The 72,089-nt window shown below is 39.7% G+C and overlaps 2 protein-coding genes across 4 annotated transcripts; one reads left to right on the top strand and one right to left on the bottom strand.

Annotated features, from left to right (window-relative positions):
• Positions 1 to 21,643: 21,643 nt before the first annotated feature.
• On the bottom strand, positions 21,644 to 34,507 carry LOC129166906 (uncharacterized). Of its 3 annotated transcripts, XM_054750511.2 has the most exons (8): positions 33,825 to 34,507; positions 33,622 to 33,670; positions 30,068 to 30,155; positions 29,142 to 29,207; positions 28,967 to 29,026; positions 28,814 to 28,861; positions 28,674 to 28,727; positions 21,644 to 26,350 (listed from the first exon to the last, which is right to left on the bottom strand). In XM_054750511.2, the coding sequence occupies exons 3-8, from the start codon at positions 30,152 to 30,154 to the stop codon at positions 23,996 to 23,998; spliced, it is 2,670 nt and encodes an 889-aa protein (XP_054606486.2). In that variant the 5' UTR covers position 30,155; positions 33,622 to 33,670; positions 33,825 to 34,507; the 3' UTR covers positions 21,644 to 23,995. The 3 variants fall into 3 exon arrangements, with proteins under 3 accessions (XP_054606486.2, XP_054606485.2, XP_054606484.2); XM_054750510.2 differs by lacking the exon at positions 33,825 to 34,507 and having other exon boundaries at positions 33,622 to 33,731; XM_054750509.2 differs by lacking the exons at positions 33,622 to 33,670; positions 33,825 to 34,507 and having other exon boundaries at positions 30,068 to 32,572.
• Positions 32,665 to 41,776, top strand: LOC139064410 (BEN domain-containing protein 5-like). Its single transcript, XM_070547751.1, has 8 exons — positions 32,665 to 33,381; positions 33,645 to 33,763; positions 35,719 to 36,002; positions 36,480 to 36,604; positions 37,126 to 37,158; positions 38,368 to 38,426; positions 39,625 to 39,832; positions 40,877 to 41,776. Exons 1-8 carry the CDS (start codon positions 33,228 to 33,230, stop codon positions 41,011 to 41,013), a joined length of 1,119 nt encoding a protein of 372 aa, XP_070403852.1. The 5' UTR covers positions 32,665 to 33,227; the 3' UTR covers positions 41,014 to 41,776.
• The last annotated feature ends 30,313 nt before the right edge of the window (positions 41,777 to 72,089 follow it).

Raw genomic sequence — 72,089 nt, 5'->3', positions numbered from 1 at the left:
CACCAGATCCGGTGACCTTTGGGACATGGTTTGACCCCCTTAGGAAAGTGCTATCATCATGAAACGTTCAGATCACTTACAACTCAATAGATTCTACCTTCCTGTAACGTTTCAGCCTGATTGGACCTTGTTTTCACACAAATGAACCCAGAATGATGTGAAATTGTGCTTCGTGCAACATAATTCTGGGTGCCATTTAAAAACCATAAGTGCTAATGACTCCATTACTTTTTGGGGTAATGGGGGCTGTTAACTGGAGTACACTAAAACAAGCCTGACCTCTCTAGGACATTCAGAAGCCAAGTTATAAGCCCACAAATGTTGGTACATGACTACGTCTTTAAATTGACACCAGATCCGGTGACCTTTGGGACATGGTTTGACCCCCTTAGGAAAGTGCTATCATCATGAAACGTTCAGATCACTTACAACTCAATAGATTCTACCTTCCTGTAACGTTTCAGCCTGATTGGACCTTGTTTTCACACAAATGAACCCAGAATGATGTGAAATTGTGCTTCGTGCAACATAAATCTGGGTGCCATTTACAAACCATAAGTGCTAATGACTCCATTCCTTTTTGTGGTTGTAGGGGCTGTTGATTGGAGTATACTAAAACAAACCTGATCTCTCTAGGACATTCAGAAGCCAAGTTATAAGCCCACAAATGTGTAACTGGACTACTTCTTTAAATTGACACCAGATCCGGTGACCTTTGGGACATGGTTTGACCCCCTATAGGAATGTGCTATCATCATGAAACGTTCAGATCACTTACAACTCAATAGAATATACCTTCCTGTAACGTTTCAGCCTGATTGGACCTTGTTTTCACACAAATGAACCCAGAATGATGTGAAATTGTGCTTCGTGCAACATAATTCTGGGTGCCATTTACAAACCATAAGTGCTAATGACTCCATTCCTTTTTGTGGTTGTAGAGGCTGTCTATTGGAGTACACTAAAACAAACCTGACCTCTTTAGGATATTCAGAAGCCAAGTTATTAGCTCACAAAGGTGTAACTGGACTACTTCTTTAAAGTGACACCAGGCCCGGTGACCTTTGGGTCATGGTTTGACCCCCTATAGGAATGTGAGATAATCATGAAACGTTCAGATCACTTACAACTCAATAGATTCTACCTTCTTGTAACGTTTCAGCCTGATTGGACCTTGTTTTCACACAAATGGACCCAGAATGTTGTGAAATTGTGCTTCGTGCAGCATAATTCTGGGTGCCATTTACAAACCATAAGTGCTAATGACCCCATTCCTTTTTGTGGTTGTAGGGGCTGTTGATTGGAGTACACTAAAACAAACCTGATCTCTCTAGGACATGCAGAAGCCAAGTTATAAGCCCACAAATGTGTAACTGGACTACTTCTTTAAATTGACACCAGATCCGGTGACCTTTGGGACATGGTTTGACCCCCTTAGGAAAGTGCTATCATCATGAAACGTTCAGATCACTTACAACTCAATAGATTCTACCTTCCTGTAACGTTTCAGCCTGATTGGACCTTGTTTTCACACAAATGAACCCAGAATGATGTGAAATTGTGCTTCGTGCAACATAATTCTGGGTGCCATTTAAAAACCATAAGTGCTAATGACTCCATTACTTTTTGGGGAAATGGGGGCAGTTAACTGGAGTACACTAAAACAAGCCTGACCTCTCTAGGACATTCAGAAGCCAAGTTATAAGCCCACAAATGTTGGTACTGGACTACGTCTTTAAATTGACACCAGATCCGGTGACTTTTGGGACATGGTTTGACCCCCTTAGGAAAGTGCTATCATCATGAAACGTTCAGATCACTTACAACTCAATAGATTCTACCTTCCTGTAACGTGTCAGCCTGATTGGACCTTGTTTTCACACAAATGAACCCAGAATGATGTGAAATTGTGCTTCGTGCAACATAATTCTGGGTGCCATTTAAAAACCATAAGTGCTAATGACTCCATTCCTTTTTGTGGTTGTAGGGGCTGTTTATTGGAGTACACTAAATTAAACCTGATCTCTCTAGGACATTCAGAAGCCAAGTTATAAGCCCACAAATGTGTAACTGGACTACTTCTTTAAATTGACACCAGATCTGGTGACATTTGGGACATAGTTTGACCTCCTTAGGAAAGTGCTATATGCATGAAACGTTCAGATCACTTACAACTCAATAGATTCTACCTTCCTGTAACGTTTCAGCCTGATTGGACCTTGTTTTCACACAAATGGACCCCGAATGATTTGAAATTCTGCTTCGTACAACATAATTCTGGATGCCATTTACAAACCATAAGTGCTAATGACTCCATTCCTTTTTGTGGTTGTAGGGGCTGTTGATTGGAGTACACTAAAACAAGCCTGACCTCTCTAGGACATTCAGAAGCCAAGTTATAAGCCCACAAATGTGTAACTGGACTACTTCTTTAAATTGACACCAGATCCGGTGACCTTTGGGACATGGTTTGACCCCCTATAGGAATTTGCTATCATCATGAAACGTTCAGATCACTTACAACTCAATAGATTCTACCTTCCTGTAACGTTTCAGCCTGATTGGACCTTGTTTTCACACAAATGGACCCAGAATGATGTGAAATTGTGCTTCGTGCAACATAATTCTGGGTGCCATTTACAAACCATAAGGGCTAATGACTCCATTCCTTTTTGTGGTTGTAGAGGCTGTTGATTGGAGTACACTAAAACAAACCTGACCTCTTTAGGATATTCAGAAGCCAAGTTATTAGCTCACAAAGGTGTAACTGGACTACTTCTTTAAATTGACACCAGATCCGGTGACCTTTGGGACATGGTTTGACCCCCTATAGGAATGTGCTATCATCATGAAACGTTCAGATCACTTACAACTCAATAGAATATACCTTCCTGTAACGTTTCAGCCTGATTGGACCTTGTTTTCACACAAATGAACCCAGAATGATGTGAAATTGTGCTTCGTGCAACATAATTCTGGGTGCCATTTACAAACCATAAGTGCTAATGACTCCATTCCTTTTTGTGGTTGTAGAGGCTGTCTATTGGAGTACACTAAAACAAACCTGACCTCTTTAGGATATTCAGAAGCCAAGTTATTAGCTCACAAAGGTGTAACTGGACTACTTCTTTAAAGTGACACCAGGCCCGGTGACCTTTGGGTCATGGTTTGACCCCCTATAGGAATGTGCGATCATCATGAAACGTTCAGATCACTTACAACTCAATAGATTCTACCTTCTTGTAACGTTTCAGCCTGATTGGACCTTGTTTTCACACAAATGGACCCAGAATGTTGTGAAATTGTGCTTCGTGCAGCATAATTCTGGGTGCCATTTACAAACCATAAGTGCTAATGACCCCATTCCTTTTTGTGGTTGTAGGGGCTGTTGATTGGAGTACACTAAAACAAACCTGATCTCTCTAGGACATGCAGAAGCCAAGTTATAAGCCCACAAATGTGTAACTGGACTACTTCTTTAAATTGACACCAGATCTGGTGACCTTTGGGACATGGTTTGACCCCCTTAGGAAAGTGCTATCATCATGAAACGTTCAGATCACTTACAACTCAATAGATTCTACCTTCCTGTAACGTTTCAGCCTGATTGGACCTTGTTTTCACACAAATGAACCCAGAATGATGTGAAATTGTGCTTCGTGCAACATAATTCTGGGTGCCATTTAAAAACCATAAGTGCTAATGACTCCATTACTTTTTGGGGTAATGGGGGCAGTTAACTGGAGTACACTAAAACAAGCCTGACCTCTCTAGGACATTCAGAAGCCAAGTTATAAGCCCACAAATGTTGGTACTGGACTACGTCTTTAAATTGACACCAGATCCGGTGACTTTTGGGACATGGTTTGACCCCCTTAGGAAAGTGCTATCATCATGAAACGTTCAGATCACTTACAACTCAATAGATTCTACCTTCCTGTAACGTTTCAGCCTGATTGGACCTTGTTTTCACACAAATGAACCCAGAATGATGTGAAATTGTGCTTCGTGCAACATAATTCTGGGTGCCATTTACAAACCATAAGTGCTAATGACTCCATTCCTTTTTGTGGTTGTAGGGGCTGTTGATTGGAGTACTCTAAAACAAACCTGATCGCTCTAGGACATTCAGAAGCCAAGTTATAAGCCCAAAAATGTGTAACTGGACTACTTCTTTAAATTGACACCAGATCCGGTGACCTTTGGGACATGATTTGACCCCCTTAGGAAAGTGCTATCATCATGAAACGTTCAGATCACTTACAACTCAATAGATTCTACCTTCCTGTAACGTTTCAGCCTGATTGGACCTTGTTTTCACACAAATGAACCCAGAATGATGTGAAATTAGGCTTCGTGCAACATCATTCTGGGTGCCATTTAAAAACCATAAGTGCTAATGACTCCATTCCTTTTTGTGGTTGTAGGGGCTGTTGATTGGAGTATACTAAAACAAACCTGATCTCTCTAGGACATTCAGAAGCCAAGTTATAAGCCCACAAATGTGTAACTGGACTACTTCTTTAAATTGACACCAGATCCGGTGACCTTTGGGACATGGTTTGACCCCCTATAGGAATGTGCTATCATCATGAAACGTTCAGATCACTTACAACTCAATAGAATCTACCTTCCTGTAACGTTTCAGCCTGATTGGACCTTGTTTTCACACAAATGGACCCAGAATGATGTGAAATTGTGCTTCGTGCAACATAATTCTGGGTGCCATTTACAAACCATAAGTGCTAATGACTCCATTCCTTTTTGTGGTTGTAGAGGCTGTCTATTGGAGTACACTAAAACAAACCTGACCTCTTTAGGATATTCAGAAGCCAAGTTATTAGCTCACAAAGGTGTAACTGGACTACTTCTTTAAAGTGACACCAGGCCCAGTGACCTTTGGGTCATGGTTTGACCCCCTATAGGAATGTGCGATCATCATGAAACGTTCAGATCACTTACAACTCAATAGATTCTACCTTCTTGTAACGTTTCAGCCTGATTGGACCTTGTTTTCACACAAATGGACCCAGAATGTTGTGAAATTGTGCTTCGTGCAACATAATTCTGGGTGCCATTTACAAACCATAAGTGCTAATGACTCCATTCTTTTTTGTGGTTGTAGGGGCTGTTAATTGGAGTACACTAAAACAAGCCTGACCTCTCTAGGACATTCAGAAGCCAAGTTATAAGCCCACAAATGTGTAACTGGACTACTTTAAATTGACACCAGATCCGATGACCTTTGGGACATGGTTTGACCCCCTTAGGAAAGTGCTATCATCATGAAACGTTCAGATCACTTACAACTCAATAGATTCTACCTTCCTGTAACGTTTCAGCCTGATTGGACCTTGTTTTCACACAAATGAACCCAGAATGATGTGAAATTGTGCTTCGTGCAACATAATTCTGGGTGCCATTTAAAAACCATAAGTGCTAATGACTCCATTCCTTTTTGTGGTTGTAGGGGCTGTTTATTGGAGTACACTAAATTAAACCTGATCTCTCTAGGACATTCAGAAGCCAAGTTATAAGCCCACAAATGTGTAACTGGACTACTTCTTTAAATTGACACCAGATCTGGTGACATTTGGGACATAGTTTGACCTCCTTAGGAAAGTGCTATATGCATGAAACGTTCAGATCACTTACAACTCAATAGATTCTACCTTCCTGTAACGTTTCAGCCTGATTGGACCTTGTTTTCACACAAATGGACCCCGAATGATTTGAAATTCTGCTTCGTACAACATAATTCTGGATGCCATTTACAAACCATAAGTGCTAATGACTCCATTCCTTTTTGTGGTTGTAGGGGCTGTTGATTGGAGTACACTAAAACAAGCCTGACCTCTCTAGGACATTCAGAAGCCAAGTTATAAGCCCACAAATGTGTAACTGGACTACTTTAAATTGACACCAGATCCGGTGACCTTTGGGACATGGTTTGACCCCCTATAGGAATTTGCTATCATCATGAAACGTTCAGATCACTTACAACTCAATAGATTCTACCTTCCTGTAACGTTTCAGCCTGATTGGACCTTGTTTTCACACAAATGGACCCAGAATGATGTGAAATTGTGCTTCGTGCAACATAATTCTGGGTGTCATTTACAAACCATAAGGGCTAATGACTCCATTCCTTTTTGTGGTTGTAGAGGCTGTTTATTGGAGTACACTAAAACAAACCTGACCTCTTTAGGATATTCAGAAGCCAAGTTATTAGCTCACAAAGGTGTAACTGGACTACTTCTTTAAAGTGACACCAGGCTCGGTGACCTTTGGGACATGGTTTGACCCCCTATAGGAATATGCGATCATCATGAAACGTTCAGATCACTTACAACTCAATAGATTCTACCTTCTTGTAATGTTTCAGCCTGATTGGACCTTGTTTTCACACAAATGGACCCAGAATGTTGTGAAATTGTGCTTCGTGCAGCATAATTCTGGGTGCCATTTACAAACCATAAGTGCTAATGACTCCATTCCTTTTTGTGGTTTGTAGGGGCTGTTGATTGGAGTACACTAAAACAAACCTGATCTCTCTAGGACATTCAGAAGCCAAGTTATAAGCCCACAAATGTTTAACTGGACTACTTCTTTAAATTGACACCAGATCCGGTGACCTTTGGGACATGGTTTGACCCCCTTAGGAAAGTGCGATCATCATAAAACGTTCAGATCACTTACAACTCAATAGATTCTACCTTCCTGTAACGTTTCAGCCTGATTGGACCTTGTTTTCACACAAATGAACCCAGAATGATGTGAAATTGTGCTTCGTGCAACATAATTCTGGGTGCCATTTAAAAACCATAAGTGCTAATGACTCCAGTCCTTTTTGTGGTTGTAGGGGCTGTTGATTGGAGTACACTAAAACAAACCTGACCTCTTTAGGATATTCAGAAGCCAAGTTACAAGCCCACAAAGTTGTAACTGGACTACTTCTTTAAAGTGACACCAGGCCCGGTGACCTTTGGGACATGTTTTGACCCCCTTAGGAAAGTGCTATCATCATGAAACGTTCAGATCACTTACAACTCAATAGATTCTACCTTCTTGTAACGTTTCAGCCTGATTGGACCTTGTTTTCACACAAATGGACCGAGAATGATGTGAAATTGTGCTTCGTGCAACATAATTCTGGCTGCCGTTTACAAACCATAAGTGCTAATGACTCCCTTCCTTTTTGTGGTTGTAGGGGCTGTTGATTGGAGTACACTAAAACAAACCTGATCTCTCTAGGAAATTCAGAAGCCAAGTTATAAGCTCACAAATGTGTAACTGGACTACTTCTTTAAATTGACACCAGATCCGGTGACCTTTGGGACATGGTTTGACCCCCTATAGGAATGTGCTATCATCATGAAACGTTCAGATCACTTACAACTCAATAGATTCTACCTTCCTGTAACGTTTCAGCCTGATTGGACCTTGTTTTCACACAAATGAACCCAGAATGATGTGAAATTGTGCTTCGTGCAACATAATTCTGGGTGCCATTTAAAAACCATAAGTGCTAATAACTCCATTCCTTTTTGTGGTTGTAGAGGCTGTTGATTGGAGTACACTAAAACAAACCTGACCTCTTTAAGATATTCAGAAGCCAAGTTATAAGCCCACAAAGGTGTAACTGGACTACTTCTTTAAAGTGACACCAGGCCCGGTGACCTTATTGGAAATGGTTTGACCCCCTATAGGAAAGTGCGATCATCATGAAACGTTCAGATCACTTACAACTCAATAGATTCTACCTTCTTGTAGCGTTTCAGCCTGATTGGACCTTGTTTACACACAAATGGACCCAGAATGATGTGAAATTGTGCTTCGTGCAACATAATTCTGGGTGCCATTTACAAACCATAAGTGCTAATGACTCTATTCCTTTTTGTGATTGTAGGGGCTGTTGATTGGAGTACACTAAAACAAGCCTGACCTCTCTAGGACATTCAGAAGCCAAGTTATAAGCCCACAAATGTGTAACTGGACTACTTCTTTAAATTGACACCAGATCCAGTGACCTTTGGGACATGGTTTGACCCCCTATAGGAATTTTCTATCATCATGAAACGTTCAGATCACTTACAACTCAATAGATTCTACCTTCCTGTAACGTTTCAGCCTGATTGGACCTTGTTTTCACACAAATGGACCCAGAATGATGTGAAATTGTGCTTCGTGCAACATAATTCTGGGTGCCATTTACAAACCATAAGTGCTAATGACTCCAGTCCTTTTTGTGGTTGTAGGGGCTGTTGATTGGAGTACACTAAAACAAACCTGACCTCTTTAGGATATTCAGAAGCCAAGTTATAAGCCCACAAAGTTGTAACTGGACTACTTCTTTAAAGTGACACCAGGCCCGGTGACCTTTGGGACATGGTTTTACCCCCTATAGGAATGTGCGATCGTCATGAAACGTTCAGATCACTTACAACTCAATAGATTCTACCTTCTTGTAACGTTTCAGCCTGATTGGACCTTGTTTTCACACAAATGGACCCAGAATGATGTGAAATTGTGCTTCGTGCAACATAATTCTGGGTGCCATTTACAAACCATAAGTGCTAATGACTCCATTTCTTTTTGTGGTTGTAGGGGCTGTTGATTGGAGTACACTAAACCAAACCTGATCCCTCTAGGACATTCAGAAGCCAAGTTATAAGCCCACAAATGTGTAACTGGACTACTTCTTTAAATTGACACCAGATCTGGTGACATTTTGGGACATGGTTTGACCACCTTAGGAAAGTGCTATCATCATGAAACGTTCAGATCACTAACAACTCAATAGATTCTACCTTCCTGTAACGTTTCAGCCTGACTGGACCTTGTTTTCACACTAATGAACCCAGAATGATGTGAAATTGTGCTTCGTGCAACATAATTCTGGGTGCCATTTAAAAACCATAAGTGCTAATGACTCCATTCCTTTTTGTTGTTGTAGGGGCTGTTAATTGGAGTACTCTAAAACAAACCTGACCTCTCTAGGATATTCAGAAGCCAAGTTATAAGCCCACAAATGTGTAACTGGACTACTTCTTTAAAGTGACACCAGATCCGGTGACCTTTGGGACATGGTTTGACCCCCAATAGGAATGTGCGATCATCATGAAACGTTCAGATCACTTACAACTCAATATATTCTACCTTCTTGTAACGTTTCAGCCTGATTGGACCTTTTTTTCACACAAATGGACCCAGAATGATGTGAAATTGTGCTTCGTGCAACATAATTCTGGGTGCCATTTATAAACCATAAGTGCTAATGACTCCCTTCCTTTTTGTGGTTGTAGGGGCTGTTGATTGGAGTACACTAAAACAAACCTGATCTCTCTAGGACATTCAGAAGCCAAGTTATAAGCCCACAAATGTGTAACTGGACTACTTCTTTAAATTGACACCAGATCCGGTGACCTTTGGGACATGGTTTGACCCCCTTAGGAAAGTGCTATCATCATGAAACGTTCAGATCACTTACAACTCAATAGATTCTACCTTCCTGTAACGTTTCAGCCTGATTGGACCTTGTTTTCACACAAATGAACCCAGAATGATGTGAAATTGTGCTTCGTGCAACATAATTCTGGGTGCCATTTAAAAACCATAAGTGCTAATGACTCCATTCCTTTTTGTGGTTGTAGGGGCTGTTTGTTGGAGTACACTAAAACAAACCTGATCTCTCTAGGACATTCAGAAGCCAAGTTATAAGCCCACAAATGTGTAACTGGACTACTTCTTTAAATTGACACCAGATCCGGTGACCTTTGGGACATGGTTTGACCCCCTTAGGGCAGCGCTATCATCATGAAACGTTCAGATCACTTACAACTCAATAGATTCTACCTTCCTGTAACGTTTCAGCCGGATTGGACCTTGTTTTCACACAAATGAACCCAGAATGATGTGAAATTGTGCTTCGTGCAACATAATTCTGGGTGCCATTTAAAAACCATAAGTGCTAATGACTCCAGTCCTTTTTGTGGTTGTAGGAGCTGTTGATTGGAGTACACTAAAACAAACCTGACCTCTTTAGGATATTCAGAAGCCAAGTTATAAGACCACAAAGTTGTAACTGGACTACTTCTTTAAAGTGACACCAGGCCCGGTGACCTTTGGGACATGGTTTGACCCCCTTAGGAAAGTGCTATCATCATGAAACGTTCAGATCACTTACAACTCAATAGATTCTACCTTCTTGTAACGTTTCAGCCTGATTGGACCTTGTTTTCACACAAATGGACCGAGAATGATGTGAAATTGTGCTTCGTGCAACATAATTCTGGCTGCCATTTACAAACCATAAGTGCTAATGAATCCCTTTCTTTTTGTGGTTGTAGGGGCTGTTGATTGGAGTACACTAAAACAAACCTGATCTCTCTAGGAAATTCAGAAGCCAAGTTATAAGCTCACAAATGTGTAACTGGACTACTTCTTTAAATTGACACCAGATCCGGTGACCTTTGGGACATGGTTTGACCCCCTTAGGAAAGTGCTATCATCATGAAACGTTCAGATCACTTACAACTCAATATATTCTACCTTCCTGTAACGTTTCAGCCTGATTGGACCTTGTTTTCACACAAATGAACCCAGAATGATGTGAAATTGTGATCGTGCAACATAATTCTGGGTGCCATTTAAAAACCATAAGTGCTAATGACTCCATTCCTTTTTGTGGTTGTAGAGGCTGTTGATTGGAGTACACTAAAACAAACCTGACCTCTTTAAGATATTCAGAAGCCAAGTTATAAGCCCACAAAGGTGTAACTGGACTACTTCTTTAAAGTGACACCAGGCCCGGTGACCTTTTTGGAAATGGTTTGACCCCCTATAGGAAAGTGCGATCATCATGAAACGTTCAGATCACTTACAACTCAATAGATTCTACCTTCTTGTAGCGTTTCAGCCTGATTGGTCCTTGTTTACACACAAATGGACCCAGAATGATGTGAAATTGTGCTTCGTGCAACATAATTCTGGGTGCCATTTACAAACCATAATTGCTAATGACTCCATTCCTTTTTGTGGTTGTAGGGGCTGTTGGTTGGAGTACACTAAAACAAACCTGATCTCTCTAGGACATTCAGAAGCCAAGTTATAAGCCCACAAATGTGTAACTGGACTACTTCTTTAAATTGACACCAGATCCGGTGACCTTTGGGACATGGTTTGACCCCCTTAGGAAAGTGCTATCATCATGAAACGTTCAGATCACTTACAACTCCATAGATTCTACCGTCCTGTAACGTTTCAGCCTGATTGGACCTTGTTTTCACACAAATGAACCCAGAATGATGTGAAATTGTGCTTCGTGCAACATAATTCTGGGTGCCATTTAAAAACCATAAGTGCTAATGACTCCATTCCTTTTTGGGGTAATAAGGGCTGTTGATTGGAGTACACTAAGACAAACCTGACCTCTCTGAGACATTCAGAAGCTAAGTAATAAGCCCCCAAATGTGTGTTTGGAACCCCGCCTTCAAGGAAAAAGTGATCCGGTGACCTTTATGACCTGATTTGACGCCCTTAGGAATCTGCTATCATCATGAAACACAGGAATCATTTACAACTCAATAGATTCTACTTTTCTGTGACATTTCAGCCTGATTGAAGCTGTTTTCTTTGAAATGGACCCGGAATGATGTGAAATTGTGCTTTGTGCAACATAATTCTGGGTGCCATTTAAAAACCATAAGTGCTAATGACTCCATTCCTTTTTGTGGTTGTAGGGGCTGCTGATTGGAGTACACTAAAACAAACCTAACTTCTCTAGGCCATTCAGAAGCCAAGTTATAAGCCCACAAAGGTGTAACTGGACTACTTCTTTAAAGTGACACCAGGCCCGGTGACCTTTGGGACATGGTTTGACCCCCTTAGGAAAGTGCTATCATCATGAAACGTTCAGATCATTTACAACTCAATAGATTCTACCTTCCTGTAACGTTTCAGCATGATTGGACCTTGTTTTCACACAAATGGACCCAGAATGAAGTGAAATTGTGCTTCGTGCAACATAATTCTGGGTGCCATTTACAAACCATAAGTGCTAATGACTCCATTCCTTTTTGTGGTTGTAGGGGCTGTTGATTGGAGTACACTAAAACAAACCTGATCTCTCTAGAACATTCAGAAGCCAAGTTATAAGCCCACAAATGTGTAATTGGACTACTTCTTTAAAAATTGACACCAGATCCGGTGACATTTTGGGACATGGTTTGACCCCCTATAGGAATGTGCGATCATCATGAAACGTTCAGATCACTTACAACTCAATAGATTCTACCTTCTTGTAACGTTTCAGCCTGATTGGACCTTGTTTTCACACAAATGGACCCAGAATGATGTGAAATTGTGCTTCGTGCAACATAATTCTGGGTGCCATTTACAAACCATAAGTGCTAATGACTCCATTTCTTTTTGTGGTTGTAGGGGCTGTTGATTGGAGTACACTAAACCAAACCTGATCTCTCTAGGACATTCAGAAGCCAAGTTATAAGCCCACAAATGTGTAATTGGACTACTTCTTTAAATTGACACCAGATCCGGTGACATTTTGGGACATGGTTTGACCCCCTTAGGAAAGTGCTATCATCATGAAATGTTCAGATCACTTACAACTCAATAGATTCTACCTTCCTGTAACGTTTCAGCCTGATTGGACCTTGTTTTCACACAAATGAACCCAGAATGATGTGAAATTGTGCTTCGTGCAACATAATTCTGGGTGCCATTTAAAAACCATAAGTGCTAATGACTCCATTCCTTTTTGTGGTTGTAGGGGCTGTTAATTGGAGTTCTCTAAAACAAACCTGACCTCTCTAGGATATTCAGAAGCCAAGTTATAAGCCCACAAATGTGTAACTGGACTACTTCTTTAAAGTGACACCAGATCCGGTGACCTTTGGGACATGGTTTGACCCCCAATAGGAATGTGCGATCATCATGAAACGTTCAGATCACTTACAACTCAATAGATTCTACCTTCTTGTAACGTTTCAGCCTGATTGGACCTTGTTTTCACACAAATGGACCCAGAATGATGTGAAATTGTGCTTCGTGCAACATAATTCTGGGTGCCATTTACAAACCATAAGTGCTAATGACTCCCTTCCTTTTTGTGGTTGTAGGGGCTGTTTATTGGAGTACACTAAAACAAACCTGATCTCTCTAGGAAATTCAGAAGCCAAGTTATAAGCCCACAAATGTGTAACTGGACTACTTCTTTAAAGGAGACATAACATGCTTTTAAGTTATTCCTTTTTACATCTAAATCCTTCAGTTGGGGGTCTAAAAACAGTGGAACTGCAGTTCTTTGGTCTGATTTCCTCATTATTGTTGCTCTACAGACCCTCATCTACCCCTGTTCTGAGGAGAGTCTTGAGAACGAGCCGTTTTGGGGTACTGTCTCTTTAAACTGGAGGAGGAGCTGTAAACTCCGCCCCCCTCCATAGTGCAGTCCTGTACTCTCCTCCCCCAGTCGGACTTTGTAGTTCTATAGAGAAATCATTATTTAGCATAGCAGATTTAGCATAGCATATTAGCATTTTTAAAACACGTGGGGAGAGTAGTTCATCAAGCTGTTTCATGGCTGCTAACTCTCTCATGCATTTGTCTGTAGTCACTCACACACACCCGTCACGGCCGACGGAGGGACAAGCGAGCAGGCACGCGCGCGCACACACACACAAGGAATGCTGCTTGCTTATTTCTGTAAAAAATGTTTAAAAAAATGATACAGCTCATTAAAACACCATTCAAAGAATATATTTTATTAAGATCTCTATCTATATACATACATATAATTATAAATAATTTTATAAGTAGTCTTATTTTATATTGGGTGTCTTAATGGCTGAAAATGGATAAAAAGCAGTTACATTTTTTTTTAAACTTTTTATTTATCAACTTTTACTTTACAAACACATTAGAAAAAAAAAGACGACAGAAAAACAAAATAAATAAAAAAGAAAAAAAAATAATAATAAAAAGATTTAAAAAAAAAAAAAAAAAAACCCATATATAAATAAATCAAAAGGTCGGCTCATCTGCATATTTCTTCTTTCTCTCCAGTTCTATATATCTGTATGTCTCCATTTAGCCCATCGTTTATGCATTTGTTCCCCTTTCAGTCTTAGTCTAAATGTCAGCTTCTCCATTTCCTGTATTTCTCCAACAATTGTCTTCCATTCTTCTATTGTTGGGGTCTCTGGTCTGGACCATTTTCTAGTGATGGCTTTCTTGGCTGCTATCATGAGTATCCTCATCAGATATTGGTCTCCCCCCGCTATTTCTTCCCGTATGGATCCTAGGTACATTAATTTAAATGTCTGTGGAAAATAATATCCTAATATTATTTTGGTGTTCTCATATATTTGATTCCAAAAAGGTTTTATGTTCTTGCATTCCCAAAATATGTGGGCGTGATTGGATTCTATATTTCCACAATTCCTCCAACATCTCGTTTGTTTTTGTATTTGTTTACTTATGATTTTCGGTGTGCTGAAGTATCGTATTTGGTTCTGCCAGGCAAATTCCCTCCATTTTTGTGATTGTGTTGTCCTATTTTGTGTTTTCCACATCTCCTCCCATTCCCCGTCCAGTATTTCTTCCCTAATTTCTTTTGCCCATTTTTCTTTGATATACTGTGTTGAGTGGTTTTCTATCGTCAATAATGTTTTATATATTATGGATAATTTCCGTTTAGGTGCTGGATTTGTATATGTTTGGATCATCATTGTTATTATTTGATTATTCCCTCGAATTTTCCTTTGAATTCTGTTAGTGTAGTAATCTCTTAGTTGTAAATATCTAAACATATCCTTATTTTCCACGTCAAATTTTTCTTTCAATTCTTGGAAACTGTTTATCATCCCTTCTTTCTGAATTATTCCTAATGCTGTCATTCCTGTCTCATTCCATTTTTTGAATCTATTATCCCTTTTTCCAGGTTCAAAGTCCGAGTCCCACCCTATCCATCTTAGCAATCTTAGCTCTCCCTCTATTTTTAGTTTCTTGCTTATGTTCCACCAGGTTTCTAAACTAGACTTAGTTATCGGGTCCAGTTTTTCAATATTTTTCGTCCAGTATTCTTTTCTGGTATTTTCCCCCAGTAATGTTTGGATTGGTATTTCCTTTCTCTTTGTCTCTATTATTTTCCAGTGGTTCAAGTTTTGCGGGTCACACCAATCAATGAGTGGTGCTATTTGTGCTGCCTGATAGTAATGGTATATATTTGGCACAGCCCTCCCTCCCTGTTCTTTTGCTAGTTGTAGGGTAGACCTTCTAATTCTTGGTTTTTTGCTTTTCCAAATAAATCTTGATAATTGCTTATTCCATTTATTGAATTGTATTGTTGGTATTTGTATTGGGAGGGATTGAAACATATATAAGAGTCGTGGCAAGATATTCATTTTGATAATGTTTATTCTGTCGTATAGTTGTAATGGATAGGATGTCCATCTGTTTAGGTCTGCGTTAATCGTTTGATTTAATTCCTCATAATTTTGTTGAAATAGATTCTTCAGGTCTTTAGTTATGTTGACTCCTAAGTACTTAATGTGGGTATTATCCCATTTAATCTTATATTTGATCAATTCTGTTTTTAGTGTGTGATCATATAACAATGCCTGTGTTTTATGTATGTTAATCTTATATCCTGAGTGTTCCCCATAGGCTCTCATTAGTCCCAATAGGTTCCTTAGGTTATTAGTCGGACTGTTTATGTATATTAATATATCGTCTGCAAAGAGGCTTATGGTATGTTCCTTATTATTAATTTCTATTCCTTTTATTTCATCCTCCTGTCTAATTGCCTGTGCTAAAGGTTCAATATATAGCGCGAACAGAGTAGGGCTGAGACAACAGCCCTGTCTTGTTCCTCTTGTTATCTGTATCTCATCTGTTATTGATCCATTTATTTTAATTCGTGCTCTTGGTTCTGTATACAGGGCCTTAATACAGTTTACTGTCTGTTCATTAAATCCAAATTTTTTTAAAGTTGCATATAGGAATTCCCAGTTTACCCTATCAAATGCCTTTTCTGCATCAAAGCTTATTATAGTTGCCGGTATTCTTTTGGAATTAATTTCTTGTATTATGTGCAGTGTTCGTCGTATGTTATCTTGCGTTTTTCTCTCTACAACAAAGCCACATTGATCCTCATTGATTATATCTGGGAGAAATCCTTTAATTCTATTAGTTATTATTGTTGTATATATTTTGTAGTCTATATTAAGAATTGAAATCGGTCTATAGTTTGTTGCTTCTTCTTTGTTTTTCTGTGGCTTAGGTATTACAGAGATAATAGCTTCTTGCCATGTTGGTGGTATTTTATTGTTGGTCATAATCCAGTTGTATGTTTTATGCATTATTGGTACAAGTTCCTGCTTTAATTTTTTATACCATTCTGCTGGGTATCCATCGCTTCCTGGTGCTTTATTTGTTTTAAGTTTATTTATTGCTTCTATTATTTCTTTTTCCGTTATTGTCTTTGTAATATTCTTATTCTGTTCTGTCCCTATTGATGGTAAATCTAAATTTTGTAAGAATTCTTCTATTTTGTTATTGTTGCTTCCTAGCGGTTGCGTATATAGTTCCTTATAATATTCCCTAAATATTTCTTCAATCTCTTTAGGTTCGTGTGTTATTTTTTTTGTCTTCGGGTTGCATATTTTACTTATGTTATTTTGTTCTTGTTGTTTTCTTATTCTTCTTGCTAGTAGCCTCATTGCTTTCGGCCCTGCTTCATAGTAGTTTTGTTTTAAATATTTTGCCTTAATTTCTATTTCATTTTGGTGCATTTCATTTATTTTGTTCCTGATGTTTTTTATTTGTTCCCGTGTCTTTGTTTCTGTTTTCTGTTTGTCTTTCTTTTCCATTTCTTCTAGTTCCTTTGTAAGTTTTTCATATTGTTTAGTCTTATCCCTTTTCATTTTGCTTGTAATCGCAATTAATTTCCCTCTGATCACTGCTTTCATCGCATCCCACAGTATATCTGGCTGTACTTCTCCATTATCATTTTCTCTCAAATATTCCTTAATATTTTTACTGATCTGTGTTGTCATTATTGTATTATTAAGTATTCCTGTATTCATTTTCCATAAAGTTTTCCTTTTAATTTTGTTGTTTAGTTGAATTTTGAGATATATTGCATTATGATCTGATAGATCCGACCCGCCTATTTCGCATTCCTTTATTTTATATCTATGTTCTTTTTGTATTAAAAAATAGTCAATTCTCGAGTAGGTTTTATAATGAGCAGAGTAGTGGGTATAGTTCTTTTGCGCTGGATTAATTTCTCTCCATATATCTATAAGTCCCATTTCTTTAGTTATTGTATTTATTAATTTGGTTAGTGTTTTTTTATATGTTGCAGTACTTGTTGTATCGAGTTGGGAATTCATTATTAAATTAAAGTCTCCCCCACATATACAAACCCCCTCCATTTCCATTGCTAACATATTTAGTATATATTCATAAAATTGTTTATTACTTTCTGGTGGTGCGTATACATTGGCTAGTGTTACCATCTCATTTTCTATCTTTCCTTTGATTATGATAAATCGGCCTTCTTTATCTCGGACCTCTTTTACATTTTCATAGTTCTGTGAATTAGATATTAAGATTGCCACCCCTCTTTTCCGGCTATTGGGACATGAACTATAGTATGTATTTTTAAACCCAAGTTTTTTAAGTTTTTCGTGTTCTTTCTGTGATAGGTGGGTTTCTTGTAGAAAACTAATTTGTATTTTTTCTTTTTTGATTTTATTTATTATTTTCGCTCTTTTTATTGGATTGCCCAGCCCATTTACATTCAGTGACATTATTTTGATTTCCTGGTTTTTATCATACATCATTTCTTATTCTTCTTGTGTCTTGCCCTTTCTCTCAGTAAGTTCTCCCTTTTGTCCTTGCAGATGGCCTTTCTAGTCTTGAGATACATAAAAAGAAAGAAAAAAATAAAAAAAATACTGATACAGAATAAGTAAATAAAGTACCCCCGCCCCCCTTTAAGAACCCCCTCCTTGTAACAACCAAACTTAGAACCTGTTGCTACAAGGTAACTGCCTTTGAACTTCCATGTTGAGATGCCCTCTTGTGACTCTCTACCCCTCCTCTGGGGGGAATGCCTTCCTTTCCAGAAGGGCCCCCCTACCTCCCTTTCTGTCTCAGTCATCCCACTCTAAACCGTGCCTAGTGACACTCGTTAACCAACATTTTTAAACTTTTTACCTTTATACATGTTCGCCTCATTTTCCTAGAGCGATACTTCCCCTTATTTATTCCCCTCCCTCTGTCTTTTTTCTCCTAAGTTCGTATTCTTGCAGACGTTCTCTGACTCTGTTCTTCAGCATTCCGTTATCCCCCACCTTTTTCCAGCTCGCCGGCCCCTTCGCATTAGCCTCTTTATTCTTTTGCATTTCTTCCTCTGCCATCTGGAGTCCTTCCACTGCGCATCCTCGTGACTTCAGGTCCCTCACCGCCTCCTCCGCGCTGTTGTAGCTCTTCATTCCGTCTTCCCAGAAGATGCGCATTTTAGTGTAGGGCGTTTGGAATCGAATTTTCATGCTTTTTAATTTCTTCTTTATTGGGAGATACGCCTTTCTCTGTTGCAGTACTTTTGCAGTGTAATCATGATCGAAATACACTCCCTCTCCCTCAAACATAATTTTTTTCCCCTTCTCCCAGGCTTTGTTCAGAATCATGTCTTTCGTTTTACTTTGCTGGAATTGTATTATTATGGATCTGGGTGCCTGCCCTTCCTTCGGCTTGGGCGCCTGCGCTCTGTGTGCGCTTTGTATTTGCAGATCTTCTTCTAATCCTAGTTCTTTCTTGAGCCATTCTTCTATTGTCTCCTTCAATTCGGATGGTTTAACTTCCTTACTTTCTTTGATTCCATACACCCTTAAGTTGTTCCTCCTTGCTCTTGCTTCGATGTCCTCTAGTTTGTCTCCGATGTATTTCTGTTGTTGTAACATGTGCTGTATGGCCTCGTTAGCTTCACAGCTCCATTGTTCGAGCTCTTCCGTTCGTGTTTCTCCGTCTTGTATCCTTTTCGTTTGTTCTTTAATTTCTTTGTCCATATTATCAAGTAGCTTATTAATATCTCTCTTGAAGTCGGTCAACTCCTTTCTCATTTCTGTTGTAATCTCCTCTTTGTTCGCCTGGAGTTCGGTCTTCATTTCGGCAGTTAGTGTTCGTATCTGGAGGCTAATGCTATCCAAACTAGCTACTCGTGTTAGCTCTCCTGTAGCCCCCACTGTTAGCATCTGCTTTGTGTCCTTACTTGGATCTTCTGGCTGCTTTTTGCTCTTCCCTTTATTCGTTGTACCTCCGCTCATTGTTGCTTTTCCTTTTCCTTATTTTTCCCTTTACAGTTCAGGCGTTTTCTAGTTCGTGTTTATGTTGGTTATACGGAGCTCTTGTCACTTGCGTCTGTTTCACTCTGTCGCCATACCGGAAGTCGCAGTTACATTTTAATTTAAAGATTTGAGATTCTAGTCAAAAATAAAGAACATTCCTCCAAGTGTTCTTTAATGTCATCATTATAATTCTAATGCTTACAACTTTGTTTTTATTGTCTGCAATGCGTAGCCTATATCTTTATTAAATGTGTTTAGCTGTAAAGTGGTAATTCTCTCTAATGTGTACAGAGAGGTGGACATCAGTGCTGCAGTGAAATTCCCAAGATCAGTCTGCTTTGCTAACAAATATAGTTAAATCTTACCTGCATTCTAAATAAATACCGTTAGGTGAAAACATCAGTAGGCATTGAGTTATTGATACAATCCCTAACAGCCAGAATGGAAGAAGAGCATGCTGGGTCATCCTGGACCTGAGCCTGTTCTGTGTATTTACCTACAGGATGCAATAAATGTCTACAAGGCTGAGTTTGGACCATTACATCTAAAAGAAAGCATACAATCAGTGATTTTTTTTATTGTTTACATTAATATACAAATTTTCTAAGTATTAACCTCACAGCAAATAAGTAGAACAATATAATAAACAGGCTTTAGTAGTTAAAACAGGCGTTGTGCACACAGGTGCTTTGTGTCTCGGTGCTGGTGGTGTCTAGGTCTCAGAGTTCCTGTCCTCCTGCCGTCTTCTGTTGTCCTCAGGATACGGATTGATGTTTCCTGATGATGAGGGAGGGGCAGTATGTGGGCTTCAAACTGGTCCTGGACAACAGTGGGAAACCTCCGTTGTCTGAATACTGAGACCAGAGAGTTGGTGAGATGCAGATCTTCTCTACCTCATCTAGAAACGGAGTTGGTTCAGGGAAAACTTTTCCAAAGACCAGTTCCATGATGTCATCGCCATATTCTGCAATGATAGACAATAACTTTAATGACATATTTTGTTTACAAGCAGCTTTAGGAAAGTTGTTTCTTTAGCTTTCATGTTTATAGTCACGTTTGTGTTTGTTCACAAGTTCACTTTGCTGCAGTGACTTCATATTTTCCTACAAATGTAATAAAATAGTGACACTAAAATTATACAAATGATTCCTTATGAAAGGAAGCTCATTAGAGAGCAGTGCAGACAGACTTACTACATGCTGCAGCTGTTTTTGTAGGCCAGCTGCTGCTGAATTTGGGGAAAGTTATTCTGCACACATCCAGATCAGATGGTCGATTACAGAAAATAATGTAATTCAATAATTTCTAAACAGACTAAACAAGTAAAACATCAAATAAATCACTCTGCTGTCATCAGACGGAGTGATTCAGGGGGTGAGGTGTTCTTAATGATGAGGGTGGCTGAGGTGTGTCATCACTCACTTTGGTCTGGTCCAGACCGTCTCTTTACTGGTGGGTCTCCTTCCTCAGTAGGTGACGTGAAACGCCAACATCTGAACGTTCTGTGTTCCTTAGAGGAGAAGAAAAGTAACATTAGCAAGCTGGCTAAATTATTTTTTACTAGCATCTCAAGGACTTGGAGAAGCAGATCTTCACTTACCTAAACATCAGACCAGTTTGTCCCAGCTGAGCTCATCAGGGCGTTAGTCTGACAGCCTGTCAGTGAAACACGGCTCCAGTCTTCTGGATGTGGACTCTAAAAAGCAAAGGAACATTTTTACTTTGTTTTAATTATTTTACAGCCAATTTTATCAGCTTTCCGACGCTCACGCTCATACAGACGGTGAGCTTTGCTGCGCCTGACTGATGCAGAGTTAGTTTTTATATCTGCAGTGAGACAAAAAACTAACCTCACTTCACTTAGAGATCGTTCTTTAAAACTCTATTAAATCCACTGTGTTGACGCACTTTAATGACTTTGTCACCCTGCTGGAAAAACCAGCATAGACCAGCATGGCTTCCTTGCTGGTCTTTGCTGGTTTTTGCTGGTCCATGCTGGTTTGGTGCTGGTTTAGCTGGTTTATGCTGGTGGACCAGCATAAACCAGCAACGACCAGCATGGCTTCCTTGCTGGTCTTTGCTGGTCCATGCTGGTTTGGTGCTGGTTTAGCTGGTATATGCTGGTCCACCAGCATAAACCAGCTAAACCAGCTTCCTTGCTGGTCATTGCTGGTTTATCCACCAGCAATGTCTGCTGGTGGCCAAAGTTGATCCAGGGTTTGAATTCCAGCCCCATATCTTTAGCCGCATTTCTCCCTCCTCTCTCCCAAGGTTTCCTGCTTCCTTGCAGTGTGAAAAACTGCCAGTAGTGCCCAAAAAATTGAGACCAGTAATGTTTAGATTGCTTTGGGGAATGTGTTTTAAAGTGCTTAGCTTGATACTGTTAATATGGTTAATTCTCTCTCTGATTACAATTCTAAAACTATAGTTTTCAATCACTTTCAGTTTTGATGTTTTGGATGAATCTATGAAAGCACTTTAATAAAAACATTCCTCCATCAGACACAAGCCACACTGAAGACAAGAGCATACATATTTTAGTACATTTAATATTAGGAAAAATAAGTAAATAAATAAAATAAACAGATTCTAAGATTAAAAAAATGGATCTATGAATAATTACACAATAGTCAATATTATCTTTATATACATTTATTATATAAAACAAACAAATTGTAATTGTTTCAGCAAATGTTAAACATCATAAACATTAAAATCTTAAGGGAATTTTTATTGCTATTTAAAGTGGCTTTAGCAACTAATCAAGATTACATCACTTTTGTTCACATTTTAACATTGCAGTTTTTCGATAAAATAGTAATATTTTTCCATCCATCAATAAACACTGTGTACATAAAGTAAAAACAAAACTTAAAGATTTGAGCAGATTAAAAAAGGTGAACACTTAAAGCATGGATCTTTGGTGTGTTCTTGCTGTGTTCTGTTTCTAATTCAATTTCTAGTTCTTTTTAAAACACAGGAAAGGTTTTTGCTTTACCTGCTAACGTTTCGTTTGTGACTAAAAACATCCTCAGAGCTGACGCCAATGGTGGTGTCACTTCCTTCTCTGTGTATCCGCGGGCAGCAGAGGATGTTGTCGCCCTCTGCTGCCCACTCTCCCCTCTCCGATGATGCAGTCCCATGTGCGATCCAACTCCATCGTCCCTGTTCATGGTCCCACATCCACGTCTCCTCATCTCGATAGCTTCTTTTATCCATCTTTTGTACTTCTGTTGCTCGGTTTTTATGATCCTTGTGTTGTCCCAGTCCATTATATGGTTTTCTCTTGTGCAGTGATCTGTTACGGCTGACTTCTTTATAGTGCTTCGTCGCCAACTCAACACACGGACAATAGAACACAGAAAGGAGTGCGAGAAAGAAACAAGTCGAAAACACACAAGAGCAGTGAAGCAAGAAGCAGAAAGCACAATAAAGAAATCGGCCGTAACAGATCACTGCACAAGAGAAAACCACATAATGGACTGGGACACAAGGATCATAAACAGCGAACAATAGAAATACAAAAGATGGATCAAAGAAGCTATAGAGATAAGGAGAAGTGGATGTGGGACCATGAACAGAGACAATGGAGTCTACACATTGGATCGTGCATGGGACTACATCAACGGAGAGGGGAGAGCGGGCAGCAGAGGGCGACAACGTCCTCTGCTGCCCGGGGATAAATGGAGTAGGAAGTGACGCCACCATCAGTGTCAGCTCTGAGGATGTTTGTAGTCACAAACGAAATGTTAGCAGGTAAAGAAAAAACTTCCTGTGTTTTAAAAAGAACTAGAAATGGAATTAAAGCATGCACACTAAAAAAGAAAAGTGCACAGGCAAAGAAATGCTCTTTGTAGTTGGGGTGCTTTACAAAAAGACTATTTTCTCAGTGACACCGAGCATTTCTAATGTTTAAAAGAAATTGATCAAAGTTTCATCTTGTGCATGCTAAAAATACTACAGCCATCAAGAAAGGTTTTGGAACAAGACCACTTGACCACTAGAGTTTGCAATTTTTCAGAACAGTTGTGGTTATTTTTAGTACATGTGTCAGTGATGTTAAAAATGAACCCATCAGAGGGAAGTCAATGCAGTTCTTTGTCTTCACCACCAACTGTCAAAAGCCAGCTTGATTTGTGGGAGCAAAATTCTACTTCAAGGCTGCAGCTTTCCAAAAGGCATCGTGCAGATAGAACCAAGTCTAGCACACCCACAGCAGGTTGGCCACACACGTGAGCTGGCCCTCTCTCGAAGAAGGTGCATGCTTGGAGTGGACTTTCAGCATGCGCAATGTTGAGGAAACTGGTCAAATGAGTGCATTTTATGCAAGCGCGGAAAAGGAAGTTGGTCTCCCCACTTATGGCACAAATCAAACCCCATATTGTGTTGTTTCCCTGTCCCCTCTGAAGAAGGACCTTCCACAAATACAAAATCCTGGTGTTCTCCAGTACAGTGAGGAATGCTCAGAACTGTAAATCAGGAAAACAAAGAAGCCAGTTCAGACACATGGCACAGCACATTAAGTCCACTCTCCTGGGCAGAAATCTGAATCAGCCAGAACTGATCAAGAGAAGTTGTGAAACACAAGAGAAAAATGTTACCTACAGAACGACAACCAAAGACTAGTCTCTTTCATGTTGGTTTGGAAAGTCACAAATGTAAGTCTCATCACCAGTTTTCAGGACCAGACATTTCTGCTCTAACCTGTCTACTGGAATCAGATCCACAGTAGGTCCCCTACTTATAAGTCTAATATGTGACTCAAATCTGTACCCTTGTGGTAAAGGGAATGATGCTTGTGTATGAAACTTTTGGAAAAGTACAGCAATTTCTGTACCCCACTCTGAGGGAAAAGATATAATGCTTCGAATCTCTCCACAAACACCATCACTCAACTTTCCATAACAATCCCTTCTTCTCTTACTGAGGCTGTAGCTTTTGCTGGTATAAACCAGTCCTTTGTGCACCATTCTCTTGTGTACCACCATTTCATCTGGTGGAACTTTTTCTGCAGAAATGAAGGCACTTTTCTCCTCCTCAGTTGTCTCAGTAACCCTGCCATTATCCAGAACAGTTGTGTCTTGATATCTAGTGAAGGACTTTACTCTTGAGTTATTTGTGAGCTCCAAACAGAAGTTCTTTACTTGCTCACTAACTGCAAACCTTGTACTGAAAAGCGGAACCGTTCTATGCAACAAGAATTTGTTTACAATCTGCAAAGCTACACATTTTGTTCCGTGAAACAGTTTCAACAGACCACCATTTGCATTTTCAAATACAAATGCTGAGTGTGCCCAGAGCGGCCCCCACAGTTTCACAGACTTGGACAGGTGCGTTAGCAAGTGTACATTGAATGTCATAGATGCTTCTCCATACAACAGTTGAAACCTTGCCACGAACTCGAACAGCATCTCATCTGCTTTGTTGATCTCTTCGAATGTGACATTCTCCTTCAAAAGCAGAAATACTGCAAACACCAGCAGGGATAGGTGCTTCACATAACGTGACTGAAGCACCCCATTCAGGACTGGCAAACTGTAAAACAGGAGCCAAGCTCGCCACTCTGAGGCTTTCCAGTACTTGAACTCTGCAATGGGTCTGGGAAGTCGTGTAATAAGGTGTGGTGGCTTGATTTCCTTGATCCTGTTTTCTAGCACCCTCATTGTATTTGGACTGCCGATATAGTAGGGTTGATCACTGCCACTCAACAGAAGCTCTGTCAGCTGTCTAATGACACCAAGCAAGACAGCATGCATATAGTCTGGAACAAACCCCCAAACAATGTCAAAATAAGGCATGTTTATCAGTGGTGATGGACCTTTCACCCCCCTGACACTTCTGTGTTGTTCTACGGCCTGCTCCATATCTGCAATCATTTTATTAGCCTCTCTCTCAGGGTATTCTGTGGCAGTCACAGTATACTTCACCTGTTTTTCAACGAGAGTCCCAGGGTGTAAACAGAAGCCACAACCAAAATACCCATTAAACTGGGTGGTGTTTTGCATAGCTGGTCTTGCCTTTGAGTCCACACAACAACAGAGTCCAACAATTTTGCTGTTCACCAGAGCTCCACATTTTCTCCAGGACACACCATTGGATGCCAGTGTTTTTGCCTGATCAACAAATGGTTTTAGAAAAATTGGCATGACTGGCTCTTGAGCACCAAACCAAAGACCTGCAAGCATTACATTCTGGAATCTCAATTTGGGAGGGAGTTCATTTAAATGCAGCTGGATGGGCCATATTGAAAATTTGGAAGACTTGTAGACAGGTGAACCATCAGAATTAAAATTAAATGACAAATTGGCCGGATCTGACAGAATGCCACCTGGTTTTGACAGGTTTTGATACATTTCACCATCATATATGTCAGAGATAACATGTTCATTCTGTTGCCTTTGGTATCTGTAGTTCATGCTGTTTTGAATTTGAGGGTTTTCCATCAGTGTCTGAATTTGAGGTGCAATTGGTATGCTTATGAAAAAGCTTGCACTGTTCAATGTGCTAATTTCAATGGGAGCACTACAAATTGTACACTGAACAATGTTTTTTTCTTTTATGTCTTCTTGTTTGCCAATGTATAATTTGCAGGTTTTGCAGTAGAAGTGAAATTCCACTATGTCAGAAGAGTTCTTAAACACTTTGTTGAACAAATATTTGGATCTCGGTAAAACCTCTTTGCCAAACAGTGCATTTATAAGCTTTAACAAATCATCAAGTTGTGTTCCTGTTATGTTATGTCTTGCTGCATGACACATTACCATAAGCAGTGCTTCAGCCCTTGTTGTTGTACCCCCTGAAATTAGTGCAGAATCCATGTCAGTGTCAAATCCTATCTGTCCAAATGGGTCGTCCTCTGGAAGGTCTTCAATGTTTGAATCAACTTGAGGATCACTTTCAGGTGAGGAATCACACTCAAACTCCTGGCTGACGTTACTTGATTTCAGCACAGATAAGCCACCAAAAGAAGTTGTGGGCTGTAGGGTGACAATAAACACACATTATTGCATGTATCTACCAGCAAAAACAAATGATAAAAGCAACTGATCGGGTGACTGTATCGGATCGATTCCCCTCTTTACTTGGTGCTAAATTATTTTTTCGGTTGTTTGGACAAATCTTGTTTAGAGATCAGGAAACCGATTTATTCATTATTTATTTATTATTAAAGAGGCCATTTCATTCTGACCTGAATTGGAATGTTTATTATGTGAAGTGCCTTGAGACGACTCTTGTCGTGATTTGGCGCTATATAAATAAACTTGAATTGAACTGAATTGAATTGAATTCTAATTTCAGGACTTTGTGGTTATTTCTTAAGTATTAACCAGTAATATGAAACATTTTACATCTAAAAAACGTTACGAAATACTGATTAACAGACCATTCAATCGGTCTGGGTCAATATTCAGGTGGTTCCGGCTTGTTCCATCAGGCAGCTTCGGCTGCTGCTCGTTCATACTCATTATTCGAATTTGCTAGCCTCAGATTGGCTAACAAACTAGCCTATGAGAGCAAGATATATCGTTTCCTGCCCTGCTGCTCATTGTTAACACCGGGCGTTCTCTCTTCCTGTTTGGTATGCTACAGCTTTTAGCATGCAGCATGCTAGGCGTGGTTTCAACTGCGAGAGCTACCGAATACTAACAAACAAAGGAGTTGTGACAAATCAAATACAGGCCATTGGAACTCGCATTTTATCAACACCTGCATAGTTTGGGATTGTGTTTTTTGGTTTGGGAGACGAACCCCTCCTCCGTAACCAGGTTATTTGTACGGAAGCCCGGAAAGGTAAAAAATCCTCAAATGTATTTTTCCCTACTGGCGGATAAAAATGTATTGAATAGAACAGAATAGATTTATTAATCCCACAGTGGGGACATTCACTCATTACAGCAGCACACACACTTAGAGAAGAAAAATAAGATTACAGGTAAAACTGATTCCAGCCATGTTTGCTTTCATAACTTCAACAACATCATGCTGATGACCCACATGAACATAATCCTCTGTTAGTCGATGCAGTTACATCACAAAGTTAGCTTAACATGATAAGATTACTTTTGCTTGGCAAAATACAACAACAGGTAATATTACGAATGACCCTAGATGGAATTTAAATCCTTTTACATTAATCATAACTAAAAGTTCCTGGGAGACATTTGTGACATGTAGCTGTAACTCTTTACTGCTGACAGATGATGTGAGTCCTTGTAAACCACCCCACGATGGGACGCACCCAAAGCACCACATATACCAAATAACACCCAAGAACATACAGTCCGATGTCTCAGAACGACCGTCTTAGTACGTCTATGCACCCCCGCTCCAACGGTGCCGAAAAAGTCAGCAAGTCCGGGTAAACTGGACGCTGCTGCCAACATGAAACACAACAGAGACGCTCTTTTCACGACTAAAATGCTAGATTTTAAACGTTTTTGAATTGTAAACAATTTGGTACGCTTAACATGATTAATCATTTTTAAATTAATCGGCACACCCCTTGATTCAATGAATTCTTTTTATTTAGTTTTTCTTAGGTTATTTCCATCAGAAATGACGTTTTTTTTCTGGTCTTTGATGCTGATTTCCATATTAGTTTCCTCTTTTATTGATCAGCCCTAATTTACTCTGCAGTATTAATTAATTTCTTTATCCCTAGTTTTATGGGTTAATTTTAGTTTGATCTATATAGCTTTTCTAGTGTTCACTAGCCCGTATGTTACCCCTTATATCTGTTGCACTCTTTTTGTGGATTTTTAGCGCCTTTCCATTTTGCCAATGTCCTGTTTGTGGTTTTGAAGGCACTGTTACGTTAGATCTTTTTTTTCCTGGTTTAGGTCTCTTTATACTGTAATTTCTTGGACCATTGCAGATGTTCTCCCTCTTTTTAGTCCAGCATTTAGAATACTTTTTCTCTACATGATATCTATTTGTTTTTACTTTCCCAGAAATGTCACTTATGTCACTCACCTGTGCTGCTTGATCATTATCATGAGATACACATGCTGTCTCTCCAATTTCCGTTATTACAGTTTTTCAGTTAATTACCGGATCCTCTGATCTGTTCAGTTTTTCGCTCATTCTGTTTTTGCCAACTTCATGTCGAGCCTTCTGTTTTATTTAATGTTTCTTGAATAGACCTTGTAATTTATTTTTTTTATTAACTCACTACAATGCCTCACTTCAGTGGACTGCTGTTTAACACTTATAATAAACAGCAAAGATAATAGAAAAACATTGCTTGTGTATAAAAATAAGAATTGCAGGTATTGTTGTGTGATTTGGTTAAAAGCTTACCAGGTTGAATGTCTCATCTGAATCAGACTCCAGACAGCCACATGGAGACATGGTCTGAAGAGAATGTAGAAAAGGCACAAACACAGTAAGAAACAGAAATGTGTAATAATATTATCTTGCCTCACATATTAGTCAATCACCTCAACATCTGCAGCATCTTCTCTGCCACATTCAGTGTAGGGCAAGGTCTAGAGACAAAAGAAATTATTTGAAAAGATTTTTAGTTCATTTCTTTGTACATTCAGTTTGTAAATATCACAAACTTGCACATGAGGTTTGGTAAAAGAACTTACAAGGTTGATTGTGTCATCTGGATATTCCGGGAAATCAAAATGACCAGATGAAGACGTGGTCTTCAGAGGAGGTAGAAAAGATGTTACTAAGTAAGAAAGTACCACAACACTTTGTGCAGGGCAGCACAGTGTGAAATCATGTTTCTATCAATTTAAGAATACATGTAACCCTCACCTCAAAATCTGCAGAATATGGACCAGAAGTCACTTGGTCACAGCTTTCACTGCTCAAGGGAGAAGTCTGAAAATATTTACAAAACCATATTCCCTATTTAGTGTCTTCAAACATCAGCAAAGGCAATGTGATAGATCTGTTAAAGAAAAAAAAAAGTCAAATTTCATTACTGCATTACAAAAGGGTTATTGTAGGTTTCAGAAAGTTACAATTAAGACCTTTTAAGACCGCTATGAACAAAATGTTAGACCAGCATGACACATTAACACAAAGTCACACATTAACAAAGTCTGTTTGAGTTGGAACATCTCAGAAGCATCTGATGGCAGATGTTTTGTTATCCAGTCAATCAAAAGAACTGACCTGTTTAAACCTAAGACATAGTAGGGCTGCACGATTCTGGATAAAATAATCCCAATTATTTTTTGCTCATATTTAGATCATGATTCTCTCACAATTTTTTCCCCAATTTAAATAGTTATTGCACGTATTAACTGCAAATCAGCTTTGTAACAGCTGACACTGAAAATAAAAACAATAAATAAAGGCTACTGTTGTTTTATCCTGCCAGCTCGCTTCTGCATCACATGGTATAAGGCTCCGCCATTATCAATTGTTGAGGGAAAAAGAGGGAGCACTTTTTTTCATGCAGATTATGTCCAGGTTTAAAATGCGGTACAATGATTGTGTTTTTTTTTTCCCTTTTTCATTTTAATTGTCATTTCAGAATGAGTTTGCTTACAAGCATGAATTGAAATCACAACCTTTTAACGATTAATTGTGCAGTCCTAAGACATAGAACAAAAAACTGGGTGGGCGTTGTTCAGACTTAAGTCCTTGAATTTAAAGTTATGTATTTTAGACTTTTTTTAAGACCATTTAAGACCCTGCAAGAACTCTGATACATCTTTCATGAGCTAACTTACATCCAAAGTCTCTCTGTTCCATCTTGCAGAGGGTAACTTGATGGTACTGTTTGGTTCCAGGTACAATTTGTACTTGCGCTTTGGCATTCTAAAACAAAAATGAACATCGATATCAGTAACAGACATGATTCGTGAATAAAACCATGGTAAATTTAAACAGTTACACTGGTGAAATTCAGCTCACTTAAGAAATACCATTATTTGAAAGTATTAGTCAAGTCACCATTTCAAAAGTCCAAGTCACACTCAAGTCCTTAGTGCAGGGGTCGGCAACCTGTTCCCATCAAAGAGCCATTATTACCCGTTTCCCACGGTAAAGAAAACACTGGGAGCCACAGCAGCTGTGGCGTTGTGGGCGGGGCCTACACTCAGACAGCAGAGAGCTGCTTTAACAGATCACAACAGGTGACAGCAACCAATACCAGTCGCTCATGTACCTCAAAGTTATCTTTCAACAGAAGATTATTAATAAAACAGTTTGTTTCAAATTGATCCAAAAAAAATGTAGCCCGTCTGCGCTACAATATTTTGATATTTTTCACCCTTCTAGTGGTTTTAATAGCTGAGCAGGTGACGCTTCTTGAGGCGTCACACATAACTGCTCTGTCTCGTTGGACTGTTGTAATTAAACATTGTACTGAACTAAACTTTGCATTAATCATTGTTGAAAAGGATCCAATCAGGTAGTTTTTTTCCCTCATTTACACTGACGGAGGTAACGGCACAGTGTGCATGGCTCTGGTGTTCATCCGGTTTAATGTTTCTGTTTGCAACAATTTTCACAAGAAGGTAAAACAGTTAAATGACAGGATTCGCACTGACCGGATATTTCCCGTGTTTGACTGTTTATTTTGATGGAGAAATCTCAAACCTGCAGATGCGCTGATATTTTAATCGTTATGCACATCGTAGAGGTAGCTACATCAATCAGGAAAAGATTCCCATCAGAACATCTGAGATGGACACTGAGCTCAGCGCAGCTCGCTGTCAGCGCATGCGTATGGTGGACAGCAAGATGAAGATGTGTAGATCGGGGGCTTGGAGCGCATCGCATAACCAGAACCATGCAGGAAGATTCAGTGTTTTCTAAACACGGTCTCTCAGAGACTTAAAAAATGTCCCCTGATTATGAATCTTTGGCTGAATAGCACTTGTTCCTGTCTCCAACACATCAATGAGCCTGTCTGAAGAACAGTCCAGAATCTCATATCCTCTTCAGCTCAGAAAGCGCCTATAGACTTATTTGATTATGCACAAACAGTTGACCTGTTCAGGTTTACGCAGACAATCTTTAACTATTCATTAGTTAGTTTACAAGCAGAGAGCCACATCAGATGGATGAAAGAGCCGCATGCGGCTCCAGAGCCGCGGGTTGCCGACCCTTGCCTTACCCCGGGTTTCCACAGGAGCCGTCAGCAGCACGTTACTGCAGCAGCACGTTTTGCTCGCGTAAGCTGCTGCTTGGCCCTTCCCACGAGACGCAAAGCAGCAGGGGAGCAGCTGTCACCGACAGGGCACGAAGTCACACGAGTGACTTCGTCAGTAAACACAACAACAAGCAGGAGAAAACTACAACATGGTTTGTGTTTTATGTTCTGTCCGTTTTATAATCGCCAATACGGACCTGAAAAACAAAGGAGACCGCTAGCTAGGTGATAACTTCTCACGGGGCCGCACAGTTAGTAACTTTTTCTTTAAAGTAAAGCAACCGGAAGGCAGTACGTTCTTTATTCTGAAAATCTCGGGAGCTTCTCTCCATTTCCGCGTCCGATTTCCTGTCTTTCCTTCCCCAAAAATGTCGAACTTGACCCGTTTCAGAGGCGTCGCGCGTAGAAAATAGAACCGGCGCGTAAAGGCCGCGACATGCTGCTCCTGAGACGTGGCCGACTCGCGCTGCTGACGGCTCCAGTGGAAACGGTTCTGTTGACCACACGGTTCCTATCAGCAGCTATGACGTGCTGCTGCAGTAACGTGCTGCTGACGGCTCCAGTGGAAAGCCGGGGTTAGTGTGCAAGTCCAAGTCTCATAGGATTAATCCAAGTCAAGTCACTGGACCCTACTGGGCAAGTGTGAGTCCAAGTCCCTAAAATAATCTTCCAGTCCAGGTCAAGTCATTATCACCTTTGAGCAAATCACCAATCTGAGAGAGTTTATAACTACAATAATGGCAGCTATACATGGTTTATTTTAAAATAAATTGTACTCATATCAGGCGAGTCTTTCATCATGAATGGTCATCATGTGGTGGAAACAATAGCTAGAAAATTACATTAGAAGAACAAAATTCTGTGCAAACATCTCCCTTTAACAAGAACTGTAGATGTTTGTTTTCTGCATTTTTAGTTAATGTTTTTTTGTATTCACTGAAGTTACTCGTTGGTTACAGTATTCAGAAATGTTAGTCAAATAAGAGTAATTGTGAACTACTAAACACTTTGAATAAATTATTTAAATCTTAAATTTAATTTTAAAGTACTCAATTAAATGAAATCATTAAATTTAAATTAAATAAAAATTTACTAATTATTTAATTTTATTAGTTTATTTTATTTCATTAATTTATTTTATTAAAATTATTTAATTATAAAATTGAATTAAATGAATATGCAACATTTTATTCGAGTAGAAATGATAAAGTAAAACTACCCGTAAAAAGTATTTTTCCCCCATAAAGTTACTAAAGGAAATTGGCGGAGTGAATGTAACAAGTCCCTACCCACCTCTGGTGGATAATAAGTAATAATAAATCACTTTTTTTTTCTAGATGGATTGTAGTTTCAAAAAATGTCAATGTTTACATTTAAGAAATATTTCAGATATAGTGTCTGCAATTAGCTATTAACATTTAATGAGTCAAGGGTCACTTATTCTCCCTTAAAATAAAAAATAATTGGTTGTAATCAAATCCCCACTATGAATTGAGAGGGGGAACTGGGAACTACAGCATCCTCTGCTCAGTGCTCACGCGCTTCCCGCCGTTGAAGTCAAAGCTAGCTGGAGGGGCGTATCTCAACATTAGCATTAGGACCAAGATCAAGAGCAAATTAAGTTGCGGCGTCACGATTTAAAAACTAAAATATTTTAGACCTTATTTCTTTTTAGACAACAGTTATATTTAACTAATTCGAATTTAGGAAACTAATTTTGTTTGCCTTAAAAAATGTTTGCTTATGTTAGGTATATAGACGACGGCTGTAAAGAAATCGTTCCAACAACCTTTATCAAAGATTTTGACAGCCAGAAGGATACCAGCAAAATTTACTGGGTTCGCTGGCAAGACAGTTTTTTCAAAGCTCAAATATTAATGCTGAAGGGTAAGTCACGATCTCACAAACAGTTTTACTTATTAATAAGGTCGACCTAGGATGTGTAGTTAAATTGACTGGCTGAAATCTCTGTCTACCGCTCTAGTCGAGCTAGCTAGTGTGCTATTAGCTTTTAGCTAGTTACGATAGTGTAGCGTTGCTAAGGTTAGCGTTCCTTAAGAACAGAGCGAATAATGAAATAACTACATAAAATTATGTACAGTATAGCCGATGCAGTCAAATACTTACATGAAGTGCTGTTTATATTCCAGACACCAAAGAGGACATCGAAGAGGAGCTGTCAACGGGGAAGAGGGTCCGTGTTAAAAAAGTCATGGATCCCAGCACTTCACCGCTACCTTCTGAGGCGGAGGAAGCCAGGACAAAAAAAGTATATTCTACTAGCATGTTGGCAAACATTAGGCAATGTTCATTAACCACTCAATACTCACCAATGATGAATAAATGGGCCCAACGTTGGTAAAACAAAAATGAAAAGACAAATCTTCACAACTTTCCAACACACAAATGCGCAGCTGCTTCCGATCTTCTGTTTTTTCTTCTTCTCCTTTCTTGAGGGGTTTTACGGCGGTTGGCAGCCAACTGGGAGTTGCAGTTTTTATCTTTACCTTTACTTTTTACCGCCCCTACTGCTCCGGAGTGTGCATCAGCGATTACATTTTATTTATAAATCCAGTGTAATCCGAATTTTTTTAGAATTATAAACTAAAATCTTTATATTAAATTGTTAACCATTTTCCTTAACCTTTCAATCAATCATGATCTATATTATATAGACAACAAATAAAAATAATGTACATATGCATATCTGTCAATGGAACATACTCAGTTTAAATTAAAATGGAACATACTCAGTTTAAATTAAACACCCAATTCTAATTTTCTACTGAAAAGGTCATTATATTACTTACTGACACCCAAATTGTGTGGATAGATATATTTCATATAAGAAAACTCCCAAATAACCAAGTTTTTCTCCAACATATTTCATTAAATAAGTTTGTTCCATGCAGATTCCATCTCCATGCAGCAAGTTTCAGCTGTCTGGCTCATAGTATCTCTTTGAATTATTTTTATTTTATTTTTGTGTTTTACAGCTACTACTCAAAACGGGGTCTGAGTTTCTTATATATATAAATTTGTAAATCAGCCTAGGTGAAATAATTAGTTTTAGGCTTAAAGGAATAGAATCCATAACATAACAATCAAGGAGTCAAGTCAAGTTTTAAACCCAGAAAGGAATTCTACATATGTAAAAGTTAGACCATCGTTGTTAAAAAGTTGTTTAATGAGAAGAATATTATAATCAATCCAGTTCTGTAAAAACAATGTCACATCTAAATAAATATCCTGGTTATTGCAAATACTGTATAACACTTAGGGAGAGAAATTATGCTTTAAAAATGTAATCAGATCTTTTCAAAAAATTTCACAAATACCGTTAGAGATCTCAAGGGCTGAGCTTGTATTTACTAATCAAGAAAGACCCTCAGCTTTGGGAAACACACGTCCAGGTATAGTTAAGTCCTTCTGTAACCATAAATTGCATTTGTGTTACAAAGACGATATTAGTAGATCACCATTTTCACTTATTTCCACTGTTTGATCCTTTTCTGCTGCATAGACAATAAAGAATAAACCCATTCTTACATATTTATTTCACACCAATCAAAATATTTCAGGCAAATTTACCGAAATGTTAAGAAGTCAATGTAAAATTAATCATTGGTCTTTTTTGGTCTAATTAGAATTTTAATGTTCACAAGTTAAAAAATGTTATAGTTAATGTGTTTTTTAAAGTAGCTCAGTGCATGCTCTTAAATGGAGAATAAGGTTAGAAAATAAACACAAAATGACAAAAAAAAAGTTATGGCACTAATATTAAGAAAGAGAAGAAGTCGTCTGAGCAAATTCGATATTAACAACACAAAACGAATACATGTAATGTGGGTCTAGACAAAGAAGTCACTTATCAGCTATTTTGGGAAGACATGGTCTATTTCAATGAAAAAAAAACATCACAACAAAAAACGCATTAATAAGGAATCAGCAAGAGAAAGTTGTTTTGTCATTGTAAGCTACAAATGTCATTTACAAGAATATGCAAACTCAGTCCTTTCTGAGCAGATCTGTGTCCAAAAGTGTATTGTTACTGGAGTGAATAAAGCCAACATCAGGCCATGACATTAGGTTAAAAATTATTTCCAGTAATATTGCGCTTGCTTTGTGTAGCATTGCTTAGTTTGTTAGTATGTGAGTTTGCTAACTTTAAATCTTATGAAAGTCATACTGTAATTTTAAGTTGTGCTTTTGTAATGTTTACAGACAACTCAGAAAAAGGCCGCAGAGGAAGCAAAAGATGTTAACCTACTGGCCATTCTGCAGGAAAGAAAAAACAGAAAGAGGAACTCTCCACTCTGCCCTACCAGTACCAAAAAAATCAGAGAAGATATCCTCAGCGATTCCCTCTTTGAAGATGATACTGAGGATGACGATAATGATGGTGGTGTTGTCCCACAGAAACTTTATGAGGAGGCAATAAAAAAACAATGCTTTTATCAGAAAAAGTATAGTTGCATGTGTCTACAGCAGCAGGAAATGGAAAAAAGGTAAGTTTTGAATAGCCTTGAAAAATAATTTTGTATTATTGTTAATGTGTCCTAACAATATACTGTAAATCTACCTTTAAGCTCTAGTTGGATTCAGTCTTGTTATTGTCCTTGCCAAAAGTAGATGGGTGTGTAGAATATTGTGAATAGCAATAGCATTATTTGGTCCTGTTGAAATAGGCTGGGTACTTTGATCAAAAATATGTTTTTAATTATTGAGCCTTATTATTGAATCTTTATATTTCAAAGGTGTGTTTATACTTTTAAATTGATATATTTGGTAATATAATATTTTGCTACTTGTTTTTGTCACACAACTACCACATGCTGTCCAGATTTGGCCTTTCTGAATGCTGTGCACATGTGCAGCACTACCCATCTGCACTATAGGCAGCTAGATAATTTCACAGATAATAATTAACAATTTTTTTATCATTTCCTAATAATATAGTCATTACATATTTTCTTCTGTTTAAGAATGCAGGAGCAAGAAAAGAGTCTTTCAACAATGGAGTCTGAAAATAAAACTCTCCGAGAGCTGAACATAGAGCTGCAACAGCATCTAATGAAGGCGCTGAAGTCAACCTCCTCCAAGAGCAGTGGTGAGGACAGATCATTTCCCCTAAGTCTCTTTACTAATGCAGTTGTACCTAAAACTGAAATGTGTTGTGGGTATTTTTTAATGTATACTTCTGGGCTTAATGTAAATTATCCCATATAAGGAAATGTTTCCCTCTGGGCTGGCAGTCCCAAACCCCTCTTATCTTGTTGAAATGTTTTTGGGCAAAACACTGAACTTAGACAGTTATGCACCCATTTGTTTGTGAATAGGGAAAAAGATAGAAAAGCAATATATATTGTAGCTCACTTAACTTTTACAGTTGCCTGACGCTCAGAAACAAACATTTTAACAAGGATATAAGGACAAAATATATACATTTATCAAGTAGCTGAAGGTAGCAAACATCAAAAACACTTTGGAAGTGACCATTAGTTGCAGTACTTCAGCTGTGAGCTTAGGTATCACTAACCTAATAAGGTTTGGGAAACATATTCTTTGTTGTTGTGTTTTCCATTATTTCCTGTGTTCATGATATGCTTATTTTCTCTCTAACTGTTAAAGATCCTGCCACCCAAAACTCAAAGACTTTATACAGTAAGTGCAACCAAAATTTATCAACATTTAGAATACAATTTTTTTTTTAAATTTACATTGTTAAAATAGATTTCTACACTTGCAGTACCAACTTGATATAAGTGAAATCAGAATTGTGAACTAATTTTACATTTTCAAAAGCCCCTTAATTTAGTCAAAGTGGTCTCATGTTTGGTTTTACATGTTTGTCAATCTTAAATGTTTCATTTCATCACACAAATGTAAATTTTACTCAAAGACAACACAAACACAAAATGGAAGTTTTAAATCAAGGTTTTTATCAAGGGAGAACTGAAAATCTACACAGCCCTGGGTGAGTAAATGATTGCGCCCTCAGCTGAAACTAGTGCTGTGTTGAAACATTTTGAAAAATTGATTCTGAATCAATTCTTCTAAGAAACAAATCGTATCAATTAAAAAGTCCAAGAATCGTTTGGTTTAACATTGTTTGCCTTTTCTTTAAAACTAATGAAAAGTAAGGTCTGAAAGGGTTAACACAATTTTTTCAGGTGAATTGTTACTCAGTGTTGCATCATTTCATTTCAGCAATATAATTAAGGTAACAGCTCACAGAAAAGTTTTCAAAAGCAGTGACCCATGTTGAATTGGAACAGATTGGGTTGAATCAAATTTTGTCGATTCTAACTCTTGAGAATCAAAATCAAATTTATTCTTGAAATGAACCAATACCCAGCTTTAGCTGAAACATAACTTAACAGCGGCTCATCACACCCGACTTCTGTTTGTCCTGCCGCACAGAGGCCTGATTCCTACCACACCTGTTCTCAGTAAAGAAATCAATCCTGTCAGACTTTCCTGAAACAGTGAAGTAGATCAAAATATCCTCAACATCATGCAGAGATTCCAAGACATTCAGCAACAAATGGGATGACTTGTCGTAATTTGGCGCCATATAAATCAACTTGAATTGAATTGAATTGAAGCTGCTAAGGGCAGCCCAATCGAGGTAATTGGGTTTCGGGGCAATCACTTTGTCACACTGGGCCATGGAAGTTTTGGATTTTTCTTCTCCCTTACTCATAATAACCCTCATTTAAAAATGGCCTTTTGTGTTTGTACTTGTGTTGATTTTGATTTAAAGTGAGACAGTTTTGGAAAAAAATTATCCATTCTCCACTTATACCATGTGGCTTCTTGCTTGGTTTAAGCAAGACACAAATGCTGAATATTTTAACATTCTTTTCATAGTTGCAGAGTCTGGCAGTGAAGATGGAGTGGAGACACCTAGGTGTCCAGAAGGAGAGGAGGTACTGTACTTCCCCTGCATACAGTATTCAAATACACACCACAAGTGTAGCAACACAACTCATATATGGGTTGCCATTTGTAATGTTACACAGTAAAAAATTATCAGCAAAATTTTTAATCATTTATCTTGTAATCAGAGAAAAAAACTAGGTTTCATTTTTAAGCACTTATTTTCACCTTGTCATTCATGTATTTATAAATGTTAAGTTTCCTAGCTAAATATTTAGTTAGCAAGTTAAATAAAGCCCCAGAGTGTGATATTTTTACCTGTTTACTATCAAATCCTGCGTTTCCAGTTCACAAACTTGTCCATCCATCCGTCTATCCATTTTCTGAACCCGCTTTGTCAATGCGGGGGGGGGGGGGGGGGGCTGGTGCCTAACTCCAGCAGCCAACGGGCAATCAGGCAGGGTTCACCCTGGACAGAGAGCTAGTCCATTGCAGGGCAACACAGACACACAGGACAATCAATCATGCACACACACACTCACACCTAAGGACAATTTGGACAGACCGATCAACCTAACAGTCATGTTTTTGGCAGATTTAAATTCAAATACAGTGCAGAATTTTTCCCTGACGACGGCGGCGCAACAGTTTTAGGCAGAATATTTGAATTTTAACCACGATGCACTGAACTGCCAAATTATTGACTGCACGTGTCTGTAGCATGATTAGACACTCCTTTATATAGTTTATCAGCAAAAAAAAAGTGATTTGGGTGTGACTTGCTCTTTAAAAACTAGACATTTAGCCTGTAAAAAAATGTTTAAAAACAAAATATTTGATTTGAAAAATGGATATTAAATTAGGAAGCTAAATATTTTGTTCCAAACTAAATGTTTAATTTTCACAATAAATATTTTGTTTTTAAAATATATATTTAACTTGTTAACTAAATATTTAGCTAGGAAACTTAACATTTATAAATACTTGAATGACAAGGTGAAAATAAGTGTTTAAAAAATGAAACCTACTTTTTTGCTCTGATTATGAGATAAATAATTAAAAATATTGCTGTTAATTTTTGACTGTGTAACATTACAAATGGCACCCCATACTCAAATAGCAAAATGTGTTTTCATATGTAGAACTATGAAGAACACCTCTCCATCATTTGTTCACAAGCCAACTAACTTTTCAGTGTATTTGTTTTAGACTTGTGTGGGTGTTTATTTTTATTTTTATTTTTGTCAGATTCACCTGGGAGGAGGAGTCTACATCCGGAGAGAGGCCTGGTCAAGGATTAAAAACCAATCAAAGGATTCTTTGTTTCTGAAGGAGCTTGCAGTGGCAATCTGGGGAACAAAGACCCTAGGCCAGAAAAGCCTTACAGGGAAGGCGTGTCCTACAACTAAGAGCACCAGGCAGCCTTTAACCCCAAAGAAGCTGGAAACATTGAGAGGTATGGTATTTTTAGTTGGATTTGCAAAATGTTCTTGAGTGTTGACAAGTATGAAGGAGTAAAAGTGCACAAATAATTAAATATATCAATAGACAAATGCTTTAATGTCAATAATAGATAAAATTGAATTTAAACTAGGGTGGTCATATTTCCATTTCCCAAAAAGAAATCACACTAGGGCTGGGCTATATGGCCTAAAATCAACATCACGATATACTGAGGATTTAACCTCGATAACAATTTGTTTGATGCCGTTTTACCTTGGCCCCCAAAATGCATTGAAACAGCCCTGGCTGTGTGACTGAATTTGAAGGTGATCTGAATTGTATCAAATGTATAAATATTACATGTGTATAACTTATTGTTTTATTCAACGTGTAGTGGAGATAAATCTACCTATATTTTACTTTCAAACACTTTGCTTTGTTTTCTTGTTGCTTTGTTTTCTGTCCCATCTCTCATCTTCCTGCATCTCCTCTAAACTCTCCAGAAAAACTACTACTTGGCTTCTTACTTTTTCACCTCATCAGTTACTTTTGAGCAGATCAAAGGGATCTCCTGACCGCAAAGTGTAGTAGGCGTTTCAATGCTGCGTCGGTGAGGTGAAACACCGCAGCACACGGATAGCGGAGCGCGTCAAGCCATGTGTTGTAGTGCAACACATGGCTTTTACAAACATATACAGTACCGGATAAAGGACACATCCTTTTATGGAGTAGTTTTTCTTTGTGGTGTTTCTTTTCTTTGGACCTCTTTTCTACATTGTAGATTAATTGACATTTGCTATATTTTGTTTGCTACACATTTCCATATGTTTTCATTCATTGTTTGATATTTTCAATTTTAATTCATACTATAGAAGAAAATGAAAAAAATATCTATATTTTTTGTTTTCAAACTTTTGACTGATACCCAATACTCAAGTAACAATGAAGCAAACATTGTTGATAATATATTGCTTGTAGGAAACCCTGTTCATGCTTATGTGAATGATTTTTTCAAGACTTAATACTTAGGTACTTGTCTATTTGTATTTCATTTCAGCCTGCTTCAAAGAGTGGCTCATCAACAAAAAGTTGGAGGAGCCCGAGCTGCAAGCAAGATGGGTAAAAGCAGGGCGATACCTTACAGAAAAAATTATGGACATTAATAAACAAAAAAACAAAACCCCCAAGGACTGAAATGTGGCATTTTTTATGTTTCATGTTTTCATAAGGTAAGTTAAATTAGTTACTTGTTATTAGTGTTTGTTCTTATTTGTTATTAGTTTGTTTTTTAAATGATTTGTATGCATTTTGTTACCACGTTCTTTGTTAAACAAACGTAATAAATGTACATACTGACTTGAAAACCTTACCTTGTCTTTATTGTAGTAGTTACAGTATGTAATATTTTCCAATATTCTGTCTTATTGTAACAAAATTCAGTGTGGTTGTTCAGTACACTCGTATCCTCTGGGAGAATTTGTACTGCTAATCAGCATCCCATGCATGGACCACCATTGAATGCTGCTCCAATAACATGGACCAACAATCAATAGTGGTCCATGCTGGTCTATGCTGGTTCAGCTGGTAACCAGATCCATGCTGATTACCAGCTGAACCAGCATAGACCAGCATGGACCAGCTAGATCAGCATAAACCAGCTAGACCAGCATGGACCAACATGGACCAGCATGGACCAGCTAGACCAGCATGGACAAGCAAGACCAGCTAGACCAGCATGGACAAGCAAGACCAGCTAGACCAGCATGGACAAGCAAGACCAGCTTGACCAGCATGGACAAGCAAGACCAGCTAGACCAGCATGGACAAGCAAGACCAGCTAGACCAGCATGGACAAGCAAGACCAGCTTGACCAGCATGGACAAGCAAGACCAGCTAGACCAGCATGGACAAGCAAGACCAGCTTGACCAGCATGGACAAGCTAGACCAGCAAGACCAGCTTGACCAGCATGGACCAGCTTGACCAGCTAGACCAGCACCAAAACACAACATATGCTGGTCTATGCTGGTTACCAGCTATGCTGGTCTATGCTGGTTTTTCCAGCAGGGAACTTGGCTTCTGAATGTCCTAGAGCGATCAGGTTTGTTTTAGTGTACTCCAATCAACAGCCCCTACAACCACAAAAATGAATGGAGACATTAGCACTTATGGTTTGTAAATGGCACCCAGAATTATGTTGCACGACGCACAATTTCACATCATTCTGGGTTCATTTGTGTGAAAACAAGGTCCAATCAGGCTGAAACGTTACAGGAAGGTAGAATCTATTGAGTTGTAAGTGATCTGAACGTTTCATGATGATAGCACTTTCCTAAGGGGGTCAAACCATGTCCCAAAGGTCACCGGATCTGGTGTCAATTTAAAGAAGTAGTCCAGTTACACATTTGTGGGCTTATAACTTGGCTTCTGAATGTCCTAGAGAGATCAGGTTTAATTTAGTGTACTCCAATAAACAGCCCCTACAACCACAAAAAGGAATGGAGTCATTAGCACTTATGGTTTGTAAATGGCACCCAGAATTATGTTGCACAAATCACAATTTCACATCATTCTGGGTTCATTTGTGTGAAAACAAGGTACAATCAGGCTGAAACGTTACAGGAAGGTAGAATCTATTTAGTTGTAAGTGATCTGAACGTTTCATGATGATAGCACTTTCCTAAGGGGGTGAAACCATGTCCCAAAGGTCACCGGATCTGGTGTCAATTTAAAGAAGTAGTCCAGTTACACCTTTGTGGGATTATAACTTGGCTTCTGAATGTCCTAGAGAGGTCAGGCTTGTTTTAGTGTACTCCAATCAACAGCCCCTACAACCACAAAAAGGAATGGAGTCATTAGCACTTATGGTTTGTAAATGGCACCCAGAATTATGTTGCACGAAGCACAATTTCACATCATTCTGGGTCCATTTGTGTGAAAACAAGGTCCAATCAGGCTGAAACTTTACAAGAAGGTAGAATCTATTGAGTTGTAAGTGATCTGAACGTTTCATGATGATCGCACATTCCTATAGGGGGTCAAACCATGTCCCAAAGGTCACCGGGCCTGGTGTCACTTTAAAGAAGTAGTCCAGTTACACCTTTGTGGGCTTATAACTTGGCTTCTGAATATCCTAAAGAGGTCAGGTTTGTTTTAGAGTACTCCAGTTAACAGCCCCCATTACCCCAAAAAGGAATGGAGTCATTAGCACTTATGGTTTTTAAATGGCACCCAGAATTATGTTGCACGAAGCACAATTTCACATAATTCTGGGTTCATTTGTGTGAAAACAAGGTCCAATCAGGCTGAAACGTTACAGGAAGGTAGAATCTATTGAGTTGTAAGTGATCTGAACGTTTCATGATGATAGCACTTTCCTAAGGGGGTCAAACCATGTCCCAAAGGTCACCGGATCTGGTGTCAATTTAAAGAAGTAGTCCAGTACCAACGTTTGTGGGCTTATAACTTGGCTTCTGAATGTCCTAGAGAGGTCAGGCTTGTTTTAGTGTACTCCAGTCAACAGCCCCTACAACTACAAAAAGGAATGGAGTCATTAGCACTTATGGTTTTTAAATGGCACCCAGAATTATGTTGCACGAAGCACAATTTCACATCATTCTGGGTCCATTTGTGTGAAAACAAGGTCCAATCAGGCTGAAACGTTACAAGAAGGTAGAATCTATTGAGTTGTAAGTGATCTGAACGTTTCATGATGATCGCACATTCCTATAGGGGGTCAAACCATGTCCCAAAGGTCACCGGGCCTGGTGTCACTTTAAAGAAGTAGTCCAGTTACAACTTTGTGGGCTTATAACTTGGCTTCTGAATATCCTAAAGAGGTCAGGTTTGTTTTAGTGTACTCCAATCAACAGCCCCTACAACCACAAAAAGGACTGGAGTCATTAGCACTTATGGTTTTTAAAAGGCACCCAGAATTATGTTGCACGAAAAATAATTTCACATCATTCTGGGTTCATTTGTGTGAAAACAAGGTCCAATCAGGCTGAAACGTTACAGGAAGGTAGAATCTATTGAGTTGTAAGTGATCTGAACGTTTCATGATGATAGCACTTTCCTAAGCGGGTCAAACCATGTCCCAAAGGTCACCGGATCTGGTGTCAATTTAAAGAAGTAGTCCAGTTACACATTTGTGGGCTTATAACTTGGCTTCTGAATGTCCTAGAGAGATCAGGTTTGTTTTAGTGTACTCCAATCAACAGCCCCTACAACCACAAAAAGGAATGGAGTCATTAGCACTTATGGTTTGTAAATGGCACCCAGAATTATGCTGCACGAAGCACAATTTCACAACATTCTGGGTCCATTTGTGTGAAAACAAGGTCCAATCAGGCTGAAACGTTACAGGAACGTAGAATCTATTGAGTTGTAAGTGATCTGAACGTTTCATGATGATCGCACATTCCTATAGGGGGTCAAACCATGTCCCAAAGGTCACCGGGCCTGGTGTCACTTTAAAGAAGTAGTCCAGTTACACCTTTGTGAGCTAATAACTTGGCTTCTGAATATCCTAAAGAGGCCAGGTTTGTTTTAGCATACTCCAATCAACAGCCTCTACAACCACAAAAAGGAATGGAGTCATTAGCACTTATGGTTTGTAAATGGCACCCAGAATTATGTTGCACGAAGCACAATTTCACATCATTCTGGGTCCATTTGTGTCAAAACAAGGTCCAATCAGGCTGAAACGTTACAGGAAGGTAGAATCTATTGAGTTGTAAGTGATCTGAACGTTTCATGATGATAGCACATTCCTATAGGGGGTCAAACTATGTCCCAAAGGTCACCGGATCTGGTGTCAATTTAAAGAAGTAGTCCAGTTACACATTTGTGGGCTTATAACTTGGCTTCTGAATGTCCTAGAGAGATCAGGTTTGTTTTAATGTACTCCAACCAACAGCCCCTACAACCACAAAAAGAAATGGAGTCATTAGCACTTATGGTTTGTAAATGGCACCCAGAATTATATTGCACGAAGCACAATTTCACATCATTCTGGGTCCATTTGTGTGAAAACAAGGTACAATCAGGCTGAAACGTTAGAAGAAGGTAGAATCTATTGAGTTGTAAGTGATCTGAACGTTTCATGATGATCGCACATTCCTATAGGGGGTCAAACCATGTCCCAAAGGTCACCGGGCCTGGTGTCACTTTAAAGAAGTCGTCCAATTACACCTTTGAGGGCTTATAACTTGGTTTCTGAATGTCCTAGAGAGATCAGGTTTGTTTTAGTATACTCCAATCAACAGCCCCTACAACCACAAAAAGGAATGGAGTCATTAGCACTTATGGTTTTTAAATGGCACCCAGAATTATGTTGCACGAAGCACAATTTCACATCATTCTGGGTTCATTTGTGTGAAAACAAGGTACAATCAGGCTGAAACGTTACAGGAAGGTAGAATCTATTGAGTTGTAAGTGATCTGAACGTTTCATGATGATAGCACTTTCCTAAGGGGGTGAAACCATGTCCCAAAGGTCACCGGATCTTGTGTCAATTTAAAGAAGTAGTCCAGTTACACATTTGTGGGCTTATAACTTGGCTTCTGAATGTCCTAGAGAGATCAGGTTTGTTTTAGTATACTCCAATCAACAGCCCCTACAACCACAAAAAGGAATGGAGTCATTAGCACTTGTGGTTTTTAAATGGCACCCAGAATTATGTGGTACGAAGCACAATTTCACATCATTCTGGGTTCATTTGTGTGAAAACAAGGTCCAATCAAGCTGAAACGTTACAGGAAGGTAGAATCTATTGAGTTGTAAGTTATCTGAACGTTTCATGATGATAGTACTTTCCTAAGGGGATCAAACCATGTCCCAAAGGTCACCGGATCTGGTGTCAATTTAAAGAAGTAGTCCAGTTACACATTTGTGGGCTTATAACTTGGCTTCTGAATGTCCTAGAGAGATCAGGTTTGTTTTAGTGTACTCCAATCAACAGCCCCTACAACCACAAAAAGGAATGGAGTCATTAGCACTTATGGTTTGTAAATGGCACCCAGAATTATGCTGCACGAAGCACAATTTCACAACATTCTGGGTCCATTTGTGTGAAGACAAGGTCCAATCAGGCTGAAACGTTACAGGAACGTAGAATCTATTGAGTTGTAAGTGATCTGAACGTTTCATGATGATCGCACGTTCCTATAGGGGGTCAAACCATGTCCCAAAGGTCACCGGGCCTGGTGTCACTTTAAAGAAGTAGTCCAGTTACACCTTTGTGAGCTAATAACTTGGCTTCTGAATATCCTGAAGAGGCCAGGTTTGTTTTAGTGTACTCCAATCAACAGCCTCTACAACCACAAAAAGGAATGGAGTCATTAGCACTTATGGTTTGTAAATGGCACCCAGAATTATGTTGCACGAAGCACAATTTCACATCATTCTGGGTCCATTTGTGTCAAAACAAGGTCCAATCAGGCTGAAACGTTACAGGAAGGTAGAATCTATTGAGTTGTAAGTGATCTGAACGTTTCATGATGATAGCACATTCCTATAGGGGGTCAAACTATGTCCCAAAGGTCACCGCATCTGGTGTCAATTTAAAGAAGTAGTCCAGTTACACATTTGTGGGCTTATAACTTGGCTTCTGAATGTCCTAGAGAGATCAGGTTTGTTTTAATGTACTCCAACCAACAGCCCCTACAACCACAAAAAGAAATGGAGTCATTAGCACTTATGGTTTGTAAATGGCACCCAGAATTAAATTGCACGAAGCACAATTTCACATCATTCTGGGTTCATTTGTGTGAAAACAAGGTACAATCAGGCTGTAACATTACAGGAAGGTAGAATCTATTGAGTTGTAAGTGATCTGAACGTTTCATGATGATAGCACTTTCCTAAGGGGGTCAAACCATGTCCCAAAGGTCACCGGATCTGGTGTCAATTTAAAGAAGTAGTCCAGTTACACATTTGTGGGTTTATAACTTGGCTTCTGAATGTCCTAGAGAGATCAGGTTTGTTTTAGTATACTCCAATCAACAGCCCCTACAACCACAAAAAGGAATGGAGTCATTAGCACTTGTGGTTTTTAAATGGCACCCAGAATTATGTGGTACGAAGCACAATTTCACATCATTCTGGGTTCATTTGTGTGAAAACAAGGTCCAATCAAGCTGAAACGTTACAGGAAGGTAGAATCTATTGAGTTGTAAGTTATCTGAACGTTTCATGATGATAGTACTTTCCTAAGGGGATCAAACCATGTCCCAAATGTCACCGGATCTGGTGTCAATTTAAAGAAGTAGTCCAGTTACACATTTGTGGGCTTATAACTTGGCTTCTGAATGTCCTAGAGAGATCAGGTTTGTTTTAATGTACTCCAATCAACAGCCCCTACAACCACAAAAAAGGAATGGAGTCATTAGCACTTATGGTTTGTAAATGGCACCCAAGATTATGTTGCACGAAGCACAATTTCACATCATTCTGGGTCCATTTGTGTGAAAACAAGGTCCAATCAGGCTGAAACGTTACAAGAAGGTAGAATCTATTGAGTTGTAAGTGAACTGAACGTTTCATGATGATCGCACATTCCTATAGGGGGTCAAACCATGTCCCAAAGGTCACCGGGCCTGGTGTCACTTTAAAGAAGTAGTCCAATTACACCTTTGAGGGCTTATAACTTGGTTTCTGAATGTCCTAGAGAGATCAGGTTTGTTTTAGTGTACTCCAATCAACAGCCCCTACAACCTCAAAAAGGAATGGAGTCATTAGCACTTATGGTTTTTAAATGGCACCCAGAATTATGTTGCACGAAGCACAATTTCACATCATTCTGGGTCCATTTGTGTGAAAACAAGGTCCAATCAGGCTGAAACTTTACAAGAAGGTAGAATCTATTGAGTTGTAAGTGATCTGAACGTTTCATGATGATCGCACATTCCTATTGGGGGTCAAACATTGTCCCAAAGGTCACCGGGCCTGGTGTAACTTTAAAGAAGTAGTCTTGTTACACCTTTGTGGGATTATAACTTGGCTTCTGAATATCCTAGAGAGGTCAGGTTTGTTTTAGAGTACTCCAATTAGCAGCCCCCATTACCACTAAAAGGAACGGAGTCATTAGCACTTATGGTTTTTAAATGGCACCCAGAATTATGTTGCACGAAGCACAATTTCACATCATTCTGGGTTCATTTGTGTGAAAACAAGGTCCAATCAGGCTGAAACGTTACAGGAAGGTAGAATCTATTGAGTTGTAAGTGATCTGAACGTTTCATGATGATAGCACCTTCCTAAGGGGGTCAAACCATGTCCCAAAGGTCACCGGATCTGGTGTCAATTTAAAGAAGTAGTCCAGTTACACATTTGTGGGCTTATAACTTGGCTTCTGAATGTCCTAGAGAGATCAGGTTTGTTTTAGTATACTCCAATCAACAGCCCCTACAACCACAAAAATGAATGGAGTCATTAGCACTTATGGTTTTTAAATGGCACCCAGAATTATGTTGCACGAAGCATTATTTCACATCATTCTGGGTTCATTTGTGTGAAAACAAGGTCCAATCAGGCTGAAACGTTACAGGAAGGTAGAATCTATTGAGTTGTAAGTGATCTGAACGTTTCATGATGATAGCACTTTCCTAAGGGGGTCAAACCATGTCCCAAAGGTCACCGGATCTGGTGTCAATTCAAAGAAGTAGTCCAGTTACACATTTGTGGGCTTATAACTTGGCTTCTGAATGTCCTAGAGCGATCAGGTTTGTTTTAGTGTACTACAATCAACAGCCCCTACAACCACAAAAAGGAATGGAGACATTAGCACTTATGGATTTTAAATGGCACCCAGAATTATTTTGCACGAAGCACAATTTCACATCATTCTGGGTTCATTTGTGTGAAAACAAGGTCCAATCAGGCTGAAACGTTACAGGAAGGTAGAATCTATTGAGTTGTAAGTGATCTGAACGTTTCATGATGATAGAACTTTCCTATAGGGGGTCAAACCATGTCCCAAAGGTCACCGGATCTGGTGTCACTTTAAAGAAGTAGTCCAGTTACACATTTGTGGGCTTATAACTTGGCTTCTGAATGTCCTGGAGAGGTCAGGTTTGTTTTAGTGTACTCCAATCAACAGCCCCTACAACCACAAAAAGGAATGGAGACATTAGCACTTATGGTTTGTAAATGGCACCCAGAATTATGTTGCACGAAGCACAATTTCACATCATTCTGGGTTCATTTGTGTGAAAACAAGGTCCAATCAGGCTGAAAAGTTACAGGAAGGTAGAATCTATTGAGTTGTAAGTGATCTGAACGTTTCATGATGATAGCACTTTCCTAAGGGGGTCAAACCATGTCCCAAAGGTCACCGGATCTGGTGTCAATTTAAAGAAGTAGTCCAGTTACACATTAGTGGGCTCATAACTTGGCTTCTGAATGTCCTAGAGCGATCAGGTTTGTTTTAGTGTACTCCAATCAACAGCCCCTACAACCACAAAAATGAATGGAGACATTAGCACTTATGGTTTGTAAATGGCACCCAGAATTATGTTGCACGACGCACAATTTCACATCATTCTGGGTTCATTTGTGTGAAAACAAGGTCCAATCAGGCTGAAACGTTACAGGAAGGTAGAATCTACTGAGTTGTAAGTGATCTGAACGTTTCATGATGATAGCACTTTCCTAAGGGGGTCAAACCATGTCCCAAAGGTCACCGGATCTGGTGTAAATTTAAAGAAGTAGTCCAGTTACACATTTGTGGGCTTATAACTTGGCTTCTGAATGTCCTAGAGAGATCAGGTTTGTTTTAGTGTACTCCAATCAACAGCCCCTACAACCACAAAAAGGAATGGAGTCATTAGCCCTTATGGTTTTTAAATGGCACCCAGAATTTTGTTGCACGAAGCACAATTTCACATCATTCTGGGTTCATTTGTGTGAAAACAAGGTCCAATCAGGCTGAAACGCTACAAGAAGGTAGAATCTATTGAGCTGTAAGTGATCTGAACGTTTCAAGATGATCGCACATTCCTATAGGGGGTAAAACCATGTCCCAAAGGTCACCGGGCCTGGTGTCACTTTAAAGAAGTAGTCCAGTTACACCTTTGTGGGCTTAAAACTTGGCTTCTGAATGTCCTAGAGAGGTTAGGTTTGTTTTAGTGTACTCCAATCAACAGCCCCTACAACCACAAAAAGGAATGGAGTCATTAGCTTTTTTGGTTTGTAAATGGCACCCAGAATTATGTTGCACGAAGCACAATTTCACTTCATTCTGGGTCCATTTGTGTGAAAACAAGGTCCAGTCAGGCTGAAACGTTACAGGAAGGTAGAATCTATTGAGTTGTAAGTGATCTGAACGTTTCATGATGATAGCACTTTCCTAAGGGGGTCAAACCATGTCCCAAAGGTCACCGGATCTGGTGTCAATTTAAAGAAGTAGTCCAGTTACACATTTGTGGGCTTATAACTTGGCTTCTGAATGTCCTAGAGAGATCAGGTTTGTTTTAGTGTACTCCAATCAACAGCACCTACAACCACAAAAAGGAATGGAGTCATTAGCACTTATGGTTTTTAAATGGCTCCCAGAATTATGTTGCACGAAGCACAATTTCACATCATTCTGGGTCCATTTGTGTGAAAACAAGGTCCAATCAGGCTGAAACGTTACAGGAAGGTAGAATCTATTGAGTTGTAAGTGATCTGAACGTTTCATGATGATAGCACTTTCCTAAGGGGGTCAAACCATGTCCCAAAGGTCACCGGATCTGGTGTCAATTTAAAGAATTAGTCCAGTTACACATTTGTGGGCTTATAACTTGGCTTCTGAATGTCCTAGAGAGATCAGGTTTGTTTTAATTTACTCCAATCAACGGCCCCTACAACCACAAAAAGGAATGGAGTCATTAGCACTTATGGTTTGTAAATGGCACCCAGAATTATGTTGCACGAAGCACAATTTCACATCATTCTGGGTCCTTTTCTGTGAAAACAAGGTCCAATCAGGCTGAAACGCTACAAGAAGGTAGAATCTATTGAGTTGTAAGTGATCTGAACGTTTCAAGATGATCGCACATTCCTATAGGGGGTAAAACAATGTCCCAAAGGTCACCAGGCCTGGTGTCACTTTAAAGAAGTAGTCCAGTTACACCTTTGTGGGCTTATAACTTGGCTTCTAAATGCCCTAGAGAGGTTAGGTTTGTTTTAGTGTACTCCAATCAAAAGCCCCTACAACCACAAACAGGAATGGAGTCATTAGCACTTATGGTTTGTAAATGGCACCCAGAATTATGTTGTTCGAAGCACAATTTCACATCATTCTGGGTTCATTTGTGTGAAAACAAGGTCCAATCAGGCTGAAACGTTACAGGAAGGTAGAATCTATTGAGTTGTAAGTGATCTGAACGTTTCATGATGATAGCACTTTCCTAAGGGGGTCAAACCATGTCCCAAAGGTCACCGGATCTGGTGTCAATTTAAAGAAGTAGTCCAGTTACACATTTGTGGGCTTATAACTTGGCTTCTGAATGTCCTAGAGAGATCAGGTTTGTTTTAGTGTACTCCAATCAACAGCCCCTACAACCACAAAAAGGAATGGAGTCATTAGCACTTATGGATTGTAAATGGCACCCAGTATTATGTTGCACAAAGCACTATTTCACATCATTCTGGGTCCATTTGTGTGAAAACAAGGTCCAATCAGGCTGAAACGTTACAGGAAGGTAGAATCTATTGAGTTGTAAGTGATCTGAACGTTTCATGATGATAGCACTTTCCTAAGGGGGTCAAACCATGTCCCAAAGGTCACCGGATCTGGTGTCAATTTAAAGAAGTAGTCCAGTTACACATTTGTGGGCTTATAACTTGGCTTCTGAATGTCCTAGAGAGATCAGGTTTGTTTTAGGGTACTCCAATCAACAGCCCCTACAACCACAAAAAGGAATGGAGTCATTAGCACTTGTGGTTTTTAAATGGCACCCAGAATTATGTTGCACGAAGCACAATTTCACATCATTCTGGGTTCATTTGTGTGAAAACAAGGTCCAATCAGGCTGAAACGTTACAGGAAGGTAGAATCTATTGAGTTGTAAGTGATCTGAACGTTTCATGATGATAGCACTTTCCTAAGGGGGTCAAACCATGTCCCAAAGGTCACCGGATCTGGTGTCAATTTAAAGAAGTAGTCCAGTTACACATTTGTGGGCTTATAACTTTGCTTCTGAATGTCCTAGAGAGATCAGGTTTGTTTTAGTATACTCCAATCAACAGCCCCTACAACCACAAAAAGGAATGGAGTCATTAGCACTTATGGTTTTTAAATGGCACCCAGAATTATGTTGCACGAAGCACAATTTCACATCATTCTGGGTTCATTTGTGTGAAAACAAGGTCCAATCAGGCTGAAACGTTACAGGAAGGTAGAATCTATTGAGTTGTAAGTGATCTGAACGTTTCATGATGATAGCACTTTCCTAAGGGGGTCAAACCATGTCCCAAAGGTCACAGGATCTGGTGTCAATTTAGAGAAGTAGTCCAGTTACACATTTGTGGGCTTATAACTTGGCTTCTGAATGTCCTAGAGAGGTTAGGTTTGTTTAGGTGTACTCCAATCAACAGCCCCTACAACCACAAAAAGGAATGGAGTCATTAGCACTTATGGTTTGTAAATGGCACCCAGAATTATGTTGCACGAAGCACAATTTCACATCATTCTGGGTCCATTTGTGTGAAAACAAGGTCCAATCAGGCTGAAACGCTACAAGAAGGTAGAATCTATTGAGTTGTAAGTGATCTGAACGTTTCAAGATGATCGCACATTCCTATAGGGGGTAAAACCATTTCCCAAAGGTCACCGGGCCTGGAGTCACTTTAAAGAAGTAGTCCAGTTACACCTTTGTGGGCTTATATCTTGTTTTCTGAATTTCCTAGAGAGGTTAGATTTGTTTTAGTGTACTGCAATCAAAAGCCCCTACAACCACAAAAAGGAATGGAGTCATTAGCACTTATGGTTTGTAAATGGCACCCAGAATTATGTTGCACGAAGCACAATTTCACAACATTCTGGGTTCATTTGTGTGAAAACAAGGTCCAATCAGGCTGAAACGTTACAGGAAGGTAGAATCTATTGAGTTGTAAGTGATCTGAACGTTTCATGATGATAGCACTTTCCTAAGGGGGTCAAACCATGTCCCAAAGGTCACTGGATCTGGTGTCAATTTAAAGAAGTAGTCCAGTTACACATTTGTGGGCTTATAACTTGGCTTCTGAATGTCCAAGAGAGTTCAGGTTTGTTTTAATGTACTCCAATCAACAGCCCCTACAACCACAAAAAGGAATGGAGTCATTAGCACTTATGGTTTTTAAATGGCACCCAGAATTATGTTGCACGAAGCACAATTTCACATCATTCTGGGTTCACTTGTGTGAAAACAAGGTCCAATCAGGCTGAAACTTTACAGAAAGGTAGAATCTATTGAGTTGTAAGTGATCTGAACGTTTCATGATGATAGCACTTTCCTAAGGGGGTCAAACCATGTCCCAAAGGTCACCGGATCTGGTCTCAATTTAAAGAAGCAGTCCAGTTACACATTTGTGGGCTTATAACTTGGCTTCTGAATGTCCTAGAGAGATCAGGTTTGTTTTAATGTACTCCAATCAACAGCCCCTACAACCACAAAAAGGACTGGAGTCATTAGCACTTATGGTTTGTAAATGGTACCCAGAATTATGTTGCACGAAGCACAATTTCACATCATTCTGGGTTCATTTGTGTGAAAACAAGGTCCAATCAGGCTGAAACGTTACAGGAAGGTAGAATCTTTTGAGTTGTAAGTGATCTGAACGTTTCATGATGATAGCACTTTCCTAAGGGGGTCAAACCATGTCCCAAATGTCACCGGATCTGGTGTCACTTTAAAGAAGTAGTCCAGTTACACATTTGTGGGCTTATAACTGGGCTTCTGAATGTCCTAGAGAGGTCAGGTTTGTTTTAGTGTACTCCAATCAACAGCCCCTACAACCACAAAAAGGAATGGAGTCATTAGCACTTATGGTTTGTAAATGGCACCCAGAATTATGTTGCACGAAGCACAATTTCACATCATTCTGGGTCCATTTGTGTGAAAACAAGGTCCAATCAGGCTGAAACGCTACAAGAAGGTAGAATCTATTGAGTTGTAAGTGATCTGAACGTTTCAAGATGATCGCTCATTCCTATAGGGGGTAAAACCATGTCCCAAACGTCACCGGGCCTGGTGTCACTTTAAAGAAGTAGTCCAGTTACACCTTTGTGGGCTTATAACTTGGCTTCTGAATGTCCTAGAGAGGTTAGGTTTGTTTTAGTGTACTCCAATCAACAGCCCCTAAGACCAAAAAAAGGAATGGAGTCATTAGCACTTATGGTTTTTAAATGGCACCCAGAATTATGTTGCACGAAGCACAATTTCACATCATTCTGGGTTCATTTGTGTGAAAACAAGGTCCAATCAGGCTGAAACGTTACAGGAAGGTAGAATCTATTGAGTTGTAAGTGATCTGAACGTTTCATGATGATAGCACTTTCCTAAGGGGGTCAAACCATGTCCCAAAGGTCACAGGATCTGGTGTCAATTTAGAGAAGTAGTCCAGTTACACATTTGTGGGCTTATAACTTGGCTTCTGAATGTCCTAGAGAGGTTAGGTTTGTTTTAGTGTACTCCAATCAACAGCCCCTACAACCACAAAAAGGAATGGAGTCATTAGCACTTATGGTTTGTAAATGGCACCCAGAATTATGTTGCACGAAGCACAATTTCACATCATTCTGGGTCCATTTGTGTGAAAACAAGGTCCAATCAGGCTGAAACGCTACAAGAAGGTAGAATCTATTGAGTTGTAAGTGATCTGAACGTTTCAAGATGATCGCACATTCCTATAGGGGGTAAAACCATTTCCCAAAGGTCACCGGGCCTGGAGTCACTTTAAAGAAGTAGTCCAGTTACACCTTTGTGGGCTTATAACTTGGCTTCTGAAATTCCTAGAGAGGTTAGATTTGTTTTAGTGTACTGCAATCAAAAGCCCCTACAACCACAAAAAGAAATGGAGTCATTAGCACTTATGGTTTGTAAATGGCACCCAGAATTATGTTGCACGAAGCACAATTTCACAACATTCTGGGTTCATTTGTGTGACAACAAGGTCCAATCAGGCTGAAACGTTACAGGAAGGTAGAATCTATTGAGTTGTAAGTGATCTGAACGTTTCATGATGATAGCACTTTCCTAAGGGGGTCAAACCATGTCCCAAAGGTCACTGGATCTGGTGTCAATTTAAAGAAGTAGTCCGGTTACACATTTGTGGGCTTATAACTTGGCTTCTGAATGTCCAAGAGAGTTCAGGTTTGTTTTAATGTACTCCAATCAACGGCCCCTACAACCACAAAAAGGAATGGAGTCATTAGCACTTATGGTTTGTAAATGGCACCCAGAATTATGTTGCACGAAGCACAATTTCACATCATTCTGGGTCCTTTTCTGTGAAAACAAGGTCCAATCAGGCTGAAACGCTACAAGAAGGTAGAATCTATTGAGTTGTAAGTGATCTGAACGTTTCAAGATGATCGCACATTCCTATAGGGGGTAAAACAATGTCCCAAAGGTCACCAGGCCTGGTGTCACTTTAAAGAAGTAGTCCAGTTACACCTTTGTGGGCTTATAACTTGGCTTCTAAATGCCCTAGAGAGGTTAGGTTTGTTTTAGTGTACTCCAATCAAAAGCCCCTACAACCACAAACAGGAATGGAGTCATTAGCACTTATGGTTTGTAAATGGCACCCAGAATTATGTTGTTCGAAGCACAATTTCACATCATTCTGGGTTCATTTGTGTGAAAACAAGGTCCAATCAGGCTGAAACGTTACAGGAAGGTAGAATCTATTGAGTTGTAAGTGATCTGAACGTTTCATGATGATAGCACTTTCCTAAGGGGGTCAAACCATGTCCCAAAGGTCACCGGATCTGGTGTCAATTTAAAGAAGTAGTCCAGTTACACATTTGTGGGCTTATAACTTGGCTTCTGAATGTCCTAGAGAGATCAGGTTTGTTTTAGTGTACTCCAATCAACAGCCCCTACAACCACAAAAAGGAATGGAGTCATTAGCACTTATGGATTGTAAATGGCACCCAGTATTATGTTGCACAAAGCACTATTTCACATCATTCTGGGTCCATTTGTGTGAAAACAAGGTCCAATCAGGCTGAAACGTTACAGGAAGGTAGAATCTATTGAGTTGTAAGTGATCTGAACGTTTCATGATGATAGCACTTTCCTAAGGGGGTCAAACCATGTCCCAAAGGTCACCGGATCTGGTGTCAATTTAAAGAAGTAGTCCAGTTACACATTTGTGGGCTTATAACTTGGCTTCTGAATGTCCTAGAGAGATCAGGTTTGTTTTAGGGTACTCCAATCAACAGCCCCTACAACCACAAAAAGGAATGGAGTCATTAGCACTTGTGGTTTTTAAATGGCACCCAGAATTATGTTGCACGAAGCACAATTTCACATCATTCTGGGTTCATTTGTGTGAAAACAAGGTCCAATCAGGCTGAAACGTTACAGGAAGGTAGAATCTATTGAGTTGTAAGTGATCTGAACGTTTCATGATGATAGCACTTTCCTAAGGGGGTCAAACCATGTCCCAAAGGTCACCGGATCTGGTGTCAATTTAAAGAAGTAGTCCAGTTACACATTTGTGGGCTTATAACTTTGCTTCTGAATGTCCTAGAGAGATCAGGTTTGTTTTAGTATACTCCAATCAACAGCCCCTACAACCACAAAAAGGAATGGAGTCATTAGCACTTATGGTTTTTAAATGGCACCCAGAATTATGTTGCACGAAGCACAATTTCACATCATTCTGGGTTCATTTGTGTGAAAACAAGGTCCAATCAGGCTGAAACGTTACAGGAAGGTAGAATCTATTGAGTTGTAAGTGATCTGAACGTTTCATGATGATAGCACTTTCCTAAGGGGGTCAAACCATGTCCCAAAGGTCACAGGATCTGGTGTCAATTTAGAGAAGTAGTCCAGTTACACATTTGTGGGCTTATAACTTGGCTTCTGAATGTCCTAGAGAGGTTAGGTTTGTTTAGGTGTACTCCAATCAACAGCCCCTACAACCACAAAAAGGAATGGAGTCATTAGCACTTATGGTTTGTAAATGGCACCCAGAATTATGTTGCACGAAGCACAATTTCACATCATTCTGGGTCCATTTGTGTGAAAACAAGGTCCAATCAGGCTGAAACGCTACAAGAAGGTAGAATCTATTGAGTTGTAAGTGATCTGAACGTTTCAAGATGATCGCACATTCCTATAGGGGGTAAAACCATTTCCCAAAGGTCACCGGGCCTGGAGTCACTTTAAAGAAGTAGTCCAGTTACACCTTTGTGGGCTTATATCTTGTTTTCTGAATTTCCTAGAGAGGTTAGATTTGTTTTAGTGTACTGCAATCAAAAGCCCCTACAACCACAAAAAGGAATGGAGTCATTAGCACTTATGGTTTGTAAATGGCACCCAGAATTATGTTGCACGAAGCACAATTTCACAACATTCTGGGTTCATTTGTGTGAAAACAAGGTCCAATCAGGCTGAAACGTTACAGGAAGGTAGAATCTATTGAGTTGTAAGTGATCTGAACGTTTCATGATGATAGCACTTTCCTAAGGGGGTCAAACCATGTCCCAAAGGTCACTGGATCTGGTGTCAATTTAAAGAAGTAGTCCAGTTACACATTTGTGGGCTTATAACTTGGCTTCTGAATGTCCAAGAGAGTTCAGGTTTGTTTTAATGTACTCCAATCAACAGCCCCTACAACCACAAAAAGGAATGGAGTCATTAGCACTTATGGTTTTTAAATGGCACCCAGAATTATGTTGCACGAAGCACAATTTCACATCATTCTGGGTTCACTTGTGTGAAAACAAGGTCCAATCAGGCTGAAACTTTACAGAAAGGTAGAATCTATTGAGTTGTAAGTGATCTGAACGTTTCATGATGATAGCACTTTCCTAAGGGGGTCAAACCATGTCCCAAAGGTCACCGGATCTGGTCTCAATTTAAAGAAGCAGTCCAGTTACACATTTGTGGGCTTATAACTTGGCTTCTGAATGTCCTAGAGAGATCAGGTTTGTTTTAATGTACTCCAATCAACAGCCCCTACAACCACAAAAAGGACTGGAGTCATTAGCACTTATGGTTTGTAAATGGTACCCAGAATTATGTTGCACGAAGCACAATTTCACATCATTCTGGGTTCATTTGTGTGAAAACAAGGTCCAATCAGGCTGAAACGTTACAGGAAGGTAGAATCTTTTGAGTTGTAAGTGATCTGAACGTTTCATGATGATAGCACTTTCCTAAGGGGGTCAAACCATGTCCCAAATGTCACCGGATCTGGTGTCACTTTAAAGAAGTAGTCCAGTTACACATTTGTGGGCTTATAACTGGGCTTCTGAATGTCCTAGAGAGGTCAGGTTTGTTTTAGTGTACTCCAATCAACAGCCCCTACAACCACAAAAAGGAATGGAGTCATTAGCACTTATGGTTTGTAAATGGCACCCAGAATTATGTTGCACGAAGCACAATTTCACATCATTCTGGGTCCATTTGTGTGAAAACAAGGTCCAATCAGGCTGAAACGCTACAAGAAGGTAGAATCTATTGAGTTGTAAGTGATCTGAACGTTTCAAGATGATCGCTCATTCCTATAGGGGGTAAAACCATGTCCCAAACGTCACCGGGCCTGGTGTCACTTTAAAGAAGTAGTCCAGTTACACCTTTGTGGGCTTATAACTTGGCTTCTGAATGTCCTAGAGAGGTTAGGTTTGTTTTAGTGTACTCCAATCAACAGCCCCTAAAACCAAAAAAAGGAATGGAGTCATTAGCACTTATGGTTTTTAAATGGCACCCAGAATTATGTTGCACGAAGCACAATTTCACATCATTCTGGGTTCATTTGTGTGAAAACAAGGTCCAATCAGGCTGAAACGTTACAGGAAGGTAGAATCTATTGAGTTGTAAGTGATCTGAACGTTTCATGATGATAGCACTTTCCTAAGGGGGTCAAACCATGTCCCAAAGGTCACAGGATCTGGTGTCAATTTAGAGAAGTAGTCCAGTTACACATTTGTGGGCTTATAACTTGGCTTCTGAATGTCCTAGAGAGGTTAGGTTTGTTTTAGTGTACTCCAATCAACAGCCCCTACAACCACAAAAAGGAATGGAGTCATTAGCACTTATGGTTTGTAAATGGCACCCAGAATTATGTTGCACGAAGCACAATTTCACATCATTCTGGGTCCATTTGTGTGAAAACAAGGTCCAATCAGGCTGAAACGCTACAAGAAGGTAGAATCTATTGAGTTGTAAGTGATCTGAACGTTTCAAGATGATCGCACATTCCTATAGGGGGTAAAACCATTTCCCAAAGGTCACCGGGCCTGGAGTCACTTTAAAGAAGTAGTCCAGTTACACCTTTGTGGGCTTATAACTTGGCTTCTGAAATTCCTAGAGAGGTTAGATTTGTTTTAGTGTACTGCAATCAAAAGCCCCTACAACCACAAAAAGAAATGGAGTCATTAGCACTTATGGTTTGTAAATGGCACCCAGAATTATGTTGCACGAAGCACAATTTCACAACATTCTGGGTTCATTTGTGTGACAACAAGGTCCAATCAGGCTGAAACGTTACAGGAAGGTAGAATCTATTGAGTTGTAAGTGATCTGAACGTTTCATGATGATAGCACTTTCCTAAGGGGGTCAAACCATGTCCCAAAGGTCACTGGATCTGGTGTCAATTTAAAGAAGTAGTCCGGTTACACATTTGTGGGCTTATAACTTGGCTTCTGAATGTCCAAGAGAGTTCAGGTTTGTTTTAATGTACTCCAATCAACAGCCCCTACAAACACAAAAAGGAATGGAGTCATTAGCACTTATGGTTTTTAAATGGCACCCAGAATTATGTTGCACGAAGCACAATTTCACATCATTCTGGGTTCATTTGTGTGAAAACAAGCTCCAATCAGGCTGAAACGTTACAGGAAGGTAGAATCTATTGAGTCGTAAGTGATCTGAACGTTTCATGATGATAGCACTTTCCTAAGGGGGTCAAACCATGTCCCAAAGGTCACCGGATCTGGTGTCAATTTAAAGAAGTAGTCCAGTTACACATTTGTGGGCTTATAACTTGGCTTCTGAATGTCTTAGAGAGACCAGGTTTGTTTTAATGTACTCCAATCAGCAGCCCCTACAACCACAAAAAGGAATGGAGTCATTAGCACTTATGGTTTGTAAATGGCACCCAGAATTATGTTGCACGAAGCACAATTTCACATCATTCTGGCTTCATTTGTGTCAAAACAAGGTCCAATCAGATTGAAACGTTACAGGAAGGTAGAATCTATTGAGTTGTAAGTTATCTGAACATTTCATGATGATAGCACTTTCCTAAGGGGGTCAAACCATGTCCCAAAAGTCACCGGATCTGGTGTCAATTTAAAGAAGTAGTCCAGTTACACATTTGTGGGCTTATAACTTTGCTTCTGAATGTCCTAGAGAGATCAGGTTTGTTTTAGTGTACTCCAATCAACAGCCCCTACAACCACAAAAAGGAATAGAGTCATTAGCACTTATGGTTTGTAAATGGCACCCAGAATTATGTTGCACGAAGCACAATTTCACATCATTCTGGGTCCATTTGTGTGAAAACAAGGTCCAATCAGGCTGAAACGCTACAAGAAGGTAGAATCTATTGAGTTGTAAGTGATCTGAACGTTTCAAGATGATCGCACATTCCTATAGGGGGTAAAACCATTTCCCAAAGGTCACCGGGCCTGGAGTCACTTTAAAGAAGTAGTCCAGTTACACCTTTGTGGGCTTATAACTTGGCTTCTGAATTTCCTAGAGAGGTTAGATTTGTTTTAGTGTACTGCAATCAAAAGCCCCTACAACCACAAAAAGGAATGGACTCATTAGCACTTATGGTTTGTAAATGGCACCCAGAATTATGTTGCACGAAGCAAAATTTCACATCATTCTGGGTTCATTTGTGTGAAAACAAGGTCCAATCAGGCTGAAACGTTACAGGAAGGTAGAATCTATTGAGTTGTAAGTGATCTGAACGTTTCATGATGATAGCACTTTCCTAAGGGGGTCAAACCATGTCCCAAAGGTCACTGGATCTGGTGTCAATTTAAAGAAGTAGTCCAGTTACACATTTGTGGGCTTATAACTTGGCTTCTGAATGTCCAAGAGAGTTCAGGTTTGTTTTAATGTACTCCAATCAACAGCCCCTACAACCACAAAAAGGAATGGAGTCATTAGCACTTATGGTTTTTAAATGGCACCCAGAATTATGTTGCACGAAGCACAATTTCACATCATTCTGGGTTCATTTGTGTGAAAACAAGGTCCAATCAGGCTGAAACGTTACAGGAAGGTAGAATCTTTTGAGTTGTAAGTGATCTGAACGTTTCATGATGATAGCACTTTCCTAAGGGGGTCAAACCATGTCCCAAAGGTCACCGGATCTGGTGTCACTTTAAAGAAGTAGTCCAGTTACACATTTGTGGGCTTATAACTTGGCTTCTGAATGTCCTAGAGAGGTCAGGTTTGTTTTAGTGTACTCCAATCAACAGCCCCTACAACCACAAAAAGGAATGGAGTCATTAGCACTTATGGTTTGTAAATGGCACCCAGAATTATTTTGCACGAAGCACAATTTCACATCATTCTGGGTCCATTTGTGTGAAAACAAGGTCCAATCAGGCTGAAACGCTACAAGAAGGTAGAATCTATTGAGTTGTAAGTGATCTGAACGTTTCAAGATGATCGCTCATTCCTATAGGGGGTAAAACCATGTCCCAAAGGTCACCGGGCCTGGTGTCACTTTAAAGAAGTAGTCCAGTTACACCTTTGTGGGCTTATAACTTGGCTTCTGAATGTCCTAGAGAGGTTAGGTTTGTTTTAGTGTACTCCAATCAACAGCCCCTAAAACCAAAAAAAGGAATGGAGTCATTAGCACTTATGGTTTGTAAATGGCACCCAGAATTATGTTGCACGAAGCACAATTTCACAACATTCTGGGTTCATTTGTGTGACAACAAGGTCCAATCAGGCTGAAACGTTACAGGAAGGTAGAATCTATTGAGTTGTAAGTGATCTGAACGTTTCATGATGATAGCACTATCCTAAGGGGGTCAAACCATGTCCCAAAGGTCACTGGATCTGGTGTCAATTTAAAGAAGTAGTCCAGTTACACCTTTGTGGGCTTATAACTTGGCTTCTGAATGTCCAAGAGAGTTCAGGTTTGTTTTAGTATACTCCAATCAACAACCCCTACAACCACAAAAAGGAATGGAGTCATTAGCACTTATGGTTTTTAAATGGCACCCAGAATTATGTTGCACGAAGCACAATTTCACATCATTCTGGGTTCATTTGTGTGAAAACAAGGTCCAATCAGGCTGAAACGTTACAGGAAGGTAGAATCTATTGAGTTGTAAGTGATCTGAACGTTTCATGATGATAGCACTTTCCTAAGGGGGTCAAACCATGTCCCAAAGGTCACAGGATCTGGTGTCAATTTAGAGAAGTAGTCCAGTTACACACTTGTGGGCTTATAACTTGGCTTCTGAATGTCCTAGAGAGATCAGGTTTGTTTTAGTATACTCCAATCAACAGCCCCTACAACCACAAAAAGGAATGGAGTCATTAACACTTATGGTTTTTAAATGGCACCCAGAATTATGTTGCACGAAGCACAATTTCACATCATTCTGGGTTCATTTGTGTGAAAACAAGGTCCAATCAGGCTGAAACGTTACAGGAAGGTAGAATCTATTGAGTTGTAAGTTATATGAACGTTTCATGATGATAGCACTTTCCTAAGGGGGTCAAACCATGTCCCAAAGGTCACAGGATCTGGTGTCAATTTAGAGAAGTAGTCCAGTTACACATTTGTGGGCTTATAACTTGGCTTCTGAATGTCCTAGAGAGGTTAGGTTTGTTTAAGTGTACTCCAATCAACAGCCCCTACAACCACAAAAAGGAATGGAGTCATTAGCACTTATGGTTTGTAAATGGCACCCAGAATTATGTTGCACGAAGCACAATTTCACATCATTCTGGGTCCATTTGTGTGAAAACAAGGTCCAATCAGGCTGAAACGCTACAAGAAGGTAGAATCTATGGAGTTGTAAGTGATCTGAACGTTTCAAGATGATCGCACATTCCTATAGGGGGTAAAACCATTTCCCAAAGGTCACCGGGCCTGGAGTCACTTTAAAGAAGTAGTCCAGTTACACCTTTGTGGGCTTATAACTTGTTTTCTGAATTTCCTAGAGAGGTTAGATTTGTTTTAGTGTACTGCAATCAAAAGCCCCTACAACCACAAAAAGGAATGGAGTCATTAGCACTTAGGGTTTGTAAATGGCACCCAGAATTATGTTGCACGAAGCACAATTTCACATCATTCTGGGTTCATTTGTGTGAAAACAAGGTCCAATCAGGCTGAAACGTTACAGGAAGGTAGAATCTATTGAGTTGTAAGTGATCTGAACGTTTCATGATGATAGCACTTTCCTAAGGGGGTCAAACCATGTCCCAAAGGTCACTGGATCTGGTGTCAATTTAAAGAAGTAGTCCAGTTACACATTTGTGGGCTTATAACTTGGCTTCTGAATGTCCAAGAGAGTACAGGTTTGTTTTAATGTACTCCAATCAACAGCCCCTACAACCACAAAAAGGAATGGAGTCATTAGCACTTATGGTTTTTAAATGGCACCCAGAATTATGTTGCACGAAGCACAATTTCACATCATTCTGGGTTCATTTGTGTGAAAACAAGGTCCAATCAGGCTGAAACTTTACAGAAAGGTAGAATCTATTGAGTTGTAAGTGATCTGAACGTTTCATGATGATAGCACTTTCCTAAGGGGGTCAAACCATGTCCCAAAGGTCACCGGATCTGGTGTCAATTTAAAGAAGCAGTCCAGTTACACATTTGTGGGCTTATAACTTGGCTTCTGAATGTCCTAGAGAGATCAGGTTTGTTTTAATGTACTCCAATCAACAGCCCCTACAACCACAAAAAGGACTGGAGTCATTAGCACTTATGGTTTGTAAATGGTACCCAGAATTATGTTGCACGAAGCACAATTTCACATCATTCTGGGTTCATTTGTGTGAAAACAAGGTCCAATCAGGCTGAAACGTTACAGGAAGGTAGAATCTTTTGAGTTGTAAGTGATCTGAACGTTTCATGATGATAGCACTTTCCTAAGGGGGTCAAACCATGTCCCAAAGGTCACCGGATCTGGTGTCACTTTAAAGAAGTAGTCCAGTTACACATTTGTGGGCTTATAACTTGGCTTCTGAATGTCCTAGAGAGGTCAGGTTTGTTTTAGTGTACTCCAATCAACAGCCCCTACAACCACAAAAAGGAATGGAGTCATTAGCACTTATGGTTTGTAAATGGCACCCAGAATTATTTTGCACGAAGCACAATTTCACATCATTCTGGGTCCATTTGTGTGAAAACAAGGTCCAATCAGGCTGAAACGCTACAATAAGGTAGAATCTATTGAGTTGTAAGTGATCTGAACGTTTCAAGATGATTGCTCATTCCTATAGGGGGTAAAACCATGTCCCAAAGGTCACCGGGCCTGGTGTCACTTTAAAGAAGTAGTCCAGTTACACCTTTGTGGGCTTATAACTTGGCTTCTGAATGTCCTAGAGAGGTTAGGTTTGTTTTAGTGTACTCCAATCAACAGCCCCTAAAACCAAAAAAAGGAATGGAGTCATTAGCACTTATGGTTTTTAAATGGCACCCAGAATTATGTTGCACGATGCACAATTTCACATCATTCTGGGTTCATTTGTGTGAAAACAAGGTCCAATCAGGCTGAAACGTTACAGGAAGGTAGAATCTATTGAGTTGTAAGTGATATGAACGTTTCATGATGATAGCACTTTCCTAAGGGGGTCAAACCATGTCCCAAAGGTCACAGGATCTGGTGTCAATTTAGAGAAGTAGTCCAGTTACACATTTGTGGGCTTATAACTTGGCTTCTGAATGTCCTAGAGAGGTTAGGTTTGTTTTAGTGTACTCCAATCAACTGCCCCTACAACCACAAAAAGGAATGGAGTCATTAGCACTTATGGTTTGTAAATGGCACCCAGAATTATGTTGCACGAAGCACAATTTCACATCATTCTGGGTCCATTTGTGTGAAAACAAGGTCCAATCAGGCTGAAACGCTACAAGAAGGTAGAATCTATTGAGTTGTAAGTGATCTGAACGTTTCAAGATGATCGCACATTCCTATAGGGGGAAAAACCATTTCCCAAAGGTCACCGGGCCTGGAGTCACTTTAAAGAAGTAGTCCAGTTACACCTTTGTGGGCTTATAACTTGGCTTCTGAAATTCCTAGAGAGGTTAGATTTGTTTTATTGTACTGCAATCAAAAGCCCCTACAACCACAAAAAGGAATGGACTCATTAGCACTTATGGTTTGTAAATGGCACCCAGAATTATGTTGCACGAAGCACAATTTCACAACATTCTGGGTTCATTTGTGTGACAACAAGGTCCAATCAGGCTGAAACGTTACAGGAAGGTAGAATCTATTGAGTTGTAAGTGATCTGAACGTTTCATGATGATAGCACTTTCCTAAGGGGGTCAAACCATGTCCCAAAGGTCACTGGATCTGGTGTCAATTTAAAGAAGTAGTCCAGTTACACATTTGTGGGCTTATAACTTGGCTTCTGAATGTCCAAGAGAGTTCAGGTTTGTTTTACTGTACTCCAATCAACAGCCCCTACAAACACAAAAAGGAATGGAGTCATTAGCACTTATGGTTTTTAAATGGCACCCAGAATTATGTTGCACGAAGCACAATTTCACAACATTCTGGGTTCATTTGTGTGAAAACAAGCTCCAATCAGGCTGAAACGTTACAGGAAGGTAGAATCTATTGAGTCGTAAGTGCTCTGAACGTTTCATGATGATAGCACTTTCTTAAGGGGGTCAAACCATGTCCCAAAGGTCACCGGATCTGGTGTCAATTTAAAGAAGTAGTCCAGTTACACATTTGTGGGCTTATAACTTTGCTTCTGAATGTCCTAGAGAGATCAGGTTTGTTTTAGTGTACTCCAATCAACAGCCCCTACAACCACAAAAAGGAATAGAGTCATTAGCACTTATGGTTTGTAAATGGCACCCAGAATTATGTTGCACGAAGCACAATTTCACATCATTCTGGGTCCATTTGTGTGAAAACAAGGTCCAATCAGGCTGAAACGCTACAAGAAGGTAGACTCTATTGAGTTGTAAGTGATCTGAACGTTTCAAGATGAACGCTCATTCCTATAGGGGGTAAAACCATGTCCCAAAGGTCACCGGGCCTGGTGTCACTTTAAAGAAGTAGTCCAGTTACACCTTTGTGGGCTTATAACTTGGCTTCTGAATGTCCTAGAGAGGTTAGGTTTGTTTTAGTGTACTCCAATCAACAGCCCCTAAAACCAAAAAAAGGAATGGAGTCATTAGCACTTATGGTTTTTAAATGGCACCCAGAATTATGTTGCACGAAGCACAATTTCACATCATTCTGGGTTCATTTGTGTGAAAACAAGGTCCAATCAGGCTGAAACTTTACAGAAAGGTAGAATCTATTGAGTTGTAAGTGATCTGAACGTTTCATGATGATAGCACTTTCCTAAGGGGGTCAAACCATGTCCCAAAGGTCACCGGATCTGGTGTCAATTTAAAGAAGCAGTCCAGTTACACATTTGTGGGCTTATAACTTGGCTTCTGAATGTCCTAGAGAGATCAGGTTTGTTTTAATGTACTCCAATCAACAGCCCCTACAACCACAAAAAGGACTGGAGTCATTAGCACTTATGGTTTGTAAATGGTACCCAGAATTATGTTGCACGAAGCACAATTTCACATCATTCTGGGTTCATTTGTGTGAAAACAAGGTCCAATCAGGCTGAAACGTTACAGGAAGGTAGAATCTTTTGAGTTGTAAGTGATCTGAACGTTTCATGATGATAGCACTTTCCTAAGGGGGTCAAACCATGTCCCAAAGGTCACCGGATCTGGTGTCACTTTAAAGAAGTAGTCCAGTTACACATTTGTGGGCTTATAACTTGGCTTCTGAATGTCCTAGAGAGGTCAGGTTTGTTTTAGTGTACTCCAATCAACAGCCCCTACAACCACAAAAAGGAATGGAGTCATTAGCACTTATGGTTTGTAAATGGCACCCAGAATTATTTTGCACGAAGCACAATTTCACATCATTCTGGGTCCATTTGTGTGAAAACAAGGTCCAATCAGGCTGAAACGCTACAATAAGGTAGAATCTATTGAGTTGTAAGTGATCTGAACGTTTCAAGATGATTGCTCATTCCTATAGGGGGTAAAACCATGTCCCAAAGGTCACCGGGCCTGGTGTCACTTTAAAGAAGTAGTCCAGTTACACCTTTGTGGGCTTATAACTTGGCTTCTGAATGTCCTAGAGAGGTTAGGTTTGTTTTAGTGTACTCCAATCAACAGCCCCTAAAACCAAAAAAAGGAATGGAGTCATTAGCACTTATGGTTTTTAAATGGCACCCAGAATTATGTTGCACGATGCACAATTTCACATCATTCTGGGTTCATTTGTGTGAAAACAAGGTCCAATCAGGCTGAAACGTTACAGGAAGGTAGAATCTATTGAGTTGTAAGTGATATGAACGTTTCATGATGATAGCACTTTCCTAAGGGGGTCAAACCATGTCCCAAAGGTCACAGGATCTGGTGTCAATTTAGAGAAGTAGTCCAGTTACACATTTGTGGGCTTATAACTTGGCTTCTGAATGTCCTAGAGAGGTTAGGTTTGTTTTAGTGTACTCCAATCAACTGCCCCTACAACCACAAAAAGGAATGGAGTCATTAGCACTTATGGTTTGTAAATGGCACCCAGAATTATGTTGCACGAAGCACAATTTCACATCATTCTGGGTCCATTTGTGTGAAAACAAGGTCCAATCAGGCTGAAACGCTACAAGAAGGTAGAATCTATTGAGTTGTAAGTGATCTGAACGTTTCAAGATGATCGCACATTCCTATAGGGGGAAAAACCATTTCCCAAAGGTCACCGGGCCTGGAGTCACTTTAAAGAAGTAGTCCAGTTACACCTTTGTGGGCTTATAACTTGGCTTCTGAAATTCCTAGAGAGGTTAGATTTGTTTTATTGTACTGCAATCAAAAGCCCCTACAACCACAAAAAGGAATGGAGTCATTAGCACTTATGGTTTGTAAATGGCACCCAGAATTATGTTGCACGAAGCACAATTTCACAACATTCTGGGTTCATTTGTGTGACAACAAGGTCCAATCAGGCTGAAACGTTACAGGAAGGTAGAATCTATTGAGTTGTAAGTGATCTGAACGTTTCATGATGATAGCACTTTCCTAAGGGGGTCAAACCATGTCCCAAAGGTCACTGGATCTGGTGTCAATTTAAAGAAGTAGTCCAGTTACACATTTGTGGGCTTATAACTTGGCTTCTGAATGTCCAAGAGAGTTCAGGTTTGTTTTACTGTACTCCAATCAACAGCCCCTACAAACACAAAAAGGAATGGAGTCATTAGCACTTATGGTTTTTAAATGGCACCCAGAATTATGTTGCACGAAGCACAATTTCACAACATTCTGGGTTCATTTGTGTGAAAACAAGCTCCAATCAGGCTGAAACGTTACAGGAAGGTAGAATCTATTGAGTCGTAAGTGCTCTGAACGTTTCATGATGATAGCACTTTCTTAAGGGGGTCAAACCATGTCCCAAAGGTCACCGGATCTGGTGTCAATTTAAAGAAGTAGTCCAGTTACACATTTGTGGGCTTATAACTTTGCTTCTGAATGTCCTAGAGAGATCAGGTTTGTTTTAGTGTACTCCAATCAACAGCCCCTACAACCACAAAAAGGAATAGAGTCATTAGCACTTATGGTTTGTAAATGGCACCCAGAATTATGTTGCACGAAGCACAATTTCACATCATTCTGGGTCCATTTGTGTGAAAACAAGGTCCAATCAGGCTGAAACGCTACAAGAAGGTAGACTCTATTGAGTTGTAAGTGATCTGAACGTTTCAAGATGAACGCTCATTCCTATAGGGGGTAAAACCATGTCCCAAAGGTCACCGGGCCTGGTGTCACTTTAAAGAAGTAGTCCAGTTACACCTTTGTGGGCTTATAACTTGGCTTCTGAATGTCCTAGAGAGGTTAGGTTTGTTTTAGTGTACTCCAATCAACAGCCCCTAAAACCAAAAAAAGGAATGGAGTCATTAGCACTTATGGTTTTTAAATGGCACCCAGAATTATGTTGCACGAAGCACAATTTCACATAATTCTGGGTTCATTTGTGTGAAAACAAGGTCCAATCAGGCTGAATCGTTACAGGAAGGTAGAATCTATTGAGTTGTAAGTGATCTGAACGTTTCATGATGATAGCACTTTCCTAAGGGGGTCAAACCATGTCCCAAAGGTCACAGGATCTGGTGTCAATTTAGAGAAGTAGTCCAGTTACACATTTGTGGGCTTATAACTTGGCTTCTGAATGTCCTAGAGAGGTTAGGTTTGTTTTAGTGTACTCCAATCAACAGCCCCTACAACCACAAAAAGGAATGGAGTCATTAGCACTTATGGCTTGTAAATGGCACCCAGAATTATGTTGCACGAAGCACAATTTCACATCATTCTGGGTCCATTTGTGTGAAAACAAGGTCCAATCAGGCTGAAACGCTACAAGAAGGTAGAATCTATTGAGTTGTAAGTGATCTGAACGTTTCAAGATGATCGCACATTCCTATAGGGGGTAAAACCATTTCCCAAAGGTCACCGGGCCTGGAGTCACTTTAAAGAAGTAGTCCAGTTACACCTTTGTGGGCTTATAACTTGGCTTCTGAAATTCCTAGAGAGGTTAGATTTGTTTTAGTGTACTGCAATCAAAAGCCCCTACAACCACAAAAAGGAATGGAGTCATTAGCACTTATGGTTTGTAAATGGCACCCAGAATTATGTTGCACGAAGCACAATTTCACAACATTCTGGGTTCATTTGTGTGACAACAAGGTCCAATCAGGCTGAAACGTTACAGGAAGGTAGAATCTATTGAGTTGTAAGTGATCTGAACGTTTCATGATGATAGCACTTTCCTAAGGGGGTCAAACCATGTCCCAAAGGTCACTGGATCTGGTGTCAATTTAAAGAAGTAGTCCAGTTACACATTTGTGGGCTTATAACTTGGCTTCTGAATGTCCAAGAGAGTTCAGGTTTGTTTTAATGTACTCCAATCAACAGCCCCTACAAACACAAAAAGGAATGGAGTCATTAGCACTTATGGTTTTTAAATGGCACCCAGAATTATGTTGCACGAAGCACAATTTCACATCATTCTGGGTTCATTTGTGTGAAAACAAGCTCCAATCAGGCTGAAACGTTACAGGAAGGTAGAATCTATTGAGTCGTAAGTGATCTGAACGTTTCATGATGATAGCACTTTCCTAAGGGGGTCAAACCATGTCCCAAAGGTCACCGGATCTGGTGTCAATTTAAAGAAGTAGTCCAGTTACACATTTGTGGGCTCATAACTTGGCTTCTGAATGTCTTAGAGAGACCAGGTTTGTTTTAATGTACTCCAATCAGCAGCCCCTACAACCACAAAAAGGAATGGAGTCATTAGCACTTATGGTTTGTAAATGGCACCCAGAATTATGTTGCACGAAGCACAATTTCACATCATTCTGGCTTCATTTGTGTCAAAACAAGGTCCAATCAGATTGAAACGTGACAGGAAGGTAGAATCTATTGAGTTGTAAGTTATCTGAACGTTTCATGATGATAGCACTTTCCTAAGGGGGTCAAACCATGTCCCAAAAGTCACCGGATCTGGTGTCAATTTAAAGAAGTAGTCCAGTTACACATTTGTGGGCTTATAACTTTGCTTCTGAATGTCCTAGAGAGATCAGGTTTGTTTTAGTGTACTCCAATCAACAGCCCCTACAACCACAAAAAGGAATAGAGTCATTAGCACTTATGGTTTGTAAATGGCACCCAGAATTATGTTGCACGAAGCACAATTTCACATCATTCTGGGTCCATTTGTGTGAAAACAAGGTCCAATCAGGCTGAAACGCTACAAGAAGGTAGAATCTATTGAGTTGTAAGTGATCTGAACGTTTCAAGATGATCGCACATTCCTATAGGGGGTAAAACAATGTCCCAAAGGTCACCGGGCCTGGTGTCACTTTAAAGATGTAGTCCAGTTACACCTTTGTGGGCTTATAACTTGGCTTCTAAATGCCCTAGAGAGGTTAGGTTTGTTTTAGTGTACTCCAATCAAAAGCCCCTACAACCACAAACAGGAATGGAGTCATTAGCACTTATGGTTTGTAAATGGCACCCAGAATTATGTTGCACGAAGCACAATTTCACATCATTCTGGGTCCATTTGTGTGAAAACAAGGTCCAATCAGGCTAAAACGTTACAGGAAGGTAGAATCTATTGAGTTGTAAGTGATCTGAACGTTTCATGATGATAGCACTTTCCTAAGGGGGTCAAACCATGTCCCCAAGGTCACTAGCCTAGTGAACTAGACCAAATTCTTGCTTTGCAAAGAATGGTCTAGGCATGCTCCATTGGAACCTCAGCAGCTCCTACCAGGACTCTGGCTAGCCAATCACAGCTCTCTAGAGAGGTTTCAAACACATAAAGAGCTGTGATTGGTCCATAATGGTAGGCCAATCATAGTGCCCTATCTGCTTAGTGAACAAATCACAGAGCTTTATCCGCTTTGTGGGCCAATCAGGGCACTCTATATGCCTGGTGGGTGGGATGATGCAACAGAGTGAAACAAGAGTATGTCACATTCATTGTCCAATAGCATGCGGAGATCATTTGAAAGACAACGGTAGAACCCGCCCCACAACCGAGAGCCGTCAATGGAGCGTGGCCAGACTAAATAATACCTTTATTTAGTCTGGCTTGCCAGGCTACAAGGTCACCGGATCTGGTGTCAATTTAAAGAAGTAGTCCAGTTACACATTTGTGGGCTTATAACTTGGCTTCTGAATGTCCTAGAGAGATCAGGTTTGTTTTAGGGTACTCCAATCAACAGCCCCTACAACCACAAAAAGGAATGGAGTCATTAGCACTTGTGGTTTTTAAATGGCACCCAGAATTATGTTGCACGAAGCACAATTTCACATCATTCTGGGTTCATT

The sequence above is a fragment of the Nothobranchius furzeri genome, unplaced genomic scaffold (assembly GCF_043380555.1).
Source record: "Nothobranchius furzeri strain GRZ-AD unplaced genomic scaffold, NfurGRZ-RIMD1 Scf024, whole genome shotgun sequence".
NCBI lineage: Eukaryota > Metazoa > Chordata > Actinopteri > Cyprinodontiformes > Nothobranchiidae > Nothobranchius > Nothobranchius furzeri.
This window is presented reverse-complemented; position numbering and strand designations above follow the sequence as displayed.

Coding starts and splice junctions, on each gene's coding strand:
- LOC129166906 (XM_054750509.2), bottom strand. CDS start 30,193: ATGTCTGTTACTGATATCGATGTTCATTTTTGTTTTAGAATGCCAAAG. Junction 29,208..30,067: donor GGAACAGAGAGACTTTGGAT/GTAAGTTAGCTC, acceptor AAATATTTTCAG/ACTTCTCCCTTGAGCAGTGA. Junction 28,862..28,966: donor CAGATGACACAATCAACCTT/GTAAGTTCTTTT, acceptor TTTTGTCTCTAG/ACCTTGCCCTACACTGAATG.
- LOC139064410 (XM_070547751.1), top strand. CDS start 33,228: ATGTTTGCTTATGTTAGGTATATAGACGACGGCTGTAAAGAAATCGTT. Junction 33,764..35,718: donor AGGAAGCCAGGACAAAAAAA/GTATATTCTACT, acceptor TAATGTTTACAG/ACAACTCAGAAAAAGGCCGC. Junction 37,159..38,367: donor AAACTCAAAGACTTTATACA/GTAAGTGCAACC, acceptor TTCTTTTCATAG/TTGCAGAGTCTGGCAGTGAA.